The sequence below is a fragment of the Cyprinodon tularosa genome, unplaced genomic scaffold, assembly GCF_016077235.1.
Source record: "Cyprinodon tularosa strain WSP-4 unplaced genomic scaffold, ASM1607723v1 ctg34, whole genome shotgun sequence".
NCBI classification, from domain to species: Eukaryota; Metazoa; Chordata; class Actinopteri; order Cyprinodontiformes; family Cyprinodontidae; genus Cyprinodon; species Cyprinodon tularosa.
This window is the reverse complement of record NW_024039052.1, coordinates 142,549-214,637: the sequence shown is the minus strand read 5'-3', so window position 1 is coordinate 214,637 and position 72,089 is coordinate 142,549. Positions and strand designations below refer to the sequence as shown.

The 72,089-nt window shown below is 40.2% G+C and overlaps 2 protein-coding genes across 4 annotated transcripts in view; both read left to right on the top strand.

The window, feature by feature from the left end:
- fndc3a (fibronectin type III domain containing 3A) overlaps positions 1-35,692 on the top strand; it is a 74,283-nt gene extending 38,591 nt beyond the window's left edge. For 2 of the 3 annotated variants that reach the window (XM_038294359.1, XM_038294360.1), the window contains 23 exons: positions 13,790-13,866; positions 13,950-14,196; positions 14,312-14,602; positions 15,271-15,329; positions 16,619-16,785; positions 16,870-16,929; positions 17,006-17,144; positions 17,269-17,322; positions 17,418-17,542; positions 18,167-18,341; positions 20,023-20,109; positions 22,786-22,924; positions 24,318-24,386; positions 24,478-24,596; positions 25,325-25,430; positions 25,641-25,816; positions 25,924-26,037; positions 27,017-27,166; positions 27,684-28,018; positions 28,452-28,664; positions 29,681-29,847; positions 33,117-33,241; positions 34,111-34,434. In XM_038294359.1, the coding sequence (XP_038150287.1) occupies positions 13,790-13,866; positions 13,950-14,196; positions 14,312-14,602; positions 15,271-15,329; positions 16,619-16,785; positions 16,870-16,929; positions 17,006-17,144; positions 17,269-17,322; positions 17,418-17,542; positions 18,167-18,341; positions 20,023-20,109; positions 22,786-22,924; positions 24,318-24,386; positions 24,478-24,596; positions 25,325-25,430; positions 25,641-25,816; positions 25,924-26,037; positions 27,017-27,166; positions 27,684-28,018; positions 28,452-28,664; positions 29,681-29,847; positions 33,117-33,241; positions 34,111-34,434 (3,518 nt within the window). Of the gene's footprint in view, positions 1-13,789; positions 13,867-13,949; positions 14,197-14,311; positions 14,603-15,270; positions 15,330-16,618; positions 16,786-16,869; positions 16,930-17,005; positions 17,145-17,268; positions 17,323-17,417; positions 17,543-18,166; positions 18,342-20,022; positions 20,110-22,785; positions 22,925-24,317; positions 24,387-24,477; positions 24,597-25,324; positions 25,431-25,640; positions 25,817-25,923; positions 26,038-27,016; positions 27,167-27,683; positions 28,019-28,451; positions 28,665-29,680; positions 29,848-33,116; positions 33,242-34,110 lie in introns of all 3 variants that reach the window. The other variant, XM_038294358.1, reaches the window with a different exon arrangement.
- A 6,076-nt stretch (positions 35,693-41,768) lies between these two features.
- Positions 41,769-51,869, top strand: mlnr (motilin receptor). The gene is made up of 3 exons (XM_038294411.1): positions 41,769-41,960; positions 42,952-43,780; positions 50,511-51,869. Exons 2-3 carry the CDS (start codon positions 42,997-42,999, stop codon positions 50,816-50,818), a joined length of 1,092 nt encoding a protein of 363 aa, XP_038150339.1. The 5' UTR covers positions 41,769-41,960; positions 42,952-42,996; the 3' UTR covers positions 50,819-51,869.
- Positions 51,870-72,089: the final 20,220 nt, after the last annotated feature.

Here is a 72,089-nt window from a genome sequence, read left to right as displayed (position 1 = left end):
GGCATGACAGCCTGTTTAATCGGAACAATCTTGTAAATAGGCAGTTTATAGAGGGCATTTGCTTTTCTTGGTATCTGCCTTGAAGGTGGAACCTTTTAGAGAGAGGAAACTAATTAAAGTAGCCAACGAGCACCCTTCTGCTCTCTTTTTCCACCTTACCTTAAGGGGAGCTTTGAATGTGTATGAACATTCCCATCTGACTTCAGCCAAACGACAAACCCCCCCTCTCCTTTGTGTTTCTTAGAATCTGCCCCAAGATTTCAGATCTGAAGGCTATATCATTGTAATCTGTTGCCACCTGATAAGTTTAAAGCTTGTGATTCACCATTACTTTAGATGATTCACTCTCTGGGTGAGGGCATTAAGGGCTGTCTCCCTTCACTGAACATTTTAAGCCTTTTGAAACACCAGAAAATGTTGTCTTCTGCAACTTGAATGAAAACTGTTTGATTGGAAACATCAGAACAAATAAGCCATGGCTCAATGTGTAACTACATTAGATGTTGGCTGCTTCTTTTATGGTTTTGTCCCTAAACAGGCTCATTTGTCTATTTCCCTTGGTGTCGTAGCTACAGTGCCCTTCAAAAAAATAAACCCTTTTATATGTGTTATGTCACAGCACTTTTTCAATTGTCTAATTATGAATTGGAGATGAAAAGTTTGTAAGCATTCGAGTGGTATGAATATTTCTTGAAATTGACTGTGTAATATATATTATTCTGTCTCATTTTCTCTCAATTATATTGCAAGCGTTCAGGAATGTGATATTAAAGATCTTACACTCTTAAGTTGGGGTGTTTTACCCTTACAATAGTATTTTTTCCCCCCTGATCTGTGAGGTTGTGAATAAATGAACAATGATTCAAAGATCCCAGGAGAGAAATGATTCAAAGACAGAAATTCAAACAGGCGTATCATTCTCATCTTTGAACAGCTAGTCAATTACTGAGTGAAATAGGTGTGAATGTCTTTCTTGAAAGTGCAGAAATGAATGGATACCTGCCAAGCTTTTGGGTCTGAAATGAGAGCCAGTATTTTCCAACGATATTTTACCATTTAGCTAGTAGATTTAGTATGCTTGAGACCTTTTAAGCCTAAGTTGTTGGAGACATGTTGCAAAGTATTACCTCTATTCTTCATTAGTAAGCACAGATGCTTATGTAAAGTCTAACGGGTTTTGCTTTGCAGTTACTCCTACCAAAATGTCTAGGTTCTCAAATCCTCACTTTTTGCCTTGACCTTTAGAGAAGTAACTACTTTTTTTTTTTTTAAAGAAGCAGATTTTTGGACCTGTTCAATTAAAAAGGGTAGACTTGTTAGAATAAATTGAATGCTTTATAGTTTTTTCGGATCCTACCAAACACATTCGGTAGCATCCGAATAATATTGTTATATTATGTTTTTGCAAATCTGCAAATGTTTTTTTTTTTTTTTTGATTGACAATTAAATGGGCGTCTATGTACATTTTTGACAAAAAAAATCTGCTTTGTTTCACTGTGTTTATGTTTTTCCTGCACAAGTTAAAGGAGAAGTTCGGTTTTTAACACTTTTAGCCCATTTTCTGTAGTGTCCAGGATGAAATCGAATGATCGACACCAAAATTTTGACAATTGCTCCTGTCTCTGCTTTTTGGCTCATTTAGAATCACCCCCTGGCTGCTTTAGAATGGCTAGCATAGAGCATGTCCGATAATGTCCTTAAAACAACCTTAAACGTTCTTTTTTTTTAAATATGCTACTCACCGGGTCGTCAGCGCTGTTCAATGACGTTCCAAAAAAAGTTTCGTGAAGAAAAAACGTTCCTGTAGTGTTTTATTTAGCATTTTGTAAATCCCATTGAGTTCTGTTGGAATAGTCAATATTCCCCTGCCACCGGAAACGGAAATGGGGCCTGTTTACACAGTTGTAGTCTTTTCGCTTCACTCTGTGTACTCCGACGTCGAGGTGCTAACGTCTCTGTTAAACACTTTAAAAAACTCTGAAAATGGAATACGAAAGGTGGATTCTTGATTCTCGACGTCGGAGTACACAGAGTGAAGCGAAAAAACTACAACTGTGTAAACAGGCCCCATTTCCGTTTCCGGTGGCAGGGGAATATTGACTATTCCTACAGAACTCAATGGGATTTACAAAATGCTAAATAAAACACTACAGGAACGTTTTTTCTTCACGAAACTTTTTTTGGAACGTCATTGAACAGCGCTGACGACCCGGTGAGTAGCATATTTTAAAAAAAAAGAACGTTTAAGGTTGTTTTAAGGACATTATCGGACATGCTCTATGCTAGCCATTCTAAAGCAGCCAGGGGGGGATTCTAAATGAGCCAAAAAGCAGAGACAGGACCAATTGTCAAAATTTTGGTGTCGATCATTCGATTTCATCCTGGACACTACAGAAAATGGGCTTAAAGTGTAAAAAACCGAACTTCTCCTTTAATGTAAGATGGTAGATCGATTTTATTTTGAAATTAACCATAAAAGCCAAACTGGTCTAGTTTTAGGAGCTTTAATTGGGCCGTCCAACAGGTTCCTGATTTGGCAATTTTGCAGCACCCAAACCACAGCTTAGATGGTGTGAACCCGTCGTATTGTTTTAACGCTGCCACAAATATAAGGCTAAAGCGTTGACAGAAAAGCAGGCTTTTCTTGTGAGATAAACACACCACCGTTGCAACCAAGAAACGCATGCAGATAGCAGAGATGGAAATACGATTGTTTTGGCTTTTGAAGAGACACTGCTGTGGTGAACACTCAGAATACATTACACCAGTTTTTTAAAATGTCTTTCCTGTGTGGAACCTGGTCTTCAAAATGGATAGTTTTAGCTTCCTTTGTGCTTTGTTTTCATTTAAAATCCTTAAAAACCTTAAGGCATACAGCACAAGATCAATTGTCTGCTTTGCCAAATGTGTTAAAAGCGGATGGCCCTTTTTGGGGGGAAATTCATGCAGAATGCTTAATACGTTTGAGAACAAAATTAATTTGAAAAACTGTGACATTGTTTAGTAATCCACACTCATCTCAAACCAAATTTTACACATGGTTCTCATAATGGAAAACTAAAGAACAGAACCATTTGGATTTTTTTCTATACTCCTCATCTCCTCCGCGTAATGCCAAGGACATGAACACAAACGAATGCGTGCACAGAGTTCTTTCACTGCATATGTAATAACCAACTTTAAGAACAAATAGGTTTGCCCTTCATTCTGTTCAAAGACGGTGGTACAGATTAAAAAGAATGTAGCTTTGCAAATTCGGAGCCAAACTAACTAATTGCTCTCTGCCGATCTGAAAACATGTCCGGTTTTAGGGGGTTAACATTTTGTTCCAGGATGGAACCCAGCTGGAATCCTTATTTCCTAAACACAGGCTGATAATTCATTATTTAAAAACGGAGAGAAAAAAAAATCGTGCTCCAGCACCCATGGCCTCTGCCTTGCTCTGGTTTAGTCTGGCTCACAGCAGCGGGGTGTGATGTTCTGTATTAAGAACAAGTATGAAGGTTACTGATGCCCTTCCTTCCTGTAAACATTCACCGGTGGGATTGTGAGAGTCATATGGACAGCTCCACAAATTAGGAAATCATACTTTAACTTTGTTTTATTCTTCTGTTGTTTGCTGTCCGGCTTACTCTGTTAGGCTCTGGTTCTCGCACAGATCCTCTCAGACTGCTGTTTCCTCTCCTCCTCCGTCTGTCTGTGTTGGTGGTAGTTGGACGCTAACAGACATGTCTCATAGAGGCAGGCTGGCCAATGGGCGAGGACTGACACGTGTGACTGTATAATGTTATAATGGAATGTTTGCTAACTGCAAATTACTGCTCTCTTAATTGATGGCATTTGTCTGTTCCCTGCAAGAAAGACTGCGCTAGGCTATGCTAAACTGTTTTTCCAACACGTTAATCATGTTCATAGCCTTAAATCACAGCCAGTTTTTTCTGATAATAACATTCTGGTATTTGACTTTTTTCCCCCTGTACAGTGCTGTTCATGTTGGAAATTTAAATGCTAAGATTTCAGGATCCATCCATGTCTGTGATGAGTATCAAATATAATATGAAGTGGATTAAGTTAAGGCTCTGTGTACTTTACAGTATTACAGGTAATATTTGTTCAGGAGAACATTTGCATGCATGAGTTATTGTATCAGGACAGTGTGACATAAAAGCGATCATCCTGTTGGTCTTTTTGGGTGAGAAAGTTAGACAGGATGCTTTAATGGGATTTATTAACCACCTCCTCATTGTTGAGTCTGTTGTTTCTCATCTTCACAACATAAACTCTATACCTCATAGAGTTTAGGTCCAAAACAATTATTACTAAAGCCATTAAAGTGGATTTGGTAGTTGACTTTTGCATTGTTGATTCCTGCAGGTAAATGAAATCTGCATTTCCATTATGCTTGACACGAGATGGAAGTGTAGAATGCTATCCTAGTTGATGGCTACTGGAAGTAATACACACTAGACCATTACCAGCAGATGACAGAAGCTTCCCAATTAATCACTGATCTTAGTAATATCAGACAGAATCTTAAAGGTGTAGTGGAGGATGTTCTTTTTCTGACTAAATGTGAGATTAAATGTGTAATTTAGTCAGGCCCTGATGAATGAGACATCGGAGGATTGTTGATGAGAACAACTCGTTGTTTTTCAAACCATGTCTGTGCCTATTGGCTAACGCTCTGACCAATGAGCACAACTGACTGTGACGTAGTATGCAAGTGGGGGAGTGTAAACAAACAGCCTGTTGGTAAAACGGCGAATACGTCCTTCTTAAAAATGAATGAGCGTAGAGCCTCTTCCTGCTCACATTTCAATGAAAACCCAAAGTCTACTCCTTCCAAAACTGATTCCAAAGCTGAGTCAAACGAGAATTGTTGAATAGTTGTTGCCATCTTCCTTGTTGTGCTTTCTCCAGCGTCACACAGCGTTGTTGTCAGACCCTCAAATGTCACACCCTCAAAACCTCGCCTGCTTTGCATCCAAAAATTCAAAACACAACTCTGCGTTGTGATTGGCCCGCCAGTTCTAGGGCCTGGGGCATTGATTGAGGCTAGACCACTCACAGGCAAAAATTATTTTGGCCGCTGGCAGGTGGGGCTAGTTTGCTAGGCTAGGTCCTCCTAACTGTACATTATTTTCTTGATATGTTTACGTAAGGCCATCCTGCATGCTCTTCCCCATTTACTCTTACCGGTGGTGAGTCTGACATGGTGGAAAAATTGCAAATTTTCTTTTGGAAAGTAAGCTTGTATGAGCGATGCAAACAGCAACTTTTAAACAGAGCGTCGACAAGGAGAAATGGGCTCGTGCATGCTCTTGCACGTGTTTAATAGGCGTTCCCTCTCGTGAGGAAAGTACAGGGTTGTGCATGTGCAAGTGGAGAGGGCCGGTCTTTTTTCAAATATTTATAAAAATCCTCCATTATGTCTTGAAGTAGCTGAGTTAACCTAAACTGTCTGCTCTTCCTTCAGATTTAGGGGTGTGATTTCAAATTGAACACCAACTGTTTTGTCTTAAAACTGAACTTTAGACCTCCAAGCCAGGGTGTAATATTTTAGTGGTTAGCTACATTAAGAAACGTATCTTGTTTGATAAGGAATGTTAGCATTTGTTGTAGCATTTATTTCTGGGTATATTGTGGGTGAAGCATGGCTCCAGCTGCAGCCGATACCTTATACGTAAGTTTACTTCAAACTCTTGAATTGCTGTTCAGTATTCTTATGGCTGTAATCATTCTTGTTGCCTTTCATATACCTTTTTCCTTTCACCTAATTTTCCCCTGGTGTGCTTGCTTGCAGTACCCTGCTAAAGTGAATTGTTTTAGCTCCCATGGCACATTCATTAAAGAGTGGGGATGGCTAATATAACACAAAATGATCATTTGTAGTTAATCTGAACAATATGCAACTTCTTAAGTCCAAATTGTGACAGAAAAAAACACCTTTTCAATGATGTGGTGTGCTTATATGTTAGCCTTCGTATGTAATTCCTCTGTCCTGAGGTTTTGTTTTGTGCTTTCTTAACAGCTTTTATGTGGTGTTTCTTCCTTGCTTCAATTTGTTTCCCCGTTCTACTTGAGAGTTCACTCGTATATTTGATTAAACCTGACAGTTTGCTTGGATAGTTGCCACTATTTCAACACAACCTCTGCAGAGTACCTCAGTGGATCTGTGGTAAGATCCTTTTGCATACTATTATACAAAGTGTATATGTGTCTAATAGAGAAAAAAAGATGGGTACTTAAGTTGTCCTTAGTTGAAAAAACAACCCTCCTATGTATGTTAAGAAATCTTTTTAGCTTTTATCCATTCATGTTTTTCTTTTCCCTCTTGCCTGCTTCCTCTTGAAGGCTGGCTTACCATGGCCACGTCAGCACTACCAATGCACCAGTTGACACAAGAGGGAGGGGGGACCTAGTCTTTTTTTTTCTTTCCTTTTTTTGTATCTCTTTTTTCATTCTCATCTGTCAGCACTCGTGCGTCAGATTGATGTAAAAGAGAAGGTGTCATTTCCCCCACCGCCATCAACTCTCCTGCTTTCCAACTACGACACTATAAGGGTCCTTTATACACCCACCCCCCAGTCTCTCGAACTCCCTCTCACCTTCCAGTGTTCTTCTTTCCTCCGTCTTAGTTTGTATACACACAAAGCCTTTCAATCTAAATGGACAGCGCACAGGATGCTAATGTGATTCATCACATTTGCTGTTAGTCAGCATCAGGAGCTGAAAAGTAAAATTGCCTTAATCAGTCATCAGGCAGGTGCGTCGCCGAACACTGTGTGGCATACCTCTCACCTAATTTGTATTAAAAGTGAGTAGAGTTAACAGTAAACACTTTGAACTCCCTGGCGAATTATTTTCCTAATACAACAGTAATGATGGCCAAGTCAGACTGAGCTCTTACCTTCTCCCTAAACTGAGATTTCTGTCCTTGTGCCCACTGTGTTCTTGGATAGAGAAATGACTCACTGTTTAATTGCCTTTTAGATTTTAATAAGCCCGTTTGTTAGCCGTTTTTTATGGAAGTTTATCAGCAGTTGGGAAGCTGCTATACATACTGGAATCATATTTTGCTCTCTCTGATGCTGCTTTTGTTTTTTGTTTTTATTTTATTTATTTGAGTGAATGAAAAAACAATGAGACACTGGGATGAGACTGAAATAACGGCTTGCTTACTTGGTTCTAGTTAAAGTTTGTTTTTTAACTGAAAATATGTTTGTATGTATGAATTGTGCTGATATTGTATAGGGTTGATATTGGTATCATCAGAAATTAAAAACTTGTATTGGGACATCCCTGGTCAAAATATGAGCACAGCTTTGTTGAATCATAGTCGTCACTGAATTATCAAAGCATGTAATTTTGCAATTGCAAAAAACGTACATAATGCAATATTTGGTGGGTTGATATTTTTCATCTGTGATTTATTATTTTTTTTTTATCTCTTTTTATACCTGATCTAGATGTTAGTGACATAGAGCCTAACACTAAGGTCAGGTCTAGGTGAGGGAATAAAAAGTGATGGAAAGAATTAATAATAATCACTTTATTGTAGAATTCAACAATAGTGTAAAGTCTAGGGGTTAGGGAAATAATCGTTTTGGCGATATATCGTGATATTCGGTTGCCCAATATAATAGCGATCTTTCACTTCTTAGTATCGATTTAAAAAAAAAATGGTTACATAAAACATTGATGGGAAAATGGGCTACCTGTGCACCACCACTCTGGCAGAAAGTGCTGTGGAGCCCTTTAACTGTAGCCTGGGTGCCATTCCGAACTTAGTCCCGCCCACAAAGTTTGAGGTCGGGAAGTTCGGTCTGGCTCTGCTCCATAGTAGCTCGAGTATTATCGCCCACTGTCAGGCGATCCAATCAAATTGTCAGGGCGGGCTTTATACGATGATGGACAGATGACCAACAGTAACGTAATCAACCACGTGACCAATGCGCGCTTGGGTGACAACAATAATGGCTGCCGCTGGAGAGTTTAGGTGAGTAGATTCTGCTATTAGGTCTGTTCTAGAAGATATCGACAGCAAATTAATTTTAAAAGAGGAACAGAGAAACGCGATTAAGTCTCATCTTCTTATTCTAGGCGTGCAACTGCACGCTTTGATTTTTGTGGACAACAACTATGCCTCGCTTAACATACGTCACGCACTCCGTTGCTCTTATTGGTTGTAGGTCTATCCAATTGAGTGCAGAGGCTTTTTTTTCCTGGTTCGTTCGAAACACGCCCCATAATCACAGCTCTATGGAGCAGTATCAGACTCATATTCTGACTAGAATTGAGTCGGACTACGTCAGGCTACTTTAACTGTGCATGCAGCACCAAATCTGTATTTGAGGCAGTCACAGTGGAAGAAAACCCCAAACAACATGGATAATAATACCTAATCAATATTTTCTGATAAAAATATACAGCACTTGCTGTTTTATCTCATCATTTGATTTTGATAGCTGGGGAAAATATGGCAATATATAGTGATACTGAGATATCGTGATAATATTGTATCGTGACCCAAGTATCGCGACATGTATCGAATCGCAACACTCATGCAAATACTCACCTCTAATAAAGTCTAAGTAATATTTACCTGATATCATGCAGCATGGGTTTAGATGTCAATATAAAGTATGCACTTATATAGTACACAGTATTTCTCTCAGTATATTTCTATCACTGAGAGAGAAAAAAACTTACCACTGCCCTGTTAATTATTATTCTTGTTTTTACAAGTATAATGTATTAGTTTTGTTTCCTTAAATGACTGAGTAGACATTTAAGTCACGCATTTAGCCTTTAGTTTGTAGTTGACATCCTGAACATGTTTAACTAAATTTTCAGGGAGTTGAACTTCTTTTATCCTTCTGCAGTTAAATGTTGCAATCTGCCTCAAAAAGGTTGTAATAGACTAGGGATTAGCCGTAATGCTTGCAAAATACTATCTAAAAGTATTCTGTGAAATCCTAATCCATCTACAGTTTATGGAAAAACACTGTTTAAAGCGCTAAGATAAACTGAACAATGAGCCCATTGCAACAATTTAATGTGAATGATTAAACCTAGATTCTAAAATGGATTCAGTTTCAATTCTCGTTAATCAATGTATTTATTCATTTTATTCATATTGTTATTACTTTATGGTGTGGTTTAATTTCTCATCAACCTATTAAAGTGAAATATTTATCACCGACTAATTGTTTGAAACCCAAGAGGCATGGTTGAGGCACTATGTTGCAAACTATCTTACCGTCTTAACAACCAGTCATAAAACAGCAGGATAATTTTATTATGGCAAAACACTTTATCCCACACGTCTTACTTTTAATAAAGGTCTTAAAACATTAGATCTGCAAATAGGGATTTAGCTGGAATATCATTTAGTGAGACACTTGTACAGAACCTATCAGGGAATCATTCATCTTACCTAAAATGTAGGTTTTCCCTGTCAATATCTGCTGAAGTGGGGTGATATACTGTACCATGGGCAGCTCCAAAACATGTTATGGATATATATAACCATACCCATATGAACCCAGAAAAAATGCTTGATGCTTCCTTGCCTGGAATCAAGGTAAAACTCTTCAGTTTTGTTATTTTGAGAACCATTATATCAAGTTGGAGGTAGATTCTAGGTTAAATATCTGCATTTAGCGTGTTGGATGCGATAACATACAGTATGTGGAAGCAGGAGTAGGCACGTAACAATTGCCGTAAACAAAGTGGCTGTATTGGGTGGAGCTGCAGGCTCCTTGGAGCCAGAAGGCGTTCGGCGTGGGACTACCTTCACCGCAGTGAAGTCCAACTGACATACTATACAACAAGACGCCCATTTACTGAATGGGGTTTTTATTACACTTCAAAGCGTGTCTCCTCTGTCTTCCAAATTGCTTTGTGCAAATCTGTAGTTACTTGTTGCTCCATGCGTCCCTCTTCACCAATATTCTTTTTAACTGTATGACATAGCACTTTCTCACTTGAGTTATGCTCCTTTGTGCTTCATTTAAGGAATTGAGGTTTTGTGGATGCGCAAACTTTGAAAAAAGAAGGCGGCTTTCCTACATTGTCTTTAGTTGGTGAGTGGCTGATGACTGACTGCTGCAGCACACTCTCATAAAAACACCAGCAGCTTTTACATTAGAGTTGACAGTTTTTATTTTTATTTTACTTCTTTCTTCCTTTTCCCTTCATATACATTTTCCTGTGGCTCATTGGTTTCAGGTGATGTGAGTTGAACATAGTGAGAGTTTAATAGTTGCAAAGAACCTCTGTTTTTTTTTTTTGCCGTTGTTTTTTTTCAGTCTCACTACTAAGAAACTTGGTCACATGCTAGAACCCAGTCTTCATGTCAGAAATGACATGCAAAGTCTTTTGATGTGTTTTTCTCTGTTAGCAAGCTAATTTTCGGCCAGTTCTAAAAATGTATTGTAATGTATTGAACCGTGTTTCCTCATCTACTCCCTGTTGACCGTACTGTAGATGATTGTTCTCTGAGGCTGAACTCACATCACACATCCAAGTGGTCTACGAAAATCCAAATTATATCAGATTAATTTTTTCTCAACTAGGGGTGTGGGAAATAATCGTTTTGGCGATATATCGTGATATTCGGCTGCCCGATATAATATCGATCTTTCAGTTCTTAATATAGATTTTCAAAAAAAAAAAAAAAAAAGGTTACATAAAACATTGATGGGAAAAGGGGCTACCTCTGCACCACCACTCTGGCAGAAAGCGCTGTGGTGGAGCCTTTTAACTGTGTGTGCAGCACAAAATCTGTATTTGAGGCAGTCACAGTGGAAGAAAACCCCAAACAACATGGATAATAATGCCTAATCAATATTTTCTGATGAAAATATACAGCACTTGCTGTTTTATCTCATCATTTGATTTTGATAGCTGGGGAAAATATGGCAATATATGGTGATACTGCAATATCGTGATAATATCGTATTGTGACCCAAGTATCGCGACATGTATCGAATCGCAACACTCATGCCAATACTCACCTCTATTCTCAACATGTTATGATTATAACTCTGCTATTGCAGTTGTTTTTAATATTGAAAATATTTTGTGCTTTTCTTCTAATGTTAGCTTTTAAACACCTAAATAGGAACTGTCTGGTAAATAGCTTACTCTCAAAGAGATTGGCAGTAAAAAACCGACTTCAGCCATTGCAACTATGGAAATGTTACATGTTACTATTCAGGTTGCATGTCCCATATCCTTACTTCTAGTTACCGTAGCTCAATCTTAGTCTCACCCCACTATAAAACATTCTCTTGCTGCCTTTCGAATTATATTAGTGAAAAGTTACAAATTTAAGTCAAGCTTAAAGGTTTTACTTTGGAGCAGATGTTTCTTCCTTTAAAGTTCTGGTTTATGTTAAAGTGGCTTCCCTGCAGAGATTGACCCTGCTGTTGCAGCAGTTTCCAATTCATGGTATTTTTGAGCCTTTCTGTTCCTGGTATCTGTTGAACATTTAACACATTTCTTCTTGCTGGATGTTGACAGTTTGAGTTGGCTGACTGAACTGTCTAAACAGTTGGATATTTCTGCAGAACAGTGATATTATAATATACCAGGGCTGCACAATATGTCATGAATATCACCAGTTAAACAAATGTTTTGCATGTAATCATTGTTAGCATATTGTGGTATATCTCAAGTGCCATTAGCTTTACTTTTATTTCATATTAAGCTAGTTGGACAGAATCTCTAAGCTCCATTTCTGGGATGCTGAAACTGGACATGAATGACCATCCTCGAGGTGCTAAAGATCAGAGTGTAGAAAGCAGAGATTAGACAGACAGGAAAGAATGAATTGGGCATTTATGGAAAAGATACTGCCATTGCAATATATACCGATATTATCAACATCACAAAGTTTCCTGATGTCATGCAGCTTTAAAACACATCAAAAGTGGTTTTAAAATTCATAAAGCAGGCTAACCCAAAGCTAAGATTCCCAAAACCCTAGTCAGCACTTTAATGAAAATATATCGTTAGTGCAAAACATGCCCAACCATTTCTGCTGGAAGCTGGTTGGTGGCTGCAAACAGTAAGAGTTTGAAGTGCAACTTGCATGTGCTTTTTTAACCTTATACAGAACTATTCTAGTTACCTTAGATTTGGAAAGTTTACAAGTTGTTTAGTAGAGTATTGAACTCCGATCCTGAATCACGCATTTCTTGAACACCTAATTTGTTAACAATCTTATAAAAAAAATCAGTTTTAATGCTTGTCTTTAAGCTTTTTTTTTTTTTCCAACAATGATAGTTTTGTTGTTTTATTTTCAGAAGTGAAGATCTTCTAAAAAGCTAAATGGCACAGCTCTTTAAAACGGTGTAGGCTGCACCTGAACTCTGCCATTTTTCAAGCTGCAACAGTTTTTAAATGGAGTGCTTTTTGGTGGGTTCTCAACAAACCTGCTACTGTCGCTATTCCCGCTTAGATTTTCTGTTACGCTCCCAGGAGAGCTTGAGTGTTGGCTCCTAAGAGAATAGTGTAGCATGTTGGTGTGAGTTTACAAGGTTTCAGTGTGTCGTTATGTACCCCATCCTCTGCAGCTGTGAGGGTGTTACTGCGAGTCATTTAGAGATGCTTTTTTCATCTTTTTCAGTTGAGTGAAAAGAAAAAAAAATCCTTTGTCATGTGTTTTTTTTTATTTTTTTGTTTGGGAGGTCAGTGATTCCCTCTGCTCTCCTCCATTGTTTTTGGTGTTGGTGTCCCATTGTTTTGTCTTAGGTTTGGAAAGAAAAGAGAAATGTGCTAATGTGCAAACTTGGCTCAGAGGTTGCTCTCTGAGGCTTTCTGCTGAGCTGTCACTTCTCTGAGCTGAGCTAAGCCGTTGGACTGGCCCTCACAGAGGAGCAGGAAACTTTGTTGTTTCTCAGCACTTTTGAGTAGTCCCCCCCCACCCCCCCGCACCCCTTTTTTATCTACCAGTTTAAAAATAGTAATATTTATATGTTGTTAGAGATATAATAAAAAAAAATTAAACTCGGATGAGGAAGCTACAAAAAGCAACAATGTCATATACAGTGTTTGTCAAGAAGCATTTTATTTTGCTGTTTTGGTGCAGGTCTGAGTTTTGAGTGACATCTTGTCTTTAACTGTTCCTCTAGGGCTGTAAACCAATTACAGGGTTTCCGCGGGTAATTAAGGCCTTAATTGGCATTAAAATTCATTAAATGTGATTATTGTGGCATTTAAAATGCTTTATTTAAAAAAATATATGTAACTTTTTTTTTTTTTATCAGAATAAGAAACATTGCAATATATTTGCACGGATCTGCTTCAGGTTGATCGAAAAGCCGTATGTTCGGAAAATAAACTGGAGGTGGAGAAAAAGCTAAGAATGGGGAATTGCAAACTTCAACAAAAAGTGGCTGGAAAACGAGGAATGCGGGAAATGGCTGCAGCCTGTTGAAAAAGCAGAGTTACTCATTCCTGTATAAATCCTGAATTAAACTTTTTCCTCATTTTTTTATGTTATTGTCAGCCACTAACTTCAGTGAGTTTTATTAAGGTTTCACATAAAATTTAGCTAATTCAAAATTTTGCATTATTTTGTGTTTGTTGCATACCATCTAAAAAAACCCTGAAGGTTAAGTTGTGAACATGGCAAAATAGAAATAATAAACTATAAAGGGGTAGGAATACCCTTTACCAAACATGTGAAGGCCTTGTGCTCTTATCCTGTTTACTGCAGATGATATGGCTGTTTGTGATGAAAGAGAACCTCTTATCGTGTTTGTGCCTCCATCTCAGGTCCTGCTCAGGTTCCCATGATGTCTCCAAATGGTTCAGTGCCTCCAATCTATGTGCCTCCAGGATACGTCTCACAGGTATTTACTCCAAACTTATCTTTTTTTCCATCCTCTGACCAATTCTGATGTTTGCAGGTCATGCTGATGTTTTTCTTTCCTAGATTATTGAAGAGAACGGAGTGCGGAGAGTTCTGGTTTTACCTCAGCAACCAGATTTCCACCCCGGGGGTCATTCCCCACTCCACCATCCTCCACCGCCACCCCATCCACACCTGCCTGCCTTCATCCCGCATCCCGCCATGATGGGCCCACCGCCTCATCTCTACACAGGCATGCCAGGGGGTGTGGGGGACATGAGCTCCCAGTACATCCCCCAGTACCATCCGGCTCATATCTTCTCAGAACAAGGTGAGGAGGAGCGAGACCGACTCTACTATGTGTTGCTTTTTGTATGTGTCGTCTGCATTTAAAATCTACATCCTGGAAATCCTGTAATGACCCATGAGTTTGTTTTCTTTTCTAGATACCCACATCCAACATGGACGCCAGTCTTTTCTTCACCGAGACGACAGGGCGAGCAAAGCGCATGAGCGTCTCCAGAAAAAATTGAAGGAGCGCCAGGGAGGTGGAGGAGGTGGAGGAGGAGGGCAGGTGAAGGACAGTCCCCCGTCCTCACCACAAAAGTCCTGCAGCAGCCCCCCATCGGTGGACATTCATAACGGCATTGGAGGAACGGGGCTTGACGCAGAGCACAGGCACGGGGTAGCCTGCTCTGACAAGCATATTAACAAGGGAAAAAACGGAGAGTCCAGAGGTAATCTGGGGTCTGTTTAAGGGTCGGTTCTTGAATTAAACACATTTATTTTGTTTGTTTGCTGTTCCAACCCAGATAAGTAATTTTAAAGAAATGTTATTTTACTTAGGGTCATGCTTATAAAATCTGAAGCAATCAGGAAAAATAAGGAACCTGATTTAAGTTTAGATAAAAATGATTCAGGTTTCAAGTTTTAACGACTTTATTCCTTATTCCACTGTGTAAAAGTTTTACCATCCATATATAAAACCTATCAACAGTAAACATATCTGCTATTATTGTTTTGTCAATCTTTTCTTATACTCATGAAAAATAATTAAATGGAGAGGGAACTCTGAGAATTTGAGGTTGGAAAATATATCATTTTAACAAAGATAAAAATGTTTGAACCCTCTTTGGACTTCCTCCTTTAACTTAAATGTATTGGTCTTTTTATTTGTTTTTTTTTACATGACCAGATTATTATTATTATTTTTTTTTTGCAAGAATCAACATTTGAAATAAGCTCAAACTGTATTCACCTTTCTAATCCAGTGTTTTATATCTAACTCACATAATCTACAACAAGTGAGAATTACTCTGCAATATTTTTTTTTACATTATTTTCTTTTCTTTGCTTCATTTCATTTACTCTGTCTGGTCCTCACAATCTAATTTTATCTTTCCAGAACTTGACAAAGAGGCCCAGGCACTGCTTGCACTTTTGAGCAACATCAGTAAACCAGTGGTTAGTATCTACTGTTTTTTTATTACTATCTCTAAATAAATAATATTTTAATAACTGGAATTAACTTGGACTGAAAATATGTGTTTTTGTTGTTCTGTAATTTGGATGTTTGAAACTATAAACTTGTTCATTGACTGTCACCAAGCCTCGAAGTCGTTGAAGAAATTACAAAATACCAATTGTAGGAATAAGATAATTTTAGCACAAGTAGAAAGTGGATGTTTTAGTTTCCCATCTCTGTAAAACCAAACTGTCCGTCAAAGGCCAGTGAAATGAACTGTGGGAAGGAGAGGACTTAAGGTGAGGCCCCAGGGTTGAGGGTTGGAGTTACAGACTTGACCTAATTGAGTTCTTCCACATATGAATTCCCCCCCTGCAGTTGAGCTCAGGCTATTTTAAACCTCCAAACAGAATGAAAAATCACAGGGTTGCACAGCAGCACATCCCTGCAGCTAAAAAAAAATCTTTACACAGCTCTGCATTAGCTGCCTCCCTCCCTAACAAATTGGATTATTGTGGATATTTATTTATTTTGGGAGCAAATATATTGTAGATAATTACATCCTTTTTGTGGAAACAAAATCTTACAAATCCTATTTATAGTGTGTCACAAGCTATATAAAGAGCACAGCAAACGAGACAGTGGTACTTATCAGCCTATGTGCATGGTGCTGAGTATCACCCTAAACACCATACTCTTGGTTAAACAGGGTGTTGGCAGCATCATGCTGTGGAGATGCTTCTTTTTGAGCAAAGATGGCAATGATAATTGTAGTTTGTGATTAATCTAGTGAGCTAAATACAGGGCAGTGTTTGAAAACAACCTATTAAAAGCTGCAAAAGCCTGGTAATTGGAGCAGACATGCACTTTCTAGCAAACATTAAGCCTAAATACAAAGCCAGACCTACAATCAAACCATATTTATGTTTAAGAATGGCTACAACATCAACAAAAAATTATGCTTTTTTGTCATTGAATGAGCTTTAGTTTTTTACAATAAAATGGCAAAAATATAATTACTTGGATGTGCAAAAAAATCAATCTGAGACATGCCTTAAAAGACTGAGCGGTTACTGCTGTAAAGGGGAGATCTACAAAATGTTTTGCTACTGAAAACTTCAGTTACTTTATTGATTTAAATTTGTTAAAAATGGTTAATAACCGTTTTTAACCGTTTTGTTTTTCTATATTCTTTACAATGAAATGCGTTGGGTTATGTTCAAAATGGAATGATGTGAAAGCTAAGGAAATGTATGAATAAATACTCATTAAAACTTTGATATCTTAGGTGTCAGACATCCAGGCCAGAGCAGCAGTGGTCAGCTGGAGTGCACCCACCAGACCAGAGAGTGACAATAACACTGTGGAGGATGACACTAGCCTCCCAGAGGCCCTTAGCTATGAGGTTGCCTTCTCTATTAATGGCAAAGATGGGAAATATCAGAACATTAACAGGTGAGTACAAGGAACAGGAGCCCATGGGGCTTAAGATTTCCCCTAAAATCGCAAAAGCATAATATTTGTTTTTCTTTGAATCAGTGTGCAGGAATTAAGTGCAACTTTAGAAAATCTTCGACCAGCAACAGACTATCATGTCAGGTTAGTACAGCCCCTTGCTTGCTTTAATTTGTCATATCACAGTGGAACTGTGTACAAGCACTGTGGAATCCCTTAGGGTCCAGGCAGCGTGTAACTGTTTACTGGGAAGCCCTTCGGAGGCGGCCAGCTTTACCACACTATGCTGTGAGCCAGACCCTCCTAGTCCTCCCAAGAAGACCAGTGGGACCAAAAACACACTTGTACTCACATGGAAGGTAACATTTTCATTTTGTTTTGCATACAATAAATGAAATGACAAGTTTTCCTCTAAATCTTCAAAAAAAATTGTCGAGTTTTCTGCCTGATAAACGGTGTAATTCATTTCTGATTTCTCTATAGGCTCCATGTGACAACGGTTCCAAAATTAAAAATTATATTCTTCAGTGGGATGAGGTAAAACCTTGCTTCTTGTTGTCATATATTTTAAACTTGTATGCATGAAACTTTGATTTAAAGTTTATGTGAACTAAATGTTTTGTTTTCTAAAGGGGAAGGGAACAGGCTCCTTTGAACAGTGCTACTATGGACCTCAGAAGCAGTATCGAGTAACCAAGCTTACTCCAGCTTCACGATACTCTTTCCGCCTTGCTGCAAAAAATGACATGGGTGTGAGGTGAGCACATTGAAGGGCCTTTCAAAAGTCATCATTTTTTTCACATTTTGCATATTACATACTTGCACAAAATAGCACAGCACTGTGAAGGAGACAGAAAATGCTATGTGGCTTCCTCTTACAGATTTTATTTCTAGAATTGCTTTGTATTTAGCGCCATACATCTTCTAAGCATCCCACAGCATGATACCGCCACTGCAAAGCACACTGACCTCTGAGTCACTCAGAGAAAAGCTGCTCTTATGCTGAGTTGGAACTAACCACATGTGGACTCTATTTACTGAAAGCAGTTACTGGATTGTTAGCAGAGGAAATGGGCCTGACTAGAAATCAAAGCCACACTCCATAATTATGCACCTCTCTGTGTTGGTCCGTCACAAGTGATTGTGAGCTTTGACGGTGACTGTTGTGGTATCATGACTGGATGCGAGGACATCAAAGGAAGGATTATTCATTGTCGTGTTCATGCTGGAATATTTCCCACATGGTAGCCTCACTGTTGTCCATCTTTATGTAACCGTTTCCTCCTGTATAACTGTGGCCATCCGTGTGTCAATGTGCGTGTCTCACTCTGTCTCTTTGTCCGCTCCTCTCCTGTCGTATGTCTCTTTCTGTCCTCCCCAGCGAGTTCAGTGAAGTGGTGGACCTGTTCACCTCATGCAGTGTGCCATTGCCACCCTTCCCTCCAGAGCTGGAGATGGCGGGAGTGACCTTTCTTAGTATGAAGTGGCAGCGGCCCAGCAGCTCGCCTAAGGAGGATGACATCTACTATGTTCTTGAGATGGAGGAAGAAGGCTCGGTATATCTCTTGGTTTAATATCTCTTTTTTTTTCTTTATCTACTCTCTGTTAGGGGGTTACCTTCTTCAAAAATTCAGGGAATCTTGTATAAGGCGTCTATTGCTTCATTTCTTTTTAATTCAGCAAAAGCCAGATTTGAAAAGAATATGAATGTAATAGCAAAAATAATATGTTCACACCCTATTTTTTGTTCTAATGAAAAAAAGATTAAAATAAGTCGTTTCTAAATGTCTCCAGCCTTTAATTTGACCTTGAACCCGTTGAATTTAGTCGAAAGGCAAAAGGAAGTTTTTAGGAGTTTAATTAAGAATTAGAAACTAAATAGTGTGGTTATAAAATTTATGTGGGCAAACCCTTAGACGTTATTAAAGAACGCTTTGTCTTTGAGCAGGAGTCTATCAGAAGGCACACTTTGTCTTGGATGTATTACTTTTTACCTCTTAGCTCTAAATCTATCAGATTGTGATGATGACTCTGGTTCAAAGCTCACCTGGAAAAACAAAACAAGAGTTTCTGTAGAATCTAGTTCTGAGCTCCAGCTAGGCTTTTCTTCACCACCTTCTGAAGAGGCCAAATAGTTTTATATCCTGAAGTCACTCTTATTTCCCTTTATTTTTAGCCTTCCGTAAGAAGGTTGAAGGTTTTCTGTCAAAATGCAATGTATTCTTTTCATATTTCCCTCACTAAGTTTCCAGACCTTATTTACCCAATGTATTTGAGAGAGTTGAAATTTTTTTTGTGTGCAAAATTTGGAGGCATTCAATGTTTGGCTTATCTAAGAAAATACTTCTGTCTTAACACCATAACCTCTAGTTTTATTTTCTTTTTTGACAATTTTAGTTTTCCTTGCTTGTTTTCCTTATTTCCTTAATTTGATAACAGCCTTTACTCTCTATCCTCTATCTAGTGCTTGGGGATTATTTTGTTTTCTTATCCGGACTGATAACTCTAGACAGTCGGATGCCTCTAATGTTTTAAAAATGTCTGCAGACTATGGCTGCTGCTGTGAGATGCATATAAGATAAACATTATGAAGAGCTTAACTTAACCAGGAATCATAATCACGAATGCTTATTGTCATTATGAATCTCATGATGGAATGTGTAGAGACCTCCAGCTCAGAATGCAAACATAATACGCAGACATCAATTAAAACTGGCATCCTTATAGAATCCCTTAGAGAAAAGAAAACACCTTAAGAAGAAAAAATATATATATAAGAACAATAAAAGAACCACTTTTGGGAGAAAAATGAGAGCACTTTGTGTGCTGGATCCTGCTCTATTACTTGGTGATGTGGTGATTCATTCTGAGCGCTGCCATCCTCGACATATTAAAAAACATGCCATTGCATTATTTATGTTTTTCCCTAAAATATGTCTGTGTTTTGCAACTCAGTTTTACAGGTTGTAGCTTTATATTCTCCAATTATTTATCATGGTCTAAATCATAAAAATCTGGCATTTTACAACCTGCACATATTTGTTTACACACGTCTTTGTAGTTGATGTCACCTTAACCTGCCACCTGCAGGTTTAACTGTCAGAAACGCTACAAATCCCTTTACCTCTGTCGCCGTCCCCCCCCACAGACCTCTTATTTTTCTGCGCTTCACTGATTGTTGAGTAAGTCATTGCTCAGCTGGTGGTTTTGTTTCTCCCCCTTTCATCTCTGTCCCAGGGATATGGCTTCCAGCCAAGCTATGACGGTGACGAACTCTCCCACACCGTTAGGAATCTCCGCAGGAGCACCAAGTACAAGTTTCGGGTAAGCAAGCTCTGCGAGGTGTTAAGTCAGAATGGGTTATCTGCAGGTTTAATTTAGGAAGCAGAATGTGTATGTGTGAAAGGGGCAAGCTTTCAGGAGGGAGAGAGGGGCGGGGGGTTGGTGCTGAGCCCCACGTTTGCCATATGACTCATCCGTTTACAGGATTCTGCCAGCAGAGCAGCGGGCAGCTGAAAGCATCAACAGACTGGATCCAGTGTTGATCACATGCAGGGCCCCAGTGAGAAGCTAGTTGAGCAAAGCGTTTGACCAATATGTGGCCCTTTGGCTGGCAGTAATCTCACCAGTTTTAGAGGCAGTTTTTTCCTCCAATCTGCCTTAAAACCGCCATCCTTTTTATTTTGTTATTACTTCCTCTTCTTGTGTTTGCCATCCTTCCCTAATAATGGTTATTTTCCTGCCGCAGGAGACAACAGCAGTTGCACTTTTTTAATCATTTGCCTCTAGGACATGAAAAACATGAAGGTGTGGACTATAAAAATAAAAAGTAATGTTCATTCTGTTAGCCAGAGGAAGAGGAGCAACATGTTTGAGAAGAATAATGCTGATAGAAAAGTGTCTTATCAGCAAAACGGCGCAACACACCAACACGTGTCTGAATGATAGAAAACCCACTCTTTCTCTTTTCAATTATCCAAATACACAGTAAGGAGAAGCTGGCGGCTGTGCTGTTTGTCTTCATTCGGTATATTTGGTATTCAGCAGGCTCAACACAGCAAGACAAGAGATTTCTGTGTTATTGCTGAGGTTCTTCACTCAAATGCTACTGAAGCTGTTTTTGCTCCTAGAATTATTGTAACATTAGTGGTGTCTAAACAGTTCATTTTGAGGAGTGTCTGTAGATTTAGATGTTTGTGCCCAAAGTTATTTTGCTGTAACTGTGCTCAGTATAAATGTTGCTTGCCGTGTCTATTGACTAGCAGGTGGATCAATAAAGAAATTAAATAATTAATTTTTATGTATATCTAAAAGTGATTCCTTTATTTATACAGGCTCGTTACAAATAGTGATATTTCTGTCATTAATTCCTGTTCAGTGTTGATTAATACTTACGGTGATGAAAACCTCTCCGAAATATCTATATTTTAGTTGCAATTAGGCCTCGATGACATGACTTCAAAATGTGATCTTCAATTTTTTGCTTAGAGAATATGATTAATTATTTTTAATGTATTTATTTTATTCATTTTCTGTTCTTTTTTCATAAATTTCATAATTAAAAGAAATGAAAAACATTACTCTGAAAAACTGGCTTTTATAGTCATCCACTCTGGGAGGTGACCTTAGTTTAAAGAGCAACACAATTCAAGCTGTGAAACGTGCTTGTCGAACATTCATGTTTCACAACAAACGAAGAAAATAAAACGCACTCAGTGTTTGCTGCTAGTGCTTTTACACAGGGAGCTAGTTTCTGTTTCAGTCATGAGTAGACAGGTGCATTGGTGAAAAAAAAATCTATTTTTTTTATTTGGAGCTACAAACTAAACAAATGAAATGCACTTTTCACGGGGCGACCATCTCTCTCTCCTCACATTTCTTAGTCTATTAGTTCTTGCCTCTTCCAGTCTGTTCTCACCTTTTAATTAACTGTGACCAACACACACCTAAGTCTAAACATCATATGTTCACTAATAAACTATAATAAATTGGTAAAGTAGTTCATAACCTGCTCTGAAAATATGAACCTTAGCTCCCCAGTCATTTAGTTTTTTTTAAACCCTTATTGGCACAGTGGGCAGAGCTTTACGAGTTTTTCTTGTTTTAAATCATCCTGTCAGGATATCTCACCTACTCCCTCACTCATTCCACAGTGTCCCCCATGCTCTAGTCTTGACTTATATTGCTCTGTTTGTTTATAAAAGCTTCCTTTATCTTGCACTTCCTATCTTACGCTTAACAAAAGAATATCCCATGCCCATATTTAAGCAGTAAATGTTGGACATTTCCGAGCATAAACTAAACCTCTATCTCAGTAAGATCACCTCAGTCTAAACAAAATTAATCGATCCACACATCCCAATATATGACAGCACAGCTCCCTGTTGGTGAAGGGCTCAGGCTCTACTCTGTTTTTTATCTTTTTTAATTCACACTCGGCTCTTTTGCTCTGAATGTAGTGCCACCGGCTTTTGAGCATCATGCTCTCGACACGCGTCATTCATCAGACCCTACAATTCATCGTCCAGCCCTAAGCTGCAGGTTCTATTTTCAAGAGAACAGTGGCTCTTGCCTATTCTGCTAAAATTACTGATACCTTCTTTAAAGACCAGTAAAACTCTGCTTTACAGTAAAGTAAACCCCACTCAGAATCTTTGTGTTCTTGTCGCAAGAAAACTGGGACAACTAACCCAGAAATGCAGACAAGTTGGAGGCTAACATTAAAGCATTCTGGGCTTCCTTGAGCTCCACACCAAACCAAAGTATTCTGTCTATATACTATACAAGACTTGGATATGCTTTCAGTAGACTGATATTTCTTTATATAAAAGTGTCTTTGATTTTGTGTATAATTTTCAATTTTCTTAGAAACTAAACCTTTCATTCACTGTAAAATTTCTACTTGCACCATTAGACTATTTACACCTGCTTAGGCAACCTGTTGTTGTGATTATGGTATAAACTGACTGCTCAGTGTCTCTGTTTGTGAACGTTAACAAGGTGGCAGCATACAACTCGGAAGGGAAGAGTAACCCCAGTCAGGTTGTGGAATTTATCACAAAGCCAGACAGACCCAGCTGTCCCTGCAGGCCTGTCATCAGAGGAAGAGTCCAGCCCGACAGCTTCAAAATGGCCTGGGGTGAGATTTCCTCTTTACATTTTTCTTCCCAACTCCTCTCATGCTTTCTTATAGTTGACGACCTGGCAGGTCCAGCTTACATATTCGCTTTTCTTCTGAAGCTCTGCCCAACAATAGATGAGACTGATGACATCCGAGGTAGTCTGTTCAGTGGATGACATTCAGTTTTTTTTTTTTATCTTCTATTCAGGCAACAGCATGAATCCTTCATGCACGTCACAAGAAAAAACTCATCTCTCAGTGCTATGCTGAATCTTTCTATCTTTTTTAAAAATGAAAAATACATCTGTGGCTGTGAAAACGTTGAAAATGTCTTACTTTTAAAAAGAGACATTCAATTTTTATTGTATTTCAAAGCAAACTATAAAGTGGTAAGTAAATTACTATACTTATATTGTTGTTAGATATCATTTGCAAAGATATTTTTTAAAGAGTTAAAGAAACTTTGGTTCTGAAAATGGGACCTCTTGAAATTGGCATTGCATACAAAGAAATGAAAGTCTTTTTCACCATAGAAAATACAGTTTCAAAATCTTTCAAACTAAACATCATGTAGAAGGAGCACAGCAGACAGGTACATTATAAAGTAGAATTAAAACCACATCTTTGGTAACTATGCTGAGAAAAGCAGCCAAGATGCTTGTGTTAACTCTGGAGGAGCAGCAGAAATCCACAGCTCAGGGGGGAAGATTGTCATCAGGACAACTTTCTAGTCCTGCACTCTAAAAAATCTTGCATATGTGAATTATCAAAAGCAAAAAGTCCACTTTTCAGTTGTCAGATAAGACCGAAACAGTTTTATGAAGGACATGTGACAAAACGCTGTGTGTGACAGAGCATCAACATTTCACATGACCCACTTTACACCATTCCCTCTATTGAACTATTGACAGTACAGGACAAAATCATGTTGAAGGCTGAAGAAAAACTGGTGTAAACTTTAACTTACCTGCAGGTCAATGACACTAAACAGCTCCAATAAACTGGTTTGGGAAAAGGCACCTTAGTGTGTCAAAGTGGATCAGTATGCAGAGAACTGTTCAAGACTGTGTGGAGAACCTTGTAATGCATGAAAATGCACACAAATGTCCCTCTTCAGACATGAAAAACTGGTAGACATGCATCTGTATGGAAAGCGGGTCAGAGACTAAGGACACTCGACACAAATGACACATTCAAAATTTCTTATGAAAATAAAAAATGCTATGAAACTGTTTTCCTTCCTTTTTTTTTGTAACTGTGCACTTCATATGGCACATCAAATCCTAGTAGCAGTTGGTGAGAAATGTGAAATAGTGAGGTGACAGGTTATTTGAGTGAAAACTCTGAAGTGCATAACGGGAAATAAGTTGATCTTTAATAAAGCTGACTTTTTTTTTGTCTTTTTATTCAGAGCCCCCCAAAGATAATGGTGGAGCAGAGGTAACGAAGTATGTTGTGGAGCTATCTGAGGGCTTAAACGGTTAGTCACATTTCTCTGTGCAAAACAGCATTTTACTGCAGTTAAAGTTTATCACACTGTTTGGAGCTGACTGAATGCTTTTTTATTTTAGGTTTATTATGGGGGCAGGTTTACGCCGGGCCAGCTCTGGAACACGTGTGTGGCGGTTTGAAGCCCGGCTGCTGCTACCAGGCCCGGCTTTACTGCATAAGTGAAGGGGGGCAGAGCCCGGTGAGTCACTATTGTTGTTTGTGTTTGACCACGACACATTTGAAGAGGTTTGATCACTTCAAATTTAATTGGACAGGAAAGAGAAGATATATATATTTTCTTTTTATGTATATTTTGCTTTTGTTTTATATTATCATTGAAATATTAATTGGCTTGCTAATAGTGCTGTCATCCCGTTTTGTTTTAATATTCTAGCAAAAAGTTCCAGACGTGTTGTGTATGCTGTGAGTCAAACTCCTTGTGTTTATGCTAATCATTTAACCATCCCAGGATGTGACTAAGGAGTATTTTCATAATTAGCTCGGTTCATCTTCTCTTCATTAATTTTCTGTATCAGCTATTTGGCCATCTATGCATTTACTTTGGATCGGAGGCTGGTAGATTTGTGAGTCACCGTGACGAGCTTCCTTTTTTTTTTTTTCTTGGTGCAACTCAATGTGACACAGCACCTACACGTTTCGCTTTGTCACTAAAAAGTTGTCTATTTTTTCTTGGTGTGATAATCTGAACTTTATCTATTTAAAACAGCAGACTTCTGTTCATGGTTGTGTATGTCTGAATAATATACCCAGATTTGTCTCCTCTACTCTGCTGTACCCTGATAAGCTACTGAAAATGCCAGTTGTTTTCTGATGTCTTTTGTCAGGAAGAGTTAGAGGACGGTGTGAGATTGTCAGCTTTGTTATTTTCCCTTAGTTCCTAATTGGTGTGTTTTATTCCCTGGCAAGCTGTCGGAAACCCTGCAGGTCCAGACTCCCGCAGTGTCCCCAGGGCCCTGCCTACCCCCTCGGCTGGTGGGCAAACCCAAAGCAAGGGAGGTGCAACTGCGCTGGGGTGAGTCATTGCTTTCAAACTTAGCTTTGTGTGGGATACGTTTCAAGCGTCGGTTGAAGCAACCATTTGTCTGCTGAGCTGCCTCAAAGCACAGAACTTTAATTAAGCACTGTCTTTTACTTTGTCGTTCCTGTATGTTAACATTTTACTTTAATAACCTCATCCTGACCCACAGCAATTAATCAAGAGATGTTTGTGAAAACTGCTCAGGTCCCCCTCAGATAGACGGAGGCAGCCCAGTGTCCTGCTACAGTGTGGAAATCAGCGGACCCCACTCTGAGGAAAGCAGGGAGGTTTATCAAGGCGCGGAGCTGGACTGTTCTGTGGGAGGGTTATTACCTGGCAAGACCTACAGCTTCCGACTGAAAGCAGCAAACAAGGCTGGGGTGAGACAGATAGACCAATAATTCAGGGATTAACTACTCTACACCAAATAGCAGCTTATAAATCTTATCGGGTTTAATTTGTTCTTGTTGCTCTTTCGCAAAAACAGTTTGGACCGCTCTCTGAACGCTGCGAGGTCACCACTGGTCCTGGAGCCCCAGAGCCCTGCAAGGCGCCTTCCACCACATGCAAATCCCCCAGTTGTGTTGTTGTGTGCTGGGAAGTAAGTGCAGTGCTTTATGAAAGTATTGCTACCCCTTCAACTATTACATTTTGACAGAACAGCCACAGTATTTAAAACAGAAAAATAATGTGGAGAAAATAACATAAATGTGTCTTTGTTAGTTTTTCTACAATTTATCATTAAAAGGGTTGTGTACTTCGCACTTTGAAATTGTGTCTATTTTTAGTCTCAGTATAAATGTCATGTTTTTTTTTTTATGTTTGAAAGGGTTAAAGGTGCGCAGGGATGGACCTAGAACAGCTATGGACTTACCAAGATATTACTCTGCTCCTAAAACTGCCAAAGAAAGAGAACATTAATTGGAGAAGAGGGCAGTGGTTCCTTAAAACCATCAGAAATCCTTTTAACAGCTTTCCACAAAACATTTACATGGCAAACAGTTGGGAAAAAATGTCCCCTGGTCTGATGAGAATTTACTTTATTTTTTAGTTGTTAGGGCAAGAAAACTAATGCTGCATTTAACTCCATATACTTATTTACTGTGAAATATGGTGCTTATAGCGTCTTGCTTGGGGAAGGCTTTTCTTCAGCAGTAATGACCTAGTCAAACATTTATGGTAAGATAGAGGGAGCCAAATACAAGCCGAGCATCTTCCAGACACCAGTTTGAGTATTAAAACAACATATTCATACGTTAAAACGGTCAATTTAAAGAAGCACACACAAAGATAACCTGAAATTGTTGTCTACAGATGTTCTCGATCCATACTGAATAACTGAGAATGGGCATAAGTTTCCATTTCCAGATATGCAAAGCTGGTAGACATTCCTTAATAAACATTTCAGCTGTAGTGCCAGTGGTTTACAAAGCGCATCTTTTTATCAGTCTATTTTAAAAGGCACTCAAGTTGCTAAGCTAAATCTTGGAGACATTCATCATCCTGAGAACATAATAGACAAATGACTTACAGCTGTTCTGCGTAATCAGGGCTCATTGTCACTATTGTTTGACTTCCAGACCCCTCCTTGCAACGGAGCCCCAGTGACAGAGTATCGTCTGGAGTGGGGAGCAGCAGAAGGCAGCATGCAGGTGTGTTACAGCGGACCAGGACTCAGCCATGAAATGAAGGGGCTGCTGCCTGCTACCAACTATTTCTGCCGTGTGCAGGTGAGCTTCAATAAAACCTCTTAAGGTTGTTTTTTTTTGTGATAGCATGTATATTTCCCCCTTTTTGGTCCTATAATCAATAGACTTGATTAGAATTCCCTTTATAGTTAAGCGTTAAATATCTGCTGTTAACATGGAAAGCTTTTGATGCATCATTTCATGTAGGCTGATATGCATATAGTAATTAGTCTTTTTAATCAAAAAATGTATTGTTTTATAGTATTAATATTTTAGAGGCCATAGGACCCAGCTAACTAAATGAATTTCATGATCACAAAAATAATTTTTCAGGATTCTTCAGAATTATTTAAGGTTTCCAATTTCAAATAGTAATTAAGTAATACCTTCTCATCTGAAAAGTTCTCTAAAATGTGTGTTTTTTTTGTGGCTTTTCTTGGCTTTGCTATTGTTGTAAAAAACAAACAAAAAAAAACTGGCTTTTATGTTTACATTGAGCGCCACCTTGTGGTCGAACATAGGCTCTGACAGAGATACGATCTTCCCCCTTGCTGTGCAGGCTGTAAACGTGGCCGGAGTGGGTCCCTTCAGTGAGGCTGTGCTTTGCCAGACGCCCTGCTCAGTACCAGCAGCTGTTAGTAACATCTATGTGCTAAAGGAGTCTGAGCTGCAGAAGTTTGAGACCTCAGCAGAAGAGGAAGAGGAGGAAGCCGATTGTCGCCCACAGCGGGCCTTTTCCCCTTCAACCTGCCTGGGGATTTCCTGGGACCCTCCATGTGATCACGGCTCTCCAATCACTTCCTACCTGATCGACGTCGGAGAGAAACAACCTATTGTTGTCGGACCAGTAACCAAATACATCATCCAACATCTGCAGCCTGACACCAGCTACAGGTTGGTGCTGCTTCGTAAATGTTTCAGATTTCAAAGGGACTGAGTTCTTTAAGGCTGTTGATCATATACATCGCTCAATCAGAAGCACACAAAAAAAAATTCAAATTTAATAGCAGCGAATTGTACGGAGAAAACTAAGTGACAAGTGGAAGCAATATATACCATATAAATGGTTATGTTATTGTCAGTCCTCATTGAACAAGGACATAAAGCATTTTATATCATGTCAAATGAATGCTGACTGATGTAAAATGTCCATCACACAATATCACGTGCTTTATCCAACCTTTCAAAGGGCAGTACAGGATCTCAAGTTCTATAAATATTAAACTTTCAATAAGCCGATAAATCATATACAAGCTGTATGCCTATGAGCTATAGAAAGCTAGCCCTTTGCTGCCCTTGATGTTATCGGGTCTCCGTTTCCTTTCAGGATCCGAATCCAAGCTCAGAACAGCCTCGGCACTGGGCCCTTTAGTCACACCTTTAAGCTGAAGACGAAGCCTCTGCCGCCGCCGCCTCCCCGGCTGGAGTGCACCGCCTTCAGCCACCAAACCCTCAGGCTTAAGTGGGGTGAAGGCCCAGCTAAAGCCACCACCTCAGACGCCCCCCAGTATCATCTGCAAATGGGGGACAAGAATGGCAGGTCAGTGGATCAGTGGCAACTGTAAATGAGATTGTAAAGTATTGAAAGCAGCAGTATCTTGCAGAAATGTTCATGGATTTGTCACATTTTGTTAGATCAGGACTATGAACCGCCATATTTTATCAATGCTTTTTATTAATGTTATTCTCTTTTTAAAACAGCACAAGAGAAAAAAAACTTCATAGATTTAACAAAAAAACAAAACCCTTCTGACTTTGATGGGCTTTGCCAGTCACAGGCCTTTTCTATGACCCCAGGGGTAGATTTTCTGTGACCCCTAAATAAAAGCCTGTATAACCAAAGTTGCTTCAAGATAAACACGTCATCCCTTACAGTGAAACATGGCGGTAGCAGCATCATGCTGTGGGATGCATTCTTTTAGCAGAGACACGATAGCTTGTCAGAGCTGTCAGTAATAAATTGCAAAAAACACCAAAAACATGTTTATAGCAAATACATCATGCATCAAATAGGATGACCACTTTAACAATCTGGGATTTAGAAACTGTTTTTCGAAGATGCTCCCTATCCAATATGACTGAGCTTTACCTAATTTTATAATGAATTCATTTATTTTTTTCTCCCCTACGGCACTAGTGGCTCATTTTTCTGACAGTATGCCGACGGGTATGGGGGGGATGCAACCACAGGCCGGATTCGAACTCGGGTCGGCCGCGTTGAGGACTAAGGCCTCCGTACATGGGTCACGCCCATTTTTTGAATTTTTATTTAGGGCACTTGAGGTAAAAGGGGTTGAATGTAAATTCAGGCCAAGAATGAAAATAGTCATTTTAATCTTAAGTAAGTTCTTTTATTACATTAAAACACAATGTGTTTTTTTATGTTGCATGATTGAGAATGAAACGATGCTGCAGTCTGTGGGTTAAATATGGAAACATGGAAAAAGAAAGGAGGTTTGGGTCTTTGGGGAATGTAGTAATGAATAACCCCCCCCCCCAATCATTTTCTGTTTCCTCGTTAAATCCTTACCTTCCTGCATGTTTCTGTCATTTCAGATTTCTCTCTTTGTATAAAGGACCATGCCACACACACAAAGTCCAGAGGCTTAATGAGTCTACCTCTTACACGTTCCGCATCCAGGCCTTTAATGAGGCGGGCGAAGGGCCCTTCTCCACTGTTTACACATTCACCACCCCACGCTCTCCCCCACCTCCGGTTAAAGGTATGGCTCCCCTTTTTTCTTTTTCTTTTCTAGCCATTCAGATCCTCATCCTGATGACAGGTGGTGCGCTCAGCTTTTAACCTCATTTGACCAAAGCGCGGCTCTAACTCGAAGAAGGCCCCGAGATGTTGGCTGTCACCTGGAAAGCGGTTGTTGGGCTTTGTGGTCTGTTCGCTGTCAGGCCCTGTAAAGCCTCTTTTGATCCTACACAGTGGAGTCAATAATGAGGGTGTACGCTTTACAGTCAGTGCAGCAGCCCTTTTGTATCTTGCAGTCATGATACAGATAGGCTGTTACTCAACACTATTTGTGAAGTCAGCTTTTAGAGTGAAGAAGGCTTATTATTGGATTTATACTAACGTCATTCACTTAGGGCCAGTTTGCTATGAAATCTGGTTTCTCCAAAAGGTACTTAAGGCTGGTTTATACTCAGAAACCAGGTCGTCTGCGTGTGTCGCAGTGAACACAAATGTGCCCCCATCTCTTCCGCAGACACTCTGGGGCAATTCTCCAAAATTGTAGGTGACCGCAGATGGTGCCGCAGACGGGAGGCCTCTGATTGGTCACATCTAAATCCGCTCTACACTATCTGTATTTCCTGTTTGGTACCTTACCGGTTTGTTTTGTTTGTATGACCGCGCTAGAAGAGCGAAGTGCGTTAGAACGCTGGGACCAAACTTGCCCTCACTTCCTCACCGCCTCGGCCATATCTAGACCCACAGCTAGTTTGTGATTGTCCCTCTTGCGTTGTGGCGTGGATTAACAAAGCGCAGACCACGCTTCAAAATTGGGCATAAATCAAAAATATCTGCGACAAACTCTCTGCGACACACTGCTGCGGGGAGTATAACCAGCCCTTTGGGCTAACCAGTTCGGTTGCTTCAGATGTCACCAACCCTTTAATGGATCATTTTAACCATCAGGACCCTTAGTCAGATAACGCATGCATTGTTACTTATGATGGGGATTTTATTCCGACAAGGTGAAGACCAACCTGACAAACATAATCAAACCCCCCTTTGCTCCAATTAGATCTTTGTGGGCACTTTACAGAAAATGATCTTGTAAAGTGTTCTCTTTGGCTCTCGTAAAGAGCTGTTTTTTCTGCATATAGTTTGTTATGCAAATAGTTTGTTGTGTTGAATTGCTTAACAAAAAATGCAAACTAACATGTTTGATAGACTCCAGCCATGGAAGTTATGGATGTTAGGGGCTGTTACCGAGCCCATAACATCATCAGTGAACCCTCACACCCCCAGCATGGAATCTTCTCCCTGCTGCCCTCTGGGAAGAGGCTTCGCAGCATCCGCTGCAGGGCCAAAATATTCTGCAAATGCTTTTTCCTCACTATATTAGACTGCTGAACTGTTCGGGGGAAAAAAAAAAAAGTTGTCGAAGTCTATGATGGTTAGACGGATGAACCGTTTATGGTAATAATATCTGAGACTGCAAAGACGGCTTTCTTAAAACCAAAACATTACCAAACAACAGGGGAAGATTTCCTCTTTGGTTACAGGGTTTCATTGTCCAACTTTAAGGACTGTACTTACTATGTTACAATGGGAAACAGTCTCAGACCAAAAGGCATTGAACTATTGGGTTCCCTAGGGGTGGATTCTGGGCCCCCTCTTTTTTAATCTGTACATGCCCCCATTAGGGTCAATTAATTTCCACTATCAACGTATCTTATCACAATTATGCAGACGACACTCAGATCTATGTTTCACTGACAGCAGGTGAACATGGACCTGTAGATACTCTGTGCCATTCCGTCAAACAGATCAGTTTGTCGATACAAGACAACTTCCTTCAGTTAAATATGGGGAAAACTGAGATAATTGTCTTTGAACCACAAAAACCAAGAGAAGTTGTCATTGGTCATCTTAAGGCTCTTTCTTTAGAACTGAAATATAAAGTTAGAAATCTCGTCATAAGCATGGACTCAGATCTAAATTTCAACAGTCACATTAAGTCCATTACATCAGTGGCCTGTTACCATCTAAAAACATTACTGAAATAAAAATCATATTGTCTAAACCGGATTTGGAGAGAATAATCCATGCATTTGTCTCCAGCAGGTTAGACTATTGTAACGGCCTGTCCACTGGAATTTCCAAACGAGCTGTTAGAGAACTGCATGCAGTTTATCCAAAATGCTGTAGCTTGAGTCCTCACCAGAACTAGGAATACGACCATATTAGTCTACTGCTCCGGTCTCTGCACTGGCCAACCGTGTCTCAGAGAACATACTTTAAAACAGCTTTATTTGTGTTCGAATCTTCTCATGGTTTTTTAGCTCCTAGGTACATTTCTGACCTGTCAGAGCCGTATGAACCACCTTGAGCCTTTAAATCCTCAGGGAGGGGTATGATGTTGGTCCCTAGAGTCACCACTAAACATGGTGAGGCTGCGTTTCAGTTTCATGCTGCCAAGGTCTGGAACAGCCTCAGTGAAGATGTAAAACAAGCCTCAACCCTGACTTTGCTCAAGTAAAGATTTAAAACATGCATCTTTAGTGTTGCCTATGGGGTTTAATTGTATTTTAACCAGTTTTAACATATGTATTTTTATATATAATGATTTGCCTTTGCCTTGTGTGACTTAAGTGCTCACATGTGTAGATCATTGCACTTGCTGCAACTCACATTTGTCTTCTATGTGGCGGCAATCCTATTTTAACCATATAACTACCACCGAAAAGGATGAGTGTGAGGCTTTGGTAGATTTAGCTGTTTTAGTTCATATTTAGTTCTGTTTTAAGGCCAAGTTTCTTTTAGCACTTTTTTTTTCTTTTAAGCTTTTGTCCCAATTTCCTCAACACTATAATACACGGTAGATTCCATTACAGGTTTTATATTGGTGAACATTACACATCCAGCTCATAGATGGAGGGGTACGTTTTCTCATGAGAAGCTGCATTTAGTGTCCAAATATATATATATTTTTTATTAATATGTATAAAAAGCATCCTTGTTCATTCCTCACCAAAAATAGCATTTTTGATCTTGAATAAAGCTCTATTTGTACTGTATATGTAGTTTTGTTCAAGTTTGTTAGAGAAACACAAAGGCTTGTTGTTTTTTTTATTTAATTTCATTGTATGTGACAGATTCAGAAATAGTTTTTTCTTTTGTATAAGGTTAAAAGTTTCATCTATAAGACTTTTTTTCTATTTTACTGTCATAAAATCAGATTTTTTTATTCAGATCTTATTTGAGCAGAGCCTGTTAGACTGACTCATGTCCATCTTACCATCGTTCCCCTTTCAGCCCCTAAAGTGGAGCGTCTCGATGAAAACTCCTGTGACGTCTCTTGGGAGGCCCTACCACTCATGAAAGGGGACCCGGTTATCTACAGCTTGCAGAGCATGATGGGTAATTCAGAGTTCAAACAGGTAGGTATGCAGCAGTGAAAGTTAACTTCCTTTATTACCATCATCTGACACCTAATTCCTCACAGAGATCAGGATGCAGATGGGTTCAGGGCTGTGTTGTTGTCTCTGCGCTTCTGCAGCACTCTGTATTGTCACTGCTTGATTTAAATTGCCCATTATGCAAAGGTCATTGATCCATGAGGCTTCCCAGGTGTCTCGGTACTGCCAGCACATTTATCCCTCATGATGGCCTGCAGCCATGTTAATAAGGAGTGATGGCTCCTACAGGACTATGCTAATGTGGCGTCACATGTGCTGATTGAATCAGTAAACTGATATGAATTTTGAATTATGTCTCTCATGGGTTTAAACATCTGTTTTGTTTTGTTTTTAAAGGAGACATTATTCTTTTTGCAGGATTGAAGCTTGTAGGATGTTGCATAAACAACATATAAATCATGTTAATTCCTCGTTAGGTTTCAAACATCCTACATCATTCTTTCTAGGTAGAGAATTCTTGTTTTTGACGCCTTAAATCAAATCAAATTAATTTTTGTTGTTTTGTTATTGTTTTTCTTTCCAGTTTTATCAGTAGAGAGAAATGAAAGAAAACGTGCATTTTTGGGGGGGATTTCTGTTATAGAGCAGCGCACAGTAGCATATATCGTTGGAGTTTAGCTGATTTAATTTTCAAAATTCTTTCCTAAAAAATTAGAAAAAAGTGTGAAATGTATTCTGCTCTACTCTATGATGGTTCAGTTTATTAATGATATTTTAATGCTCTTTATTTTTATGATGGGGGATTTATGAAAGAACTTAACAGCATCAGCGTATGGCTTTGTTCATGTTTAGTTTTCGTATGTTCATATCTCCTTTCTTCTATTCCAAAGGCTTTTAAAGGTTCTGCCACATCCTTCCAAGTCCAGAACCTGCAGCCCAGCAGCGACTATCGTTTCCGTGTGTGCGCCATTAGACAGTGCCAGGACGCCACTGAGCTAAGCGGACCTTACAGCCCCACGGTGACCCTCTCCCCGCAGAGAAACGATGCGGTGTCCGGCAGCGGGGCCGCAGGCCCCGGCTCTAGGACCGGCACAGAGTCCATCCGAACCAGACAGAGTCTGACGGACGAGCAGTGCGCCTTCCTCCTCCTCATGGTTTTCGCCGTCATCGCCATCCTCATCGCTTTTGTCATTCAGTACTTTGTCATCAAATGAGGAGTCCGCGCTGCCTCGGCTGCAGGGTTATAGCTTTATCCCCCCACCCCCCCTCCTCCTCCTTCATCTCTGCTGTTTTGTGTTTTCTGTTTTGTACTTTAACTGTTTTCCGGTTCGGACAGCATAATCGCATTAGCTGGAATGGGGTGCAACAGCAGGATGTGAGTGTTATAAATCGAGGATGTAACATGTCATTTGGCACCTGTGATTCCTTCCGGACTCTCCTAACTCTCACCCGGCTCCAAAGTTGTGGTTTCCGTCAGCTCCGATTTACAGTCCATACAAGTCAGCCTCCTGTGCAGAAAGAACTCTGAAAGCATAGCAGTTCACTTTGAGAAATGGGGGTAGGTGATGCATTAAGTAAATGTATAGAAACTGTCCATATTTATTTTTCCTTTTCCGTGTCCACTATGAAACTGTTTTTGATAGGTGTGTTCCAAAAAATAGTTTGTAGGTTCTGTCTTTAGCCGACGTGCTTTTTGACTGTGGGACCTGAAGGGCCAGTGTTTGCACAGTGAGGTGTGTGTGCGTGTGTGTCCAGGTGTGTGTACTCTATGTAGTTTGTGCCACAGCTCAGACGGCTGGGAGGGCTTCACGCCCAGATGAAGGAAACTAACCCGTTCCATGCAGGAGTTACAGACAGAAAAGAAATCTCTCTTTCACATTATAGAGCGTTCATTTAGCACTTTTCAAGCTTTTTCAACTTCAGAATGTTCAAGGATGCAAAAACGACTGGAGAAATGTTCGTATATTTTTGTACAGCAACGACACGAGGATCAGCGGGCTTGTGGAGAAGAAAAGAAGAATCAAATTATAAAGTTAGAAAAGAAAAAAAACCAAACTAACAGTGAATCCTAATTATTTTTACTATCATAGTTATACTGTAGCTTGTTTTTACGATAATGCAGCTGCTTTACTCTGAAATATTGTCGTTCAGCACAAAAAAAAAAATGTATGCTTTCTCGTATCTTTTATTTTATTTCGTTTTCTACTCGGTAATTGATTTTTGCACCTTAGTGGATGAAAACCTTGACTGACTGCATTTGTTTTTGGTCTTGTGATGCATTTTATAGAGCACACTTTGAGATTGTGCAAGCCCTACTTGTGTTTTGGGTGTTTTAAAAGTCGTAGTATTGCATTACGTGTCACTGAAACAGCTCATCTATCAGCAGGAATAAAAGTTTGAGAGAAAAAAAAAAGGAAGAAAATAAATCTGTACACCGGTTGTTTCAGAGGCCTTAATCCGAGAGGGGGGGGGGGGGGGGGGGGGGGGGGGGGGGGGAACAGTATCTGATATTATAATTTTTTTTTCTTAAGATTTGACGTTTCTCTTTTTAGTGTTAGAAAACACTAAAATGTGTTTTATTTCCTTTTTATTTGCAGCATTCATTTGGTTGTTTAGTTAACGTACGTAATCCTGAGAAAAATGAAAAGTAGTTCTTTATATTCAGATTTCTTTTTGTTTCTTTTCTCAGTTCATACATGTGTGAAGTATATTTTTTTATAATATTGAAGTAATATATGTTAACACTCTCCGCAGAACATTATAACAATTCTGGGTCGTGACGGATACATAAATGTGTTATCATGCAAATCTAAAATGAGCCTTTTCTCTGTATGTGGAGTATTTGTAACAGACTGCTGACACCGACTCATCTTCAGCGATGATCTGGCTGGAAGGTCTGGTGTTCTGCAAATCTCTGCTGCTGCCATGGAGGTGGGGGTGGGAGGGGGCAAACAAAGAAACAAAACGCAGGTACCTTGCAAAACATCCTGAATAATTACATGATTTGGTCTTACAGACAACCTAATATCTCCTCTTTGTCACTGAAAGAATTCAAATTCCTATTTTTGATAGCGATCGCAAAGTGTGCCATTTTAACACCTCTTCACCTTTGGGTTTGCTACCTTTGGGCTGAAGAGATTTCAAAAAGAAAAAAAAAAAAGCTACAAAAATCAGTAAAATATGCACAAAAATAAAAGACCATTTTTATGTAATTTTAATGTTTGCAGTTACCTCATACACCGTACATTCCAAAAAGATTTGTTATACTATACATACTACCAGACATATCACTTTACAATGTTCGTTATGGGAAAAATGTATAGTCGTAGATATGTATCTAAAGTGTATCTGTATAGCCATGATATCTAAAAGAATCCATGCACAATAAAAGATTTATAATTCTTCATCATGGTTGAAGTTTGAACGTGTCCGTTTTTGGTTATTGGTTCGAATGTCTGAAACTTTTTTTTTTATGTATTTCATCATTATTTAAGATTGATAAAGACAAACACTGGTGTCAAAAGATAATTTTTTCTTTTGTTGTTGTTTAAAGCTACCTTACATATTTCTTAGTCTTAGTTCTAAATCTGCAATGCAAATCTGTTTCAAATGGTTTAAAAGGAAAAGAAGGAAAATTCATTTTCTAGTCACCTTTTTATAAAAGGAAATTTTCCACCCCTAACCCCTTATTAAATCTTGAAACGGTTTAGCAGCTTTGTTAAGTTCAGTTTTATTAACACAGATTTCAAGAATTGGTGAAATTGCGCCTTATTGAGAACATGAACTAGGCTAAACGGTGTTAAGTTTAGCCTAGTTCAAATATAAATTTTAGAGCAAAGGGCAAGGTGAGTTTATTTGTATAGCACAATTCAGTGGATGAGCAACTCAAAGTGCTTTGCATAAATTACATATAAAATAGAAGAAAAACAAACCCTGAGTAAAGGGAAATAAGGAACAAAAACAAGATGTGTTTGCATTTAGCAGCCGCTTTTATCCAAAGCGACTTACAAAGTAGACACAATGTAACAGTTATCAATATGATTGTAAGTTCTCTAGAGGAAAATCCCTAGTCAGAATCAGTAGTGACAGCAAAGAGGGAGAGGGGGAAGTAGAGAGGCATGGGTAAGAGATAGGATAGGAGATGCTCTTTGAAGAGGTGGGTCTGAAGATAGACAGGAATGCTGCTATTCTTGTAGCGCTTGGTAGGTCATTCAACCATCTTGGAACAACACATGGAGATAAAAGCAGGTAGTAAAATAAAACGGTTTAACTTCTGTCAAAGGCGGTTCTAAACATATTGGTTTTTACTTTGACATGAAAGAGCTCAGGCTTTCAGCACTTTTACAGTCTTCTGGAAGTTTGTTCTTGATACAAGGCGCATAGGAACTAAGTGCTGCTTCTCCATGTTTGGTTCTAGTTCTTGGTCTACGGATTAGGCTTGAACTAGAAGACCTGGGAGGTTGATGCACTAACAACAATTCTGTTATGTATTGAAGTGCTGATCCATTCAGTGATTTATAGACTAACAGAAGAATTTTTAGGTCTATTCTCTGAGCCACAGGAAGCCAGTGGAAGGACTTCTGGGGCCTGTTTCAGAAAGGAGGTTAAGTGAAATCTCTGAGTTTGTTAACCCTGAAATGAGGGAAACTCTGGGTTTTCTGTTTCAGAAAGGGAGGCAAGTTAAACCTGAGAAAGCAGAGTAAGTCAAGCCCGTTTCTGAAAGAGAGGTAACTTATACTCAGAGTCAGTTACCATGGCAATTTACTCTGTGAACCTAACCTGGTCGGGAGCAGGTTTTCTTCAGAAAATCCACAGTTTATTTTGGTCTCCTCCCCTTTTTTAAAGAGGAAGTGGTGTTTAAACACCTCATTGATTCTTTGGGGACATACAGTATTCATTGCACACATTTCAGTCACGTAGAGCGCATCAAATGGAATGAAATGGCATGTCCTTTTATGGATGATCCTGTTTGTAAAGCCAGGTAGCTACTCTACTCCCATGATGTGCTCAAGGCTTACCTGCTTGAAGTATGTTTTTATATTTCATTTTCAGCTGCTGCCATGTTCTTTTGATGCCTGCAGGATTGCACCTATCCATGAAAACTAAATTAGGTTTAATAAAATACTGTTCTTCCAGTTTCACCTCTGATATTATAACAGTTGGGTAAGTTACTCTAAAATAGTTCTTAATTACTAACTACAAATTTTATCTTCAAGTCTAATTAGATTAATGTAATAATTACTGTCTCTAGAAAGTATTGGTCTACTTACTAATTTGTTTTACTTACTTATTAATTACTTTCTAAATCCCAAATCAACCTCAACCACTTGAACAATGCAAGGAGAGAAAAGAAAATGCACTTCTAATGCTTTCAAATAAACAATATTCAATTGCATGAATTAATCTTAAATTGACCAAAGTGTGTAACTAGAGGGAGAAAGTTCAAATCAAAATATACCTTTTAAAAATTTGATATTAAATCCACTATTTTTTTATAGTCTTTAATTTAATTACAGTATTTATATGACTTAAGTAACTTAATTCATTACACCCAACACTGTAAAATGTAAACTTACGCATTGACTCGAGCAGCTATTTTCACCCAAGCTAACTCTCTCTCCTTCGCCGCTGCAGCCATGTTGCTTTTTTTTAAAAATACATGTTCAAATTCTGCATATGCTTGCATAAGCACATCCAGTTCTGCTGGTGAGAAATATGCACACCTTTTTTTGTCTGACGCTGTTGCCATGGTGACTCGTAATATCTGTGCTCGATTGATAATGGCTTTTTATAGTTGTGGTGCACGCGCTTAACTCAGAGTCAGTCAATTTAGAGTTGATTGAACTAACTCATTTCAGCTGTTCTGAAACCCAAAACTCAGAGATTCCAATCTCAGGATAAGTCAACTCAGAGTTCAAGTTTTAACTCAGAGTTGGTTGAACTTCCTAATTGAAACAGGCCCCAGAACCGGGCTGATGTGCTCTACTTTCTTAGTTCTAGTGTGAACACAGGCAGCAGCGTTTTGTATCAGCTGCAGCTGTCTGATGGGCTTTTTAGACAAACCTATAAAGAAACTGTTGCTGTAAGCTATTCTACTAAAGATAAATGTATGAATGAGCTTTTCAAGTATTTCAGCTACCTTTTATGTTATAATCATGCAGTAAAAGATAAGTATTTCTCCAACTGTTTGCCTTCCGCTGTCAATCCAGCAGCATCCTCTTATATTTCAGCAAAGTTTTTTCTTTTAATTTAACTATAAATAAAGTGAGTTGCAAAGGACTCCAGAGCTGTTATGTAAAAATCACTTCAGGTTCTGGTTACTTTTTATCTGGGTTAATAGAATAGCATAGAACATTATTGATCTCTGAATAGAGAAATTCACTTGTGACATCGGCTCTTATAAACAACAGGAGGTACAGAAAGGAGGAAAGTAGCCTATAGACAGTGTATCCAGATATATACAGTGGATGGTAAAACATAAAGGAGGGATTTAAGGTGTCCTATACATATATATTATCTTATATACAGTAAAGTGGTGTTAAATAGATAAATAGTATCAGTTAATGCATTGTTATAACACCAGGTTATGGTGCAGTGGCATTGTAAAGTTGCATTCTTAGTTTCTTCCTATTTTTGCTTTATCTGTTTTTAGTTTTTCAATTTTGTTGGTGTTTAATAGTAATCAGCCAGAATAGTCTGTGGTGTGTGATTTTGTTGATGCTCCAGTCTTTTAAAGCTCTTTGATATTTGATGTTTCAAATCAACAAATTTGCACTTCAAACCAGTTTGAAAGTAATCCTAAACTGCAGAGCCTGTTGAAAATGTAAATATCTCAGCTGCAGGGTAGACAGAGTTTATTTGAGGATGCATCAAAAAGTTTCTGCAAAAAGATGCAACATTTCCTGTTCGCAGCCAGAGCACATCCAAATGGTGTAATCGCAGCCTCCATGATGGATGATGGTGAGAGTGGGCTCACTCCTCATGCTAACTGCATTGTTCTCAGCATTGCCTCTTGGTGAAAGACGGATTGGAAGCTCCTGAAAGAAAACATGCAAGTTTTCCCTGTTGTTTTGCTTTGACATGAGCAAATGACGAGAGGGGGAGGGGGGCTGCAGCTGATCCTCTGAGGTCTGAGTGCTCAGTACGGTTACTTCAGTTCATACACACAATAAACCCTGATGTCAGGTGTCTTTTGCTGCAACGGTTCGTTTATTTCCAATGCGTGGAAAAGCTGTGACCCAACACAAGACAAAAGTCACGGCAAACATCCCGTCTTCAGTGACTGATGCTGTTTCTGCACATAAAAATGGAAAACCTGTTGATCAGGAACTAAAAATAGGATAGATTAAGATTAATCTCCAAATTAACGAAATAAAACATCTTAAACAATAAAAAACTGTGAAATGGTATTTATATATCATCTTAGAAACCCTGTGTTTTATTGAGCTTTTATGAGAACTAAACTGGTTGATACCTTCACCGTTTCAACAAGTGTTGAAGTGGAATGAACGTTAGGAGGAAAAATACTGAATATTTTAAACTACTCAAAGGAAAACAAATCTAAATGACAAGTTGAATCATTTTCAAGCATAAGCTATGTAAATAAAAATATAAACGCATCTAATAAACAGTGGTAGTTCTAGATGAAATATATCAGGGGGCATGATGGGGCCTGTGTTGTTTCTTTTTTGGGGTGGGGGGGCATAGAACTAAATAACACAAACACACACAAAAAAAAAAAAAAAAGATAGGATGAGAGTGTTTAGTACTATAAGTGAGCCATAAAACCCAGGTTGCACACTTGATAAACAAATAAACAGATAAAAACTGTGAACATAATTGTTAAAGTAAATTGTCCTGGTAAAATATTAAATTGGTCCAATATACAAATTAGTAAAAGTATCTTCTTTCATTGCATATGATCATTAGAAATTGATTTAGTTGTACCTCAAAAACGGATCCAAAAAATTATTATTTTTTTAAATAATTGCATCCGCTAATTGCATAATTTTGTGTGTGTGTGTTTTCAGTTCAGGGTCCATAAACAGGGCCAAGACTATTTCTACAGGTGCACAAGCCCCTGTTGGCCCCTGTCTAGAACCGCCTCTGCTAATAAACAAAAAATAATGGCACCAATTTAAATACATACAAGTGTAAGATATGCAACTGTTTGGTAAAAATGTAGATGAAATACAAAAAATTACATAGATTCATAATAAAATGATAAATATAGATGATTATTACCTTATTACCCGATTATTATCAAATGAAAACTATAGACAAAATGTCAAACTTGTTACAGATTTAGGTTATAAAACAATAACAATATAGTTAAGAAATGAAAGCCGAAAAAATATATATTTGCAGAGTCGGCCTGTTCTTTATAATTTTGCTCCATATACTGAAGCTCATTTCTTTGTCCTATATTGGTTTACATAAAGAGAAGTGTCAGTAATGTGGGCCTGAGGAGGTAGTGGTATCACCTCAACCTTCTTCTCTGTCCTGTCATTGGATTTTGATCATTACTTATGCACACACACAGAGGTTCCCTGACTCCTTAGGGTGTTGCACAGGAGGTGCTGTTTTCATTATCTCTCCATGCAGCCTGATAGGTCTCTGAGCATCAGGGCAGGTCCAGCCATTTCACGTGAATCATCCTCAGCTGCTGCTGTTGCTTCCCAACGGCACACAGACATCAGGAAAACTTAAGAAGGTTGAAGGAACCAACTCAGATTTTCAGGTAAAGTCACTAATATTTATTTTTGTTCTGTTGAGTTTTAGGCTTTTTAGGATTGCAGTTTATGGTTTAAAATATAGTTTTTTTTCTTATTTATAAAGCAACTTATATAACTTGTATTATTATACCAAATGTTCTTTTTTTTATCAGTTACTTGCAATTCGTGGGTGTTAATCATAGGGTGCATTGGCAATCCTTAATGTTATGTATAAGTTTAGGATTTAATAATAGGTCAAATAACTTTCATTAGCAAATATTAAATTATATGTGATCTTTACATTTTGTCTTCCTTATTAGAGAGTCGATTTAGCTTAAGAGAATTGAAGAAAGAGACGCATAAATCAGCCTGAGGTCAAAATCAGACAGGTCTAAGACGGATATTTTTATTAGTGTTCGATTCAGAATAAAAAAACTTCGATCATTAACAGCAAATCAAAGCATCACCCTGTGAAGATCCTCAACCCTTTTGAATTTCCAAAAATGTATGCATTCCACTAATTCAGCTAATAAAATCAGACTTAAATATCTCATATTTGTTACATTCACTTATATGTTTCATTTATTTCTTTTAAACGTCATACTAATGGCAGACCACTAATTTATCCTTGAAATGAATTTTCTCAGAAAATTAGAAGACCAATAAAATATTTTTATTATAGAAATGGTGTATTGTGGTAAACGTGAAAGCTCAATGGAGGCTACGCCCCAAAAAGTCATTGTTCAGAGAGTGCATCATGCAAGGGTGTTAATGGGAAGTTTGGTGGAGGTAGAAGACCATTACTAACATTTTAGAGTCACTGAATTTGATTTTATTGTCTTCTTTGGAATTGGATGAAAAACAAATCTTATAAAGGCTAAGGCTGTATGTTCCATACATTGGGAATATCTAATAACGGATTTATGTTCTGTTTATTTTCTGTAATGATGCTGATCTTGGCATCTTTAGAACAAAATATTGCTTTGGTTTTCTGATCTTTTTTTCTCACCACTGTAGCTTCCAGATTTCCCTGTGCGCTGTGTAGCATCCAGTGGGATTGGTATGCCCTGGGCCAGACCACCTGTGGACCTTCATGCTGGTGCAGCAGAGGCCATGGATCAATACAACACAGATGACCACCACTATGAGGGCTCCCTCTTCCCAACCTCCACCCTTATCCCCGTCACAGTCATCTGCATCCTCATCTTCATCATTGGGGTGACAGGCAACACCATGACCATCCTCATCATCCAGCATTTCAAGGACATGAAGACTACCACCAACCTGTACCTGTCCAGCATGGCTGTGTCTGACCTTATTATCTTCCTCTGTCTGCCCTTTGACCTCTACCGCCTGTGGAAGTATGTCCCCTGGGTTTTTGGGGAGGCGGTGTGTCGCCTCTACCATTACATCTTTGAGGGTTGCACCTCGGCCACCATCCTTCACATCACTGCCCTGAGCATCGAGCGCTACCTGGCAATTAGCTTCCCACTCAGGAGCAAGGTCATGGTGACCCGGCGCCGTGTCCAGTACATCATCCTGGCCCTGTGGGGCTTTGCCCTGGTCTCTGCAGCTCCTACGCTCTTCCTGGTGGGGGTGGAGTACGACAACGACACCCACCCTGACTACGACACCGGTCAGTGCAAGCATACTAGCTACGCCATCAGCTCTGGACAGCTGCACATCATGCTGTGGGTGTCCACCACCTACTTCTTCTGCCCAATGCTCTGTCTCGTCTTTCTTTATGGCTCCATCGGGTGTAAGCTGTGGAAAAGCAAGAACGACATGCAGGGGCCCTGCACTCTGGCCCGAGAGAGATCCCACAGACAAACAGTGAAGATCCTAGGTGAGTGAGTTATCCTGTCTCCCAGAAGCAGTCAATACATCTATTCACAGTGGTAATTAGCAAGAGGCAGAAATAGACAAGTTTTCTGAAAAATTAGAGAGCAAACGTCCATCCATCCATCCATCCATCCATCCATCCATCCATCCATCCATCCATCCATCCATCCATCCATCCATCCAGTTAACCGTAATGCTGTGACTGCATTGGAAAACAATAATGGCTCCACAAATCCTCCTGGTGAAAACTATGCATATTTAAAAAAGGGGCCTTAAGCAAACCAGTTACATAAAGAACTGTGATTTACATCACTAAACATCACTAAAGAAAATTTTTGTCATATTCTTCCAATTTTACCATTCCCCAAACAGAAAAAAGAAAAAAGTTCAAATAAATATTTAGAGAATTAACACTTTTTTTGAATTTTTAAACATAATTCATTCTAATGTATCATTGTGACGATGAATGAAATTTCCTATCATGACGACAAATTTTGCACAATAACGATAAACTATATGATAAACGGTCGCACCTACTTCAATGCTTGAAGTCACTTGACTCATCTTGCTAACATCAGTGGATTTAGTTAAGAGTTAACTATACTCTAAAAACAACTAGATGAAAAAAACAACATAATTTGTGCCATTTTGCTCAATCCTGGTTCAAATATAGGCTGTTTTTAGTCTGGTCAGTATTTGGGCAAAAATGGATCAAAATGACTAATATTCAGGCTATAAAAATATTTGAATAAGTAATTCTTAACCTATTTAATAAACTAAACAATTGGTGTCTGTTGTATTAAAAATGTATAGTATATCTGGATCAGCAGTTACCACATTAAGAGATGAAGACAGATAAGATCCCAGTAGATTTTCTAAGCTCCACATTTCCTTTATAAATAACCCCAGAGGTAATCAGAGAGCCTGCACAAAAGATTTGTTTCCACACAGTTTCACCCAAAATAACACAACTTAAGTCATCCTTATGTCCCGCTTTTCATCCCCTGAAACCAAGACAAACAGATTAACTAAGGTCAACTTTATAAAATTGTCTTTGTGTGGAAAGAGCTTTTCAAGCTGAAATGCACCTGTTTGCTCAGTCAGTTTGCCTTTCAGTGTAGCTGACGCCATAAAAATACCAGCCTGACAGACTGGAATCCAGGACTTCTGGTTTTCTGCACCGGCGTCAGGAGCATTATCGAGCAGCTTGAGCTGCTTCTTAATCAACCTCTGACATATCTTTAGATTAAAAAACATCTATGTCTCCTATAGAACTATGGCTTTCCAGTGATTTGCTCTTGATTTGATGAAGAGAGAGCGGCTGCCATGTGCTCTGTTGCTGATACAATCTCTTTAATTAGTCTGTTTTGTCTGAAGCTCATCATGTCCTGCCACTGCTCATACTGACTGGCCTCATTTGAAGCTCTGCTATTCTACTTTGCAGGAAGTAAGAGCATAACCATACTGGAGCATCATTTCCAAATGTTTCATCATAATCCATTTATTATTCAGTCATTTCTACTTTTTGCTTGAAAAGTCCTGAACAGTCCCCACAAGTTGATTTTCTTCAGAAACCTCAGTAAGTCAGTTTTAATAGGATTTTTCCTGTAAGTGCAGTCCTGGAGAGCCCTTTTCATCTATGCGTCATCTTGCAGTAACTCTGCTCATTTTGTGCATGCTGTTGTTTCTAAGTAATTAGGCTAGACACACTTTCCTTTAATTAGCGGTCTGGCATTTATTTTCCTGATAGAAATGAGTGCCTACATTACAAACTGACAATGGTTTCATCTACAGGGATTCTTGATCAATACTGGTGACTCAGTGATTAGCTCACTCATTACACAGATCTCTGTTCTGTGTTGAACTCAGTTCAACTCAGTTTATCTTTATAGCTCCAATTCACAGTACAAGTCATCTCAAGGCCCTTTACAGAGAGAATACAGTCAGATTGGCAAGGAAAACCAGTTGATTGCATCTAGTCATAGATGTGCAAGACATGCTTTTTATGGAAAAGTATGCGGCAATGTTCAGCAAACCCTCACAATGAGCATGCATGTTGCGAGAGTGGAGAGGAAAACTCCCTTTTAACAGGAAGAAACCTCCAGCAGAACCAGGTTCAGTGGGAGCGGCCATCTGCGGAGGCCAACTGGGGTTCAAAGAGACAGAAGCAGAGATACAGAAAGAAGCAGAGATACAAAAGGCTAACTAACTAACTAAGGTTAACAAGCTCCACAGGCGGGCCCGTCCAGGAAATATATAGCCAGGCAGACGAGCTCCAAGCCAGTTCTTTTAGTCATGGTAGGGCGACAGTGGCGTTGGATGTGGGAGTTTGCCCTGTAATCGAAGGGTTGACGGTTCAAGCCCCGACTCAGACTTTCATTGTCGTTGTGTCCTTGGGCAAGACACTTCACCTGCATTGTCTACTGATGGTGGTCAGAGGGCCCGGTGGCGCCAGTGTACGGCAGCCTCGCTTCTGTCAGTGAGCCCCAGGGCAGCTGTGGCTACAATGTAGCTTGCCACCATCAGTGTGTGAGTGTGTGTGTGAATGGGTGAATGAATGTGGTGTAAAGTGCTTTGGTCAAGTCTCCTAAGTCTCCTAACTTGAATAAAGGTGCTATATAAGTGCATGCCATTTACCATTTACCATGGTAAAAAAGACAGGACTATCCTGGAAACATCCCAATCTCCATCATCTATAAACAGAGATGTCGATGGCAGCAACACAGTTATGAGTGGAACTTTACAAATACTGCAGAAAGGGAGAATAGAGAATCAAACAGAAGGAGTAAAAGTGGTTCCTATGTCATCCAGCAGCCTAAACCCATAGCAGCACGAATACTATTTTGGATGAGGAAACTATTTTGGATGAGGCTGGTTCAGGCTTTTAACGCTCTACCTCCACCTATCTCCTTACTGACCCAGAGGCTGAAGCAAACATCACTCTGTTTTTAATTATAAGACTTATCAAAAAGGAAGGTTTCAAGCCTAGCCTTAAAGGTAGACAGGGTGTCTACCTCAAGGACTAAAACTCGTAGCTGCTTCCACAGGAGAGGAGCCTGAAAACTAAAAGATCTACTTTTAAAATTCTAGGAACCACTAGTAAACCTGCAGATTGAGAGCGAAGTGCTCTGTTAGGAACATAAGGAACAATCATATCTCTGATATAAGATGGAGCTTGGCCATTTAAGGCTTTATATGTGAGAAGGAGGATTTTAAATTCTATTCTTGATTTAACAGGAAGCCAATGAAGAGAAGCCAGGATAGGAGAGATATAATCTATGTTTCCCATTTTTATCAGAACGCTGGCTGCAGAATTCATATGTTCTGCACAAACGACTTTTCTCCAACATTTGGACTCTTTGCTTGTATTTATAGTAAAAAAGATAAGAACGTCAGTATTTAAGGTTGCTACATCCTACTGCAATTTATACACAAGTATAGAAGCAAAAGTATTGGGATTTCATGTAAAATATCAGCACAAAGTAGCTGATAATTGTAAAGGGAATCATTTTCTCATAATAATTAGATAGTGTGCATTTGAGGTCACTCCTGCTTATTCTTTAAATTTTCTAACATTGTGTTGATCTGTCAAATTAAATCCCAATAACACCCAACTGGTGAGACAAAATGCAATAGATTGTATAAATACATTTGGGCAAAAGAAAGTTTGTATTTCTGCATCCTCTATGGAAGATGAATAGATTTGCTTCCCTGGTGAACAGGCCTCCAGATTGACAGTTAAATTAAATAAAATTACCGTATTTAATTATAGTTAATGCATCATAAAAGCTTTTGTAGGTAGCTTGCGGTATTTTATAAAACACACATCATCAAAGGGCCTAGTGGTTCAAGATTTAAATTCAAATTGCTTGGAACTTTGGAAAAAAGATCACATAAGTCATGAGACTGATAATATATTGCTAGATAACAGCAGATTAGATTAGATCAGTTTGGTTTAATCTCTCCACAACTTTATTGCAAATACTGATCACATGAGATTTATAGCTGGGGGAACATTTCTCACTGTAACCTGCGAGATTAATTCAAGCTTCATGGCAAAACTAAACACACACAATAGCCACACTTATTGGCTCATATGCAGCACAACCACACATGCATTATAGGTTCAAATCTTTGTTTCGTGTTTGAAGGAAGGTATACTGACAAGGGCCTCATTCAAATTTATGTTATATAACGACTAGGGGTTAGTATTGGCATTGGGTTGCACTACAATACGTGTCATTATACTTGGGTCACGATACAATATTATCACTTTATTGCAATATCACCATATTTAGATATTTTTCCTGCTATCAAAATTAGATGTATAGATAAAAAAGCAACCTCTGTATATGTTCATCAAATGATATTGATTATTCAGTTATTTTGGTATCCATGTTGCCTGGGGTTTGAGTCAGTCCACGTCTTTCAAAGTGACTGTCTGTACTACATATATGGCATTGCATCGAACAGCAAAAGGGCTCCACAGAATCATCTGCCAGAGTGGAGGTACAAAGGTAGCCCGTTTTCCCTTAGTATTAGGTAAAAATGTTTTGCTTCGAAAAAAAATCAATACTAGGAACTTAAAGATCAATATTATATCAGGTAGCCAAAAATCACGATATATTGCCAAAATGATATTTTTCCACAACCCCACTAACAACCAAACCTTCAGTGCATTTATTGGTAGGCTGCGTTATTTAACAAAATAGTAAAAAAAAAAAAAAAAGAAGAAGAAAAGAAAACATTTAAAGTTTTCCATATTTACTAGGAATAAAAATCTTAAAAGTGCTCTCACTAGTTTGTGTTTAGCTGCCTTCTGGTATCCCCAGAATAAATGAAGAACAAGCTGGCAAATTTGATCTAAATATTAACTTAGCTGTTCTGAAAAGTTCAATTATGCTTGTAAATATTAGTAAGCAACAGTGGTGTCAAAAGTCCACACATTTGTTACTTAAGTAGAAGTATAGATACTGCAGTTTGAAAAACACTGGTAAAAGTTGAAGTATTAGCTTCACCTCTTTACTCAAGTAAAAGTTAAAAAGTATGTCCTACAAAACCTACTTAAAGCATAAAATTATAAAGTAACCTTTAAAAAAAACAGGCAGATCCACTATATGAATTAAAAGCCCAATTTTTCGATTATTTTAAAATATTGCCGAGGACGAGGGAGGTCTAGTTGGTCTCTGTCTCCCGATACACTCTCGCCTGTGTCGGACCTTTCAGACATTTCAACATCTTTTTGTAAATCCGACATTGTAGCATGGCATAGATCATTCATGTTTGCAGTCTAAAGAAAACCTGCTTGCTTCTGATGATTTCCTTTAGCTAACCAATGAGTTTGTTTGTGTTCAGTTTGTGTTATATGACTCATCCAATTACACCAGTTTTTTTTTAGTGATTTTTTTATTATGCGTGTGTGTTGTTATGGACATCAGAAATGTTATATTAATCAGGCACTGGGGTCACCCTTGTTGTAACTTAAAGCCCTGCCGGCAGAGTGGGCTTCCCTCCAAAAAGGCCACAGTCAGTGCATACATGTCTGCTGCAGTGTTAATGGCGCTGTTCTGCAGCACTGCGTACTATAGCTATTACTTGATGTGTTAACGGGTCGGGTTGCGGGTTAAATATCAACGGGTTGGTTCGGGTTCGGATTTGAATTGAAGATATCCGCGGGTGACGGGTCGGGTTCGGTAGTCATCCTAACGGGTTCGGGCGGGTGCGGGTTGGTAAAACTCGACCCGTGCAGGACTCTAGTATAGATACCTAAAAAGTGTACTTAAGTACAGTAACAAAGTATTTGTACTTCTGGTGAAACAGCATCAAGAAGACCAAGGGTTAAAGTCTATGATCAATATAAGGAAGAAGAGCCATATTAAGGCAAGCAGCTAAGAATCACATAGTTACTCTGGGGGAACTGTTGAGATTCACAGTGCAAAAAAAAACACCATTTATGGAAAAGAATCAATAAGAGAGCAGTTGTTTAAAATCAGCCACAACAATAATGTTTACACCAGCCATATGTTTTGCAGTCAGGTAAAAAAAAACAACAATAAGAAAGTTTGTTGTAAAATAACACGATGTGAAGAAGTGCGAGGAATATGAAGACTCCTTTACCTTCCCCTTTCGTAGGGTCAACAGAAAAAACTGCAGACTGCCAGACCGCTTTTGGACAGCCTTTAGCTTTGCGGGTGTCATCATGCAATGAAAACACATGGATAATGCACGCTAGTCATGCTGAGGCTCTTAATTAAACAAACCAAAACATATGACAGTGCCTCCATTTGCATGTGTCACACACAATGCTTGTAACAAAACACTCATACTCCTTGTCTTCCACTTTTGTGTGTTAATATATTCTTAGATCACCACCAAAACCTGCTGGTGGACACCACAGGCCTATCTGTACTCATTGGCATTCTAAGTTAGTTAAATATATTTGTCATATTTTGAAGCTTCATTTATGTATTTTTCTGTTTCTCTGCAGAATAAGGTTTAATAGGAGAGAGCTAATCTGTTGGTTGTTATATCGCAAAGTACTGTGAATGCTTGGCAACCTTGCTGTGAGCATTTTATTTCAAGTGCATGCAGATTAGCCTTGCAGTGTGCAAAGATGAAACACTAAAATCCTTGGTAACTGACTTTAATTTTATGGATATTTTTTTTTTTATGTTGTTCGTCATCTAGGCTCTCAAATTCTTGTTCTGATTTATTCATTTTTCCATTTTTTTTAGTGGTGGTGGTTCTGGCCTTCATCATCTGCTGGCTGCCTTACCACATCGGCAGAAACCTCTTCGCCCAGGTAGACGACTACGAGACGGCCATGCTGAGCCAGAAATTCAACATGGCTTCCATGGTGCTCTGCTACCTCAGTGCCTCCATCAACCCCGTCGTCTATAACCTCATGTCCCGGAAGTACAGAGCTGCAGCCAAGCGCCTCTTCCTGCTGCACCAGAGGCCCAGGCAGGCCAGCCGCAGCCACAGACAGCTCTGTATGATCGATCACATCTCCACACTGAATGAAAGCCTCACTGGAGTCTGATAACATGCTTGGTTCCACCACCTTTAACAGGGAGTTTATAGCTCCTTTTAAAGGTTTAGGGCTTAAAGTAAAATGAGGTTCTTTCTGAAGATGTGCAGGAGACATATATAATCTTTAAGAGGGCTCTTCAATGCAAAAAACATGCTATTTCTTTTTCACATTCTATTATGACTGCCTTTGATGATAATATAGTCCTTGACATAACTGCATGGATTCAGTGTTCAGTACTATACACCTCCAGCAGGAGTATGTACATTTTGTTAACATCTATAAATTCAGCTCAGTTATCTCTGATGTATTTGGACAGACATGTATGACTGTTGTCTTTTCTAACTATTCACCAGCCACATGTCGGTGTATAACTCGGTTTTATGTAATGTACAGTGAGTCAGGTTTAATGGTATAATATTCCACATTTTCATATCTCATCATGTTTAACCACACATTTTAATGTATGTTTAGGAGCACAACTATAGGCTGCCAAGTCATTTGGGTTCAATTTGAACCTTTGCACACTGAAGCTTTCACCAATTATTTGCAAATTCCTCATATTCCGATATCTTAAATGGAATGATCCTATTAAGTTTGTCAACTTTAATCTTGTAGAGCTGCTACAAATTGTCAGTTGTTTAGGACGGGACTTCCTGTTGCACTGTAACACATGCAAATATATGCCTCAATCCAAATGTTGTGCTGTAGCTGTAGTTGTATCTTTGGGGTTGTTTTCCTGTTGCTGGAAGACTTAAGACTTCCGCAGTAGAGATTTTCATCCTGTGTTTAGTTCCATCCCAAAAGCATAATACAGCCACTGTCGTGTTCAATCATGGGCTTTTTGTATTTAAACCGTTATATAGGGCAAGTTTACATTTTTGATCACTTACAAATGGAGTCCCCCCCGTCCCTGATGAGATCTAGAAGCACAAGGTCTATATCCAGCCATTCAGAAAAGATAATGCTACATGGCTGTGCATCTTATTTTGGCATTTGACCAATTAGATGAGACCTTGAATGATAGATTACCTACTGTAAATTAAGTTGAAGAAAGGGTAAGTCAAGAAAAAAAAAGGTAAAAAGCTAATTGGAAAGTTATAGAGTAAATTAAAAAAAGTTAATAAGCTTAGTTAACAGCTATATTAAGGTTTATAAACTAAAAAAAAAATGTAAGTGCCAGTATCAGCATTAATGCCTCTAAGGTTATGTTGTACCAAAAAAAATTGTTTTTCATGAATTTCTTATAGAAGCATTTCTGTTATTTTTCTTAATAAATTCGGGCAAGCTGGTGTTTCTTGACATAAATTTTTGCCATCAAAACAAAGGTAATAAGGTCTTGTCCTGGATTCCAATAACACTATTGGCTTAAAATTTTTATTTTCAAAGTATTTCACTGAGTGCCCTATAAAGGGTTAAGGTTATGTTGATTGGTAAATTAATTTTCATTACATAAAATGCATGTGGCCAAAAATATAGAATGATCTTCCCTTATCTTACAAGAGCCCTCTCCATGTGTTTGTTGTGTCCCTTACATAGCATAAAGAAATCTTTATGTTCACTTTCGGGAAAAATATATTTTCCATTTCAAGCGCAATCAGATTGGATGGAGAAAATTATTTCCACAGCTTGATGCAATCGACTTCATGAGTAAGGGAACATGAAGATGTCCCTACAATAACAAACATAAACAGTGGCTTTTTCATGTTACTTGATTATTGTCTTTCTTCTCACTTCTCTTTCATGTGGGACTTATTTCTTATGTATCAACGGGTTCTGCTATCTGCCATTTCACTGCTCCTCCAGAGCTGTTTGGCTGCTTATGATTAATGCTCTTTCCCAGCTTGTCAGTTTAGGTGGATGATGGTGTCTAGATAGGTTTGCAGTTTTGCTGTTGTCTTTTTACTTTTGGAAGATGGATGGACCATTGCTCCATAACTTTGTGTTTTTGGTCTTCAGGATGCTGGGTGGTTTGTTTTTGTTTCCCCCGTTTTTGTTTTGTTTGTTTTTTTTTCCCAAAAATTGTTCTATTATGTTAAAAAGAAGAAAAAAGAAAACACTATAGCCTTCACACATAGCTGTTTTATGCTGAGATAAAACTGCAGACAGATGAACTCTATAAAGTAAATAGTGGACTTCTGAAGGCAACTGGTTATATTTTATTTGAGTATCATACTTCCGGTTGAGTGGACGCTGGCGTGATTTCTGGCGCCGCTACTCTCCGACAGCTGTGCTCTACAATTTTTGCGAATAATTTCATGGACTAAATGAACAATCCTCCACAACCCAACCCTTGGAGCTACTCTGAAACTTTGTTACGGATACTCTTCATGCTTCGTCAAGTTTCGGCAAAAGTGTAATCTTACCTGCCTCTCTATCCAGCCCTTCGACCCCCCGGACCAGCTGCTGCTACAAATGATGTGGCCTCCACAGATTTTCACCTGGACCGTAATAATCCTGATCTTCATGTTGCCTCTTCTCCGTCCTGGATTTGGTCTAATCCAGTACACCGAAACAGAGCTCCTCCGCATCCGCTCACTTCTGACTGAACCTCCGCCAGCATCTTTAAACTTCTACCCTGATATTGCTCTCCTACCCCGCCGGAAATACACACACCGCGGATCTCGCCGACTCTTCCATCCCAGCGACTCCAAACCCTCGTCCAAGACATCCTTGTTGACCGTGAACTGGACTTTCTGATTCTAACGGAAACTTGGCAACAGCCTAATAACTATTCACAACTAAATGACTCCACTCCACCCGGGTTTGTTTACCTTTGCCAGCCCCGCGTGACGCGCCGAGGAGGCGGTCTCGCGGTACTCTACAACGAGAAATGGAAGGTGGTTCCCGTCACTGTGCCTTCCTACAACTAATTTGAATGCCTGTCCTGTACACTCTCTGGCCCTACACCTACCATTGTTGCGGCCGTCTATCGCCCCCCCAAGCCACATAGTGACTTTTTAAATGAACTAACAGATCTTCTAACCCTCCTCTCCTCTCTCTCACCCAATGTAATATTGGTGGGGGATTTTAATATTCACATGGACAATTTTAACCTTCCCCTCGCCAGAGATTTCCTATCTTGTCTGGACAATTTTGGTTTTGATCAGTTTTCCAATTTTCCAACTCACTCTAAAGGTCATACTCTTGACCTAATTTGTTGCTCTGGTCTTACCCCCTCTAACTGTTCAGCTGAGGATCTTCACATATCTGATTTTTCTCCTTTTATTCAGCATTTCCCCCTGTCTCTTCACAGCAAAGACCCCACGGCTCCTTTCATACCGGAACATTAAGAACATTAACTTGGACACTCTCTCTTCACACATCCTAAGAACTTTAATCCTGGATTCTTCTTCCTCACCGGATGAACTGACATCTCAATACAATAACTGCTTAAATGATATTTTGAACCTCCTTGCCCCAACAAAATCCCGGACTGTCACCTTTTCCCACTCCGCCCCCTGGTTTACCCCTGAACTCCGGACCATTAAGGCTAAGTGCCGTCAACTTGAAAGACTTAAAAAGAAAACCGGTTTAACAATTCACAGTGAAATGTATATAACTCAGATAACTCAATATAAAGAACTAATCACTATAACTAAATCCACTTACTATTCCAACCTGATCTCCTCACACAAAAGTAATTCTCGGACTCTGTTTTTGGTGTTTAACAATATTTTCAAATCCCCAGCTTCTCTTCCTCCCCACCTATGCTCAACCGATGCCTGCAATTCGATTATGCAGTTTTTCAATGATAAAATCAAAATAATTCACCAGTGCCTGCCTCCTGTCCTGTCACCCCCTTCCCCTATAACCCCTTCACCCTGCCAGCCTTTTTGCAGCTTTTATCTCCCTACCCTCTCCGATATTTCTGATTTTATCAACAAATCTAAATCTTCCACCTGCCCACTTGATCCCATCCCGTCTGCCCTGGTTAAATCCTGCCTTCACGCTCTCCTCCCCTTCATAACTGCCATCATCCACTCCTCTCTTGGTTCTGGAATTGTTCCATCTCTTTTCAAAACTGCTATTATCACTCCTATTGTGAAGAAACCTGGACTAGATCCCAACAATTACAATAATCTCAGGCCAATTTCAAATTTACCTTTTATTTCAAAAATATTGGAAAAAACAGTCGCTTCTCAACTTCATTCTCACTTAACTCACAACAACCTTTATGAACAGTTCCAGTCTGGCTTCCGTCCCCGTCATAGCACTGAAACCGCCCTCTTAAAAATAATCAATGATCTTTTAATAGCAGCTGACTCTGGTCTAATTTCCATTCTCATTCTTCTTGATCTAAGTGCAGCCTTCGACACAGTTTCACACTCTACCCTACTCCATCGACTTTATACAATTGGCATCACTCACACTCCCCTAGCCTGGTTTCAATCCTATCTTTCTGGCCGCACTCAGTTTGTTCAGATTAAGTCATATCGTTCCAACTCCTCTCCAGTTACCACCGGTGTTCCCCAAGGCTCTGTTCTAGGACCCCTACTTTTTATCATCTACAGGTGCTGGTCATAAAATTAGAATATCATGAAAAAGTAGATTGATTTCAGTAATTCCATTTAAAAAGTGAAACTTGTATATTATATTCATACATTACATACAAACTCATATATTTCAGATGTTTATTTTGTTTAATTTTGATGATTACAAATGACAACAAATGAAAATCTCAAATTCATCATATCAGAAAATTAGAATATTGTGAAAAGGTTCAAAATTGATGGCCCCTGGTGCCACACTCTAATCAGCTAATTAACTCAAACCACCTGCAAAAGCCTTTAAATGGTCTTTCAGTCTAGTTCTATAGGCTACACAATCATGGGGAAGACTGCTGACTTGACAGTTGTCCAAAAGACGACCATCGACACCTTGCACAAGGAGGGCAAGACACAAAAGGTCATCGCTAAAGAGGCTGGCTGTTCACAGAGCTCAGTGTCCAAGCACATTAATAGAGAGGCGAAGGGAAGGAAAAGATGTGGTCGAAAAAAGTGTACAAGCAAGAGAGATAACCGCACCCTGGAGAGGATTGTGAAACAAAACCCCTTCAAAAATGTGGGGGAGATTCACAAAGAGTGGACTGCAGCTGGAGTGAGTGCTTCAAGAACCACCACACACAGACGTATGAAAGACATGGGTTTCTGCTGTCGCATTCCTTGTGTCAAGCCACTCTTGAACCACAGACAGCGTCAGAAGCGTCTTGCCTGGGCTAAAGAGAAACAGGACTGGACTGCTGGTAAGTGGTCCAAAGTCATGTTCTCTGATGAAAGTAAATTTTGCATTTCCTTTGGAAATCAAGGTCCCAGAGTCTGGAGGAAAAGAAGAGAGGCACTTCATCCACGTTGCTTGAAGTCCAGTGTAAAGTTTCCACAGTCAGTGATGGTTTGGGGTGCCATGTCATCTGCTGGTGTTGGTCCATTGTGTTTTCTGAGGTCCAGGGTCAACGCAGCCACATACCAGGAAGTTTTAGAGCACTTCATGCTTCCTGCAGCTGACCAACTTTTTGGAGATGCAGATTTCATTTTCCAACAGGACTTGGCACCTGCACACAGTGCCAAAGCTACCAGTACCTGGTTGAAGGACCATGGTATCCCTGTTCTTAATTGGCCAGCAAACTCTCCTGACCTTAACCCCATAGAAAATCTATGGGGTATTGTGAAGAAGAAGATGCAATACACCAGACCCAACAATTCAGAAGAGCTAAAAGCCACTATTAGAGCAACCTGGGCTATCATAACACCTGAGCAGTGCCACAGACTGATCGACTCCATGCCACGCCGCATTGCTGCAGTAATACAGGCCAAAGGAGGCCCAACTAAATACTGAGTGCTGTACATGCTCATACAGGTGCTGGTCATAAAATTAGAATATCATGAAAAAGTAGATTGATTTCAGTAATTCCATTTAAAAAGTGAAACTTGTATATTATATTCATACATTACATACAAACTCATATATTTCAGATGTTTATTTTGTTTAATTTTGATGATTACAAATGACAACAAATGAAAATCTCAAATTCATCATATCAGAAAATTAGAATATTACTGAAGACCAATAAAAACAAAGGATTTATAGAAATGTTGGCCAACTGAAAAGTATGAACATGAAAAGTATGAGCATGTACAGCACTCAGTATTTAGTTGGGCCTCCTTTGGCCTGTATTACTGCAGCAATGCGGCGTGGCATGGAGTCGATCAGTCTGTGGCACTGCTCAGGTGTTATGATAGCCCAGGTTGCTCTAATAGTGGCTTTTAGCTCTTCTGAATTGTTGGGTCTGGTGTATTGCATCTTCTTCTTCACAATACCCCATAGATTTTCTATGGGGTTAAGGTCAGGAGAGTTTGCTGGCCAATTAAGAACAGGGATACCATGGGAAGGACCATGGTATCCCTGTTCCAGGTACTGGTAGCTTTGGCACTGTGTGCAGGTGCCAAGTCCTGTTGGAAAATGAAATCTGCATCTCCAAAAAGTTGGTCAGCTGCAGGAAGCATGAAGTGCTCTAAAACTTCCTGGTATGTGGCTGCGTTGACCCTGGACCTCAGAAAACACAATGGACCAACACCAGCAGATGACATGGCATCCCAAACCATCACTGACTGTGGAAACTTTACACTGGACTTCAAGCAACGTGGATGAAGTGCCTCTCTTCTTTTCCTCCAGACTCTGGGACCTTGATTTCCAAAGGAAATGCAAAATTTACTTTCATCAGAGAACATGACTTTGGACCACTCACCAGCAGTCCAGTCCTGTTTCTCTTTAGCCCAGGCAAGACGCTTCTGACGCTGTCTGTGGTTCAAGAGTGGCTTGACACAAGGAATGCGACAGCAGAAACCCATGTCTTTCATACGTCTGTGTGTGGTGGTTCTTGAAGCACTCACTCCAGCTGCAGTCCACTCTTTGTGAATCTCCCCCACATTTTTGAAGGGGTTTTGTTTCACAATCCTCTCCAGGGTGCGGTTATCTCTCTTGCTTGTACACTTTTTTCGACCACATCTTTTCCTTCCCTTCGCCTCTCTATTAATGTGCTTGGACACTGAGCTCTGTGAACAGCCAGCCTCTTTAGCGATGACCTTTTGTGTCTTGCCCTCCTTGTGCAAGGTGTCGATGGTCGTCTTTTGGACAACTGTCAAGTCAGCAGTCTTCCCCATGATTGTGTAGCCTATAGAACTAGACTGAAAGACCATTTAAAGGCTTTTGCAGGTGGTTTGAGTTAATTAGCTGATTAGAGTGTGGCACCAGGGGCCATCAATTTTGAACCTTTTCACAATATTCTAATTTTCTGATATGATGAATTTGAGATTTTCATTTGTTGTCATTTGTAATCATCAAAATTAAACAAAATAAACATCTGAAATATATGAGTTTGTATGTAATGTATGAATATAATATACAAGTTTCACTTTTTAAATGGAATTACTGAAATCAATCAACTTTTTCATGATATTCTAATTTTATGACCAGCACCTGTACTTTTCATGTTCATACTTTTCAGTTGGCCAACATTTCTATAAATCCTTTGTTTTTATTGGTCTTCAGTAATATTCTAATTTTCTGATATGATGAATTTGAGATTTTCATTTGTTGTCATTTGTAATCATCAAAATTAAACAAAATAAACACCTGAAATATATGAGTTTGTATGTAATGTATGAATATAATATACAAGTTTCACTTTTTAAATGGAATTACTGAAATCAATCTACTTTTTCATGATATTCTAATTTTATGACCAGCACCTGTACATTCTCCCCCTTGGCAATATCTTTAGGAAATTCAACATCAATTTTCACTGTTATGCGGATGACACCCAGCTCTATCTTTCCTGTAAACCAAACTCTTCACTCCCACCTCCTTCATTAATCTCCTGCTTAACCGAAATAAAATCCTGGTTCACCTCCAACTTTCTTAAACTGAATAATGACAAGACCGAAATCCTCTTAGTGGGAACAAAATCTACTTTATCCAAAGCTGACAGTTTCTCCCTTTAATTTGACAACTCCATAATTTCCCCCTCACCTCAGGTCAAGAGTCTGGGTGTCATCCTTGATAGTACCTTGTCCTTATCCTCTCACATTAACAACCTTACCCGTTCCGCTTACTTTCACTTACGCAATATCAATCGCCTTCGCCCCTCTCTCTCCACTAGCTCCACCTGCACTCTTGTTCATAGTCTGGTCACTTCCCGCATTGATTACTGTAATTCTCTTCTTTTTGGTCTTCCTCAAAAATCCATTCACAGGCTTCAGTCAGTACAAAACTCAGCATCTCGCATCATTTCTAGAACCCCTTCTTTTCATCACATCACCCCAGTCCTGCAGCAGCTCCACTGGCTACCTGTGAAGTATAGAATTCAGTTCAAAATCCTCCTACTTACTTTTAAAGTTATTCACAATCTCTCCCCTCCATACCTTTCTGATGTACTTCAAATTTCTACTCCCTCCCGCACTCTTAGATCTTCTTCTACCACTCACTTAGTTGTTCCTTCAGCCCGTCTTAAAACCATGGGGAGCAGAGCTTTTTCACGTTCTGCGCCCACACTCTGGAACTCTCTCCCCTCTGACATCTGCAAAACCGAGTCTTTACCCGTATTCAAATCCAAACTCAAAACCCACATGTTCAAGATTGCCTTTTCATTATGATTTTATATGACTTTCCTCTGTGTAATTTGTGTTGTTTCTTTTAATTATGACGACTGCTTTTTACCATTTATTGTTTTTATATGTACAGTGACCTTGAGTGTTTTGAAAGGCGCTTGAAATAAAATGTATTATTATTATTGGTGATTTTTTTTTGTTTCTTTTTAAAAACCTTTAAAATATTACCACATCACTTAGAATCATATATTTCCTTCGGTTCTGTCACATAAAACCAAAATAAATAAAAACACAGAGACTCAAAGTGTTACATGACAGAAACGTAAGAAGTAGAAAGGGTATAGGTAATTTTACAAGTTAGAGTATGCAAAACATTTATATATATATATATGTTTGATATTCATAGAAAATGAAACAAAATAAAACTTCTACAAGCAGCTTTTTGATCGTGTTGATTTGTAAGTGTGTGTGAGTGTAGCTATGTGTGAATACCCTGACTAGAAGCTTGATGAAAGAAGATTCAAATCAAAGTAGGACACTTTTGGTTTGTGGGTGTATGCATGTGTTTGTGAAAGATACTGGGGCCACCTGAGCCTGAGGACTCAGGCCTGCGTACGTGCTGAATGTCACATGTAATCTGTCATATCATATATAAATGTTCTCTGAGTTATAGAGATGTTGCTAGCCGACATCCCTGCATTCAAACTAACAGCTGCCTTCAGTATTTTCTGAAGAAAAAGAAAAGGATTTAAAATTATTTTTATGATACTTAGAAATTGTGGTCTATTAGTTCCCAAATATGAATGTGATGGTTGAATTTTGTGTTTTTACCTTAAATCAAACTTTCTTTCGAAGGACCTGTTGGATTTTTGCAGATGAATCATCAGGGCAAGGTTTCCTAAAAAAAAAGTAGTCGTTGTAGGATGGCTAATTCACCTTTTTTAGTTGTTGTTTTTAAACGCTGTCGTGCACATCTTTGCCAGAAAGGCTGAGGAAGCTTGTTAAAGCTCATTCGCAGCAGATGATCCTGACATCACCCAGAGGAAAGATCAACAAACAGCATGACCCCTCTCTGGGTTGTTTGCTTTTTCTGGATAATGAAGGGCTGCTACAAGTGGTTGGTTGATATACGTGCCCTGGAGTGTTCCCACAAAACCTAACTTCATGCAGCTTGCTTGATTTTACTTTTATTTACAATCCATGACTCCTCAGGAAAACATGCTTATTTACCCAATGCAGTCAGTGCTGTTCAAACTAGTATTAATAGTACTAATAGTATTAGACAAAGAAGAAAAAAGTGCAAAAAAAAACTGTTTTCAATAATGATTTAATTTATTAAAGTTAAAAAAGAAACTTTTTTTCACCAACCGGGCACAATGTGAAAAACTAATGAACTCTTTAGTAAATCATGAAGGAATTGAGATTACAGCCAGATTACTACTTTTGGATTTAATTTACCAGAGGGGCCAGGATGGGGCCCGTGGTTTTCAATTGGGGCACAGAATAAAAGAATAATACACACAGAGATACAATGGCAAGAGCACAATGTTTAGTATATAAAATAAACTGTATAAAATAAATAAGCCACAAAACCTCATGATCTAACAGAGAGAAACTCTGATCGCATATCATCATAGGAAACTGATTTAGTATTACACTGCAAAAACTGATCCACAAAATAAAATGTTCTGCATTGGCGCTTAACTTAAGCAGGTAAATAAGGTGATTTACCAAAGGAATGAAATTATGATTTATTAGGCTCTTGAAATATTTTTTTTTCTTACTTTAAACATAAATCATCTCATTTTATCTGCAAATTTTATTACCTTCTTAAATTAAGGAAAAATACACTTAGAGTACTTAAAAAAATTTTAACTACTTATATTGCTGTATGTTTTCAGAACAGGTGCCAGGACCTGGCTCCCATTGGACCCTGTTTTTAACAGCGACCTGTTCTACAGGGGCTCTGGCTCCCATGGGACCCTGTCTTTAACATGGACATGTTCTACAGGGGCTCTGGCTCCCATGGGACCCTGTCTTTAACAGGGACCTGTTCTACAGGGGCTCTGGCTCCATGGGACCCTGTCTTTAACAGGGACCTGTTCTACAGGGGCTCTGGCTCCCATGGGACCCTGTCTTTAACAGCGACCTGTTCTACAGGGGCTCTGGCTCCCATGGGACCCTGTCTTTAACAGCGACCTGTTCTAAAGGGGCTCTGGCTCCCATGGGACCCTGCCTTTAACAGCGACCTGTACTACAGGTGCTCTGGCTCCATGGGACCCTGTCTTTAACAGGGACCTGTTCTACAGGGGCTCTGGCTCCCATGGGACCCTGTCTTTAACAGGGACCTGTTCTACAGGGGCTCTGGCTCCATGGGACCCTGTCTTTAACAGGGACCTGTTCTACAGGGGCTCTGGCTCCCATGGGACCCTGTCTTTAACAGCGACCTGTTCTACAGGGGCTCTGGCTCCCATGGGACCCTGTCTTTAACAGCGACCTGTTCTAAAGGGGCTCTGGCTCCCATGGGACCCTGTCTTTAACAGCGACCTGTTCTACAGGTGCTCTGGCTCCATGGGACCCTGTCTTTAACAGGGACCTGTTCTACAGGGGCTCTGGCTCCCATGGGACCCTGTCTTTAACAGCGACCTGTTCTACAGGGGCTCTGGCTCCCATGGGACCCTGTCTTTAACAGGGACCTGTTCTACAGGGGCTCTGGCTCCCATGGGACCCTGTCTTTAAAAGGGACCTGTTCTACAGGGGCTCTGGCTCCATGGGACCCTGTCTTTAACAGGGACCTGTTCTACAGGGGCTCTGGCTCCCATGGGACCCTGTCTTTAACAGCGACCTGTTCTACAGGGGCTCTGGCTCCCATGGGACCCTGTCTTTAACAGCGACCTGTTCTAAAGGGGCTCTGGCTCCCATGGGACCCTGTCTTTAACAGCGACCTGTACTACAGGGGCTCTGGCTCCCATGGGACCCTGTCTTTAACAGGGACCTGTTCTACAGGGGCTCTGGCTCCCATGGGACCCTGTCTTTAACAGGGACCTGTTCTACAGGGGCTCTGGCTCCCATGGGACCCTGTCTTTAACAGGGACCTGTTCTACAGGGGCTCTGGCTCCCATGGGACCCTCTCTTTAACAGCGACCTGTTCTACAGGGGCTCTGGCTCCCATTGGACCCTGTTTTTAACAGCGACCTGTTCTACAGGGGCTCTGGCTCCCATGGGACCCTGTCTTTAACATGGACATGTTCTACAGGTGCTCTGGCTCCATGGGACCCTGTCTTTAACATGGACATGTTCTACAGGGGCTCTGGCTCCCATGGGACCCTGTCTTTAACAGGGACCTGTTCTACAGGGGCTCTGGCTCCATGGGACCCTGTCTTTAACAGGGACCTGTTCTACAGGGGCTCTGGCTCCCATGGGACCCTGTCTTTAACAGCGACCTGTTCTACAGGGGCTCTGGCTCCCATGGGACCCTGTCTTTAGGGACCTGTTCTACAGGGGCTCTGGCTCCCATGGGACCCTGTCTTTAACAGCGACCTGTTCTAAAGGGGCTCTGGCTCCCATGGGACCCTGTCTTTAACAGCGACCTGTTCTACAGGGGCTCTGGCTCCCATGGGACCCTGTCTTTAACAGCGACCTGTACTACAGGGGCTCTGGCTCCCATGGGACCCTGTCTTTAACATGGACATGTTCTACAGGGGCTCTGGCTCCCATGGGACCCTGTCTTTAACAGGGACCTGTTCTACAGGGGCTCTGGCTCCCATGGGACCCTGTCTTTAACAGCGACCTGTTCTACAGGGGCTCTGGCTCCCATGGTACCCTGTCTTTAACAGGGACCTGTTCTACAGGGGCTCTGGCTCCCATGGGACCCTGTCTTTAACATGGACATGTTCTACAGGGGCTCTGGCTCCCATGGGACCCTGTCTTTAACAGGGACCTGTTCTACAGGGGCTCTGGCTCCATGGGACCCTGTCTTTAACAGCGACCTGTTCTACAGGGGCTCTGGCTCCCATGGGACCCTGTCTTTAACAGCGACCTGTTCTACAGGGGCTCTGGCTCCCATGGGACCCTGTCTTTAACCTCTTACACCCTAAGGGGGTATAAATAAATTTCTGCCTGACAAAAACACACAAAAGTAAATAACTTATAGCCTCAAACCTATTAGATTTAAGAAGAAACTTTTGGTACCTCTGTAAAGGTAAGATGTCATAGAATGGTTTTCTGGTGTCAGCACCATTGTAGCTTTGACCCTGCCTGAAATATTAGGGACAAAATACAAAATATTTTGCATTTTTTGAACCTCGCCAAAATTTTCTTTGAAATAAACATTGCAAAACACTACCAAAATATTATTTATAGCACAAAAAAGTAGTACAGACTTTTAAATCTAAATGTTGTGTAAAAATATACAAAATGTGGACTCAATCAGATGAATCATATTTATTTTAGAATGGTATTAGTGAGAAATTTCTTAGGCGGAGGGGCCAGTTTGGCACATTTATCCATAAATGTCACCAAACTGTGCCAAATATGTTTTTTACATCAATACTGGGGGTTTGGTAAAGTTACGAGGTCATGTAGCAGCTGGACCCGCCGGCGGGTCCGTAGGGTTCAAGGGGTTAACAGCGACCTGTTCTACAGGGGCTCTGGCTCCCATGGGACCCTGTCTTTAACATGGACATGTTCTACAGGGGCTCTGGCTCCCATGGGACCCTGTCTTTAACAGGGACCTGTTCTACAGGGGCTCTGGCTCCATGGGACCCTGTCTTTAACAGGGACCTGTTCTACAGGGGCTCTGGCTCCCATGGGACCCTGTCTTTAACAGCGACCTGTTCTACAGGGGCTCTGGCTCCCATGGGACCCTCTCTTTAACAGCGACCTGTTCTACAGGGGCTCTGGCTCCCATTGGACCCTGTTTTTAACAGGGACCTGTTCTACAGGGGCTCTGGCTCCCATGGGACCCTGTCTTTAACAGCGACCTGTTCTACAGGGGCTCTGGCTCCCATGGGACCCTCTCTTTAACAGCGACCTGTTCTACAGGGGCTCTGGCTCCCATTGGACCCTGTTTTTAACAGCGACCTGTTCTACAGGGGCTCTGGCTCCCATTGGACCCTGTTTTTAACAGCGACCTGTTCTACAGGGGCTCTGGCTCCCATGGGACCCTGTCTTTAACATGGACATGTTCTACAGGGGCTCTGGCTCCCATGGGACCCTGTCTTTAACAGGGACCTGTTCTACAGGGGCTCTGGCTCCATGGGACCCTGTCTTTAACAGGGACCTGTTCTACAGGGGCTCTGGCTCCCATGGGACCCTGTCTTTAACAGCGACCTGTTCTACAGGGGCTCTGGCTCCCATGGGACCCTGTCTTTAACAGCGACCTGTTCTAAAGGGGCTCTGGCTCCCATGGGACCCTGCCTTTAACAGCGACCTGTACTACAGGTGCTCTGGCTCCATGGGACCCTGTCTTTAACAGGGACCTGTTCTACAGGGGCTCTGGCTCCCATGGGACCCTGTCTTTAACAGGGACCTGTTCTACAGGGGCTCTGGCTCCATGGGACCCTGTCTTTAACAGGGACCTGTTCTACAGGGGCTCTGGCTCCCATGGGACCCTGTCTTTAACAGCGACCTGTTCTACAGGGGCTCTGGCTCCCATGGGACCCTGTCTTTAACAGCGACCTGTTCTAAAGGGGCTCTGGCTCCCATGGGACCCTGTCTTTAACAGCGACCTGTTCTACAGGTGCTCTGGCTCCATGGGACCCTGTCTTTAACAGGGACCTGTTCTACAGGGGCTCTGGCTCCCATGGGACCCTGTCTTTAACAGCGACCTGTTCTACAGGGGCTCTGGCTCCCATGGGACCCTGTCTTTAACAGGGACCTGTTCTACAGGGGCTCTGGCTCCCATGGGACCCTGTCTTTAACAGCGACCTGTTCTACAGGGGCTCTGGCTCCATGGGACCCTGTCTTTAACAGGGACCTGTTCTACAGGGGCTCTGGCTCCCATGGGACCCTGTCTTTAACAGCGACCTGTTCTACAGGGGCTCTGGCTCCCATGGGACCCTGTCTTTAACAGGGACCTGTTCTACAGGGGCTCTGGCTCCCATGGGACCCTGTCTTTAACAGCGACCTGTTCTACAGGGGCTCTGGCTCCCATGGGACCCTGTCTTTAACAGGGACCTGTTCTACAGGGGCTCTGGCTCCCATGGGACCCTGTCTTTAACAGCGACCTGTTCTACAGGGGCTCTGGCTCCCATGGGACCCTGTCTTTAACAGGGACCTGTTCTACAGGGGCTCTGGCTCCCATGGGACCCTGTCTTTAACAGCGACCTGTTCTACAGGGGCTCTGGCTCCCATGGGACCCTGTCTTTAACAGGGACCTGTTCTACAGGGGCTCTGGCTCCCATGGGACCCTGTCTTTAACAGGGACCTGTTCTACAGGGGCTCTGGCTCCATGGGACCCTGTCTTTAACAGGGACCTGTTCTACAGGGGCTCTGGCTCCCATGGGACCCTGTCTTTAACAGCGACCTGTTCTACAGGGGCTCTGGCTCCCATGGGACCCTGTCTTTAACAGCGACCTGTTCTACAGGGGCTCTGGCTCCCATGGGACCCTGTCTTTAACAGCGACCTGTTCTACAGGGGCTCTGGCTCCCATGGGACCCTGTCTTTAACAGGGACCTGTTCTACAGGGGCTCTGGCTCCCATGGGACCCTGTCTTTAACAGGGACCTGTTCTACAGGGGCTCTGGCTCCCATGGGACCCTGTCTTTAACAGGGACCTGTTCTACAGGGGCTCTGGCTCCCATGGGACCCTGTCTTTAACAGCGACCTGTTCTACAGGGGCTCTGGCTCCCATGGGACCCTGTCTTTAACAGGGACCTGTTCTACAGGGGCTCTGGCTCCCATGGGACCCTGTCTTTAACAGGGACCTGTTCTACAGGGGCTCTGGCTCCATGGGACCCTGTCTTTAACATGGACCTGTTCTACAGGGGCTCTTGCTCCCGTTGGACCCTGTCTTTAACAGGGACCTGTTCTATGGGGCCTTTGGCTCCCATGGGACCCTGTATTTAACAGGGACCTGTTCTACAGGGGCTCTGGCTCCACGAGACCCTGTCTTTAACAGGGACCTGTTCTACAGGGGCTCTGGCTCCCATGGGACCCTGTCTTTAACAGGGACCTGTTCTACAGGGGCTCTGGCTCCATGGGACCCTGTCTTTAACAGGGACCTGTTCTACAGGTGCTCTGGCTCCATGGGACCCTGTCTTTAACAGGGACCTGTTCTACAGGTGCTCTGGCTCCATGGGACCCTGTCTTTAACAGCGACCTGTTCTACAGGGGCTCTGGCTCCCATGGGATCCTGTCTTTAACAGGGACCTGTTCTACAGGGGCTCTGGCTCCATGGGACCCTGTCTTTAACAGGGACCTGTTCTACAGGGGCTCTGGATCCATGGGACCCTGTCTTCAACAGGGACCTCTACAGGGGCTCTTGCTCCAGTTGGACCCTGTCTTTAACAGGGAGCTGTTCTACAGGGGCTCCTGTCTTTACTGGCCAAAGATTCCTTAAAAAATATTTTTTACACAATCAAACAAGGTGAAACTAAAACCTTTCCACTGGTGAAGTTCGGGATATACTACAGTCAGGTCCATAAATATTGGGACATCAACACAATTCTAATCTTTTTGGCTCTATACACCACCAAAATGGATTTGAAATGAAACAAAAAAGATGTGCTTTATCTGCAGACTTTCAGCTTTAATTTGAGGGTATTTACATCCAAATCAGATGAACAGTGTAGGAATTACAACAGTATGTATATGTGCCTGCCACTTTTTAAGGGACCAAAAGTAATGGGACAGATTAATAATCACAAATCAAACTTTCACCTTTTAATACTTGGTTGCAAATCCTTTGCAGTCAATTACAGCCTAAAGTCTGGAAGGCATAGACATCACCAGATGCTGGGTTTCATCCCTGGTGATGCTCTGCCAGGCCTCTACTGCAACGGTCTTCAGTTCCTGCTTGTTCTTGGGGCATTTTCCCTTCAGTTTTGTCTTCAGCAAGTGAAATGCATGCTCAATTGGATTCAGGTCAGGTGATTGACTTGGCCATTGCATAACATTCCACTTCTTTCCCTTACAAAACTCTTTGGTTGCTTTCGCAGTATGCTTTGGGTCATTGTCCATCTGCACTGTGAAGCGCCGTCCAATGAGTTCTGAAGCATTTGGCTGAATATGAGCGGATAATATTGCCCGAAACACTTCAGAATTCATCCTGCTGCTTTTGTCAGCAGTCACATCATCAATAAATACAAGAGAACCAGTTCCATTGGCAGCCATACATGCCCACGCCATGACACTACCACCATGCTTCACTGATGAGGTGGTATGCTTTGGATCATGAGCAGTTCCTTTCCTTCTCCACACTCTTCTCTTTCCATCACTCTGGTACAAGTTGATTTTGGTCTCATCCGTCCAAAGGATGTTGTTCCAGAACTGTGAATGCTTTTTTAGATGTTGTTTGGCAAACTTTAATCTGGCCTTCCGGTTTTTGAGGCTCACCAATGGTTTACATCTTGTGGTAAACCCTCTGTATTCACCCTGGTGAAGTCTTCTCTTGATTGTTGACCTTGACACACATACACCTACCTCCTGGAGAGTGTTCTTGATCTGGTCAACTGTTGTGAAGGGTGTTTTCTTCACCAGGGAAAGAATTCTTCTGTCATCTACCACAGTGGTTTTCCGTGGTCTTCCGGGTCTTTTGGTGTTGCTGAGCTCACCGGTGCGTTCTTTCTTCTTAAGAATGTTCCAAACACTCGATTTGGCCACACCTAATGTTTTAGCTATCTCTCTGATGGGTTTGTTTTAATTTTTCAGCCTAATGATGGCTTGCTTCACTGATAGCAACAGCTCTTTAGATCTCATATTGAGAGTTGACAGCAACAGATTCCAAATGCAAATAGCAGACTTGAAATGAACTCTGGACCTTTTATCTGCTCCTTGTAAATGGGATAATGAGGGAATAACACACACCTGGCCATGGAACAGCTGAGCAGCAGATTGTCCCATTACTTTTGGTCCCTTAAAAAGTGACAGGCATATATAAACACTGTTATAATTCCTACACCGTTCATCTGATTTGGATGTAAATACCCTTAAATTAAAGCTGAAAGTCTGCAGATAAAGCAGATCTTGTTTGTTTCATTTCAAATCCATTGTGGTGGTGTGTAGAGCCAAAAAGATTAGAATTGTGTTGATTTCCCATTATTTATGGACCTGACTGTATATGGTCTGAAGAAAATCTTTTTTTTAATCTTAAATGCAAAATGTTTTTATATTTTATATTTATAGTTATATTTTTAAGTCTTTATTAATGTTGGTTTATGACGTCTACCAATTCTAAAATACTATATTAGCTGAGACAATGCTTACAGTTCAAAGAACATTTGTAAGCACATCGTCTATTGTCTTTGTTCTAAGTGTTCACATAGAAATCTGTCCTTAAGGGTGAGAAAGCCTCTCCCTTCATGCTCCTCAAAAACTATAAAATGGGCGTGTAGGCAGAGCAGTGGTTAGCGTGCCTGACCCATCTACGGAGGCCATAGTTCTGGACCTGGCCGGCCCGGGTTTGAATCCGACCTGGGGTACTTTGCAACAAGTCTCTCCCCCTCTCTCTTACCCCCTTTCCTGTCAGCCTGCTGTAGTAAAAAAGAGCCACTAGTGCTGCAAAAACTCTAGAAAATTAAATAGAATTCACTTTTTAAAAAAGAGGAATTCCATGCAATGATTGACGAGGAATGGCTGAAACAATCCTCTGCCTAAGCATGGCCTTTCCTATTTAGAGCAATATCAGCATTATTAGATGTGTTATAAATAATGATGTAGTAATTGTGAGTAAGTGAGTAAATAGTGTAGTAATCGTAGTAAATTGTGAGTAATTATGTACAAGAATGTTTTTTTATTTTTTTTGTCTGTGTTTTCTTTGCTGAAAAAAAAATGCACCAAGGGTTTGAGAAGGGAAGATTTTGCTGAAGGTTTTTGTGTGAATTGTTGCTACTCCTATCAAGAGCTGCTGATTTTATTTTAATTTAGTCATCTTAACGTATTAAGTATTTAGCAAGTGATAAGGTCATTGATTTATGTGCAACAATTTGTATCATTGCCTAATTCCTAAAGCGTTGTTATATAGCTTTGGGGAGTGGCGGCCTAGTTGTTAGGGCATAGAGCCTGGAATCCTAAGGTTGTGAGTTCGAAATCCACTGCTACCCTGGGTCTCTGAGCAAGACCCTTAACCCCCGATTGCCCACCAGGAACCCCACGATGGCAGCCCACTGCTCCCCAAGGGGATGGGTTAAAAGCAGGGGTAAATTTCTGTGATGTGTGATCAATAAAGTTCAATTAAACAATAAACAATAATAAATCCCCCCAAATGCCAGTTTTAGTAACAAGAAAACAAAATAAATTTTCTACAGTTTATATAAAATATATGTAACAGATGTAAAATTATTAACATTAACAGCGTTGATGGTTGCTATTGACTAAAACTGAAATATTATTTTTAAGGTTTGTACAACAAAGTGCAGTTAATAGTTTTGCATCTTTGTTTTTTTTTTAAGTGTCATTATATATTCTTACCAGCAGAGGGAGACACAGTTTGCAGCAGTTTCATAAAAACAATCAATAATTAGAAATCCTAACCTTCAGAATGATTAGTAATTAGTCTCCAAATCTAAAAACACAACAATAAGCATTTATTCATTGAATTTAGAAAACATTCATTAAATGAACTATTTATAAGACAAATTTTTAATCCATCTATCCCTTTAAGACCCTTTATCAGCTTCTCCTTCCAGTTTACTTCCGCAAATTATGATCAGCACATAGTGTTTTCCTGTTTTGGTCCTTCTGCTATGAGCATGACTGTGTTAAGCTGCAGTAAGATAAAGGAAATTTAGAAGGAAACAGTTCTTTAAAAAACACCCCCAGAACCACAGAGCCCCTTACTTTAGACTCACTGTTTTTTTTCTTCCATACTGCTGTCTCTTTTCCTTCCTTCTCTCCAAATCAAAAGCTTTTCCCACCCCTGGATAACTGTGAGGTCATTCATCTCAAGCTTTAACAGCTCATTATTAACTCTGCAACCAGAGGATAAGGACAAGAAGCAAAGGAAAGGTGTGAAAGTATTAACTTTGAGCAAAAAAGCCACATTGCAATCTTAGGCCTTTGACTGTTTTGCCTGTTTTTTGTCGGGAAAATAAAAGTCACAGCTTCAACATTTTTATTAACAAAGCTGAGACATTTTTCTTTATTGAGCAGCATCCTTACATTAATTATATAGTGGCTGTTAAAACCAAAGAATACTTTATGCTATTACATGGCTTGCTCTTTATTCTTGCCTTGGGAAGGACAGCAGAGCTTTTCCGTCATTTATTTTTTCCCTTGCATTATTAAATAAAAAATCCAATAGTTGATAAATAAAAATAAAAATAAACAGATATAGGAAAAATGTAATGATGGATAAAAGTGATAAAAAAAAGGTTGAAGAACATTTCAGCAACTTTCAAGTGGTTAAATATTATGAGATTAAACAAATTTCATTTTTTTTTCTTACACTGGGCTATAACTTCAAAATCTGTCCATGTGAACACTCATGCAAGTGCTCATGTAAGCCTATTTATACCCCTTGATCCTATTTATATTATATCACATCATAGCTACAATACTTATTTAATTATACAATAAATACAAATAAATATTTAAAGTATGTTATGTATTTGCTTCCATACCATTTTGGTCTGATATCTTAAAATCAGAACAACTAACCTCAGACGTCAGTAACTTGCGAAGCGAGACTTCCAAAGTGTAATTTATATTTTAATCCAGCTGTTCTGTGGAAGTCAATAACATTAGAGAACAAACGGCATTATAAAGGCTTATAAAGGCATTATAAAGAAACCAGTTATAGATAGTTAGGAGGAATTTAAAGCAGAGTTAGGCTGGTAAACAACATCTCACATATATACTATTTAATAAGCCAAAAGAACACCAAAAAAATATGGTAACTCTAAGCTTAAGGTTATTCACTTCACAAAGTCCAGATTTGTGGAGTGAATAACCTTAATTTAAATCTGGAAGAGTAGAAAGAAGGGAGCCATTGGAAATCCCATTAGCAGTTTGTCACATACAAGTGGAACAGCAAAAAGTGGGAAAAGAAGGTGCTCTGGTTAGATGCCACATATTAAACTTTTCAAAGATGTGGCAAAGCACAATCGCACTGTGAAGCACAGCTGTAAGCACAGCATTATTGACGTGTGCTTATCTTTATCAGGGAGAGGGAAGCTAGTCAGAGTTGATGGGAAGACAGAAGGAGCAAAAAAAGGGGTATTTCTGAATGAATATCTGACAGAGGCTTCAGGAGACCAGAAAGAAGAGCGAAGGTTCAACTTCCAGCAGCACAAAGTACCATCCATCCATTTTCTTACATACTTATCCCAAGTGGGGTCACGAGGGGTGCTGGTGCCTATCTCAAGCTGTCAATGGGCGAGAGGCAGGGTACAATAGCCAGTCCATTGCAGGGCAACACAGAGACAAACAACCATTCACGCACACACTGACACCTAAGGAGAATTTTAGAGAAGCCAATTAACCTAACAGCCATGTTATTGGACTGTGGGAGAAAGCCG

What these genes read in the sequence shown, in the direction of transcription:
- mlnr (XM_038294411.1), top strand. Translation starts at nt 42,997, where the DNA reads ATGCCCTGGGCCAGACCACCTGTGGACCTTCATGCTGGTGCAGCAGAG. An exon ending in ACAAACAGTGAAGATCCTAG is followed by an intron (nt 43,781 to 50,510) that starts GTGAGTGAGTTA and finishes CATTTTTTTTAG; the next exon opens with TGGTGGTGGTTCTGGCCTTC.